Source organism: Misgurnus anguillicaudatus, chromosome 1 (assembly GCF_027580225.2).
Source record: "Misgurnus anguillicaudatus chromosome 1, ASM2758022v2, whole genome shotgun sequence".
Lineage (NCBI taxonomy): Eukaryota > Metazoa > Chordata > Actinopteri > Cypriniformes > Cobitidae > Misgurnus > Misgurnus anguillicaudatus.
In genome coordinates, this window is record NC_073337.2 from 26657466 (window position 1) to 26729554 (window position 72089).

The following is a 72089-nucleotide window of genomic DNA, read 5'->3' on the forward strand; positions in this document are numbered from 1 at the left end:
ACACTTTAAGTGGCAAAACATGTATTACGCACGATTGCATTGCGACAGCAGATGATTCTGGGTCGGATATGCGTTAGATCCGCACCAGAGCTGCTGACTTTAAATTTTACGTACTATTTTAATTTTTGATTAGAGAATAGTTGACATAACAAAACAAGTTGAAATTGTTTAACTTAAATTTTAAGTGAAAGTAGCATAAAAATATATGTTGATTTGATTAAAATGCTGATTTTTTTTACCGTTCACGAATCCGGTGCTAACTCGGCCCCGAGTCGTCTGCTGACTGGGAAGCCAGGAATAATGTCAGCATTACGGCAAAGCATACAGTTTCGTCGTATCTTTCATTCAAACGCGGCAACGTACCAGACAATTACAGTAAATTAGTGAAGTAGATCTCCTCTCTTCCCCTGGATGGCTGGATTGTTATCGGGTGAGGTTGGAGAACAGTCTCTACTCTTTATGGAAAGACTTAACAGCTCGAGTCTAATCAAAGACATTTTTCCCACTGTGTTTCGGGGCTAAAGAAATTCAATTAGTTTAATTGGTCTGCTTATTATAGGCTGTAATGCGATGTGAGCGCGGCTGTTGTCAAACTTCACAGGCTACTTTAAAAAGCCGGCGTAATTAGAGGGAGAACTTTAATCTTTTAGTCGTACAGTGAAGAGGATCTTCAAGCAATATTCTGGCAAACTACAAAGGCGTTAAATGGTTCGAGTGTGGGCCTTAGTGGGAGAGTGAAGAGCTTCGTGATGGTTTGTAGGCAGGTGCTATTTCTAGTTTTAGTGCCGTCAGAGTTATTTGTGATCTGGACAGATTATGACTGGCTAAACTGTTGGATGAATAAAGATTGCTGCAAAGAAGAAAAGTGTAAAACAACATGAGGGTGAATAAATAATGACATCATTTTAATATTTGTGTGAATTTTTCTCTTGAAATGCTTTAAATGTTGTCTTGCAAGACTAAGAAAGACTCTCACGCTTTTCCCCTTCCTTTTTAGACTAAAGGGGTGGATATTCTTGAGGTGCAATGACAACAAAATGGCTTCCAAAATGACAAACCGCACTTATGATCAATCACAGAGCCGGAAGTGCAGCATGGTCTGGTGGATAGGCTAATGGAGTAGAGACCTGAAGGTTCACCACCAGCTTCTCTGCATCTACAGTTGTGCCCTTGAGCGGGGCACTTAACCCAAATTGCTTCAGTAAACACTCTGTTGTAGGAATGGATGAGTCTGTATGCAAACCAGCCTATCTGCTTTGTAAAGAAAGAGAGAGAGAGGTCTGTGGTCTCAACAGAGGGATTTTAACCAGGTAAGGTCCTGCAAACCTTAACAAAAAGTATTCTACAGTAATGCATTTTTGTATATGATACATTACTGATCTGTCAAGCATTATACAGTATAATATGGTAACGAATTGCAACAAGGTTTTGTTTGTTAACATTTGTTAATGCGTTAGCCAGTGACTGCTTATCCGAGGGGCGCAAATTCAAAATAAGTGTTCGGAGTGTCATGTGTGTTGCTCGCGTTTTCAAAATATGTGTTTTGTGCGTCGAGTGATCCTATATGTGCATCACGTGTTTTGTCAAAATAAATGCCTGCTGCAGACGCGTCAAAACCATTTATGATAAAAGAGACTCTCACGTTCACAAAATACACGCTAGACACTCTCTTAACAGTAAACTCTGATTATGCATGAGATTATGCGAGTATCTGGCAAACGCGAGCGTCTCTTTTATCATAAACCCTTTAGATGCGTCTGCAGCAGGCACTTATTTTGCCAAGACACGTGATGCACACAGGTTCACTCGACGCGCAGAACACATACTTTGAAATTACAAACCACACACATGACGGGCCACATAAATGTTGTGACGAACTTCGCATCGAGCGCCTTCGAAAAATAAAGTCACCGGCCGCCACTGGCGTTAGCTAACATACACTGATAAACAATATATTTGAATTATGTCAAAGATTATGGGGGTCCCCTAGCTAAGTCCCCCCCGGGCATGCCCCCGCCATTATAGGGTCACCGTGATTTCACCAAGTAAGATCCTGGATCAACGTTTTAATCAAGCAAATTCCAAATTATCCCTTAACTCAAACCCTAACCATTTAAATTGGTGTGAAATAATAGTTTGAGAAGAATATTTTGAAAGACCCTTACCTTAAAGATTACTAAAGATAATAACTAAAGATGCTTACCGTGAACAAGGTAAAAATAATCCACACTCAAAACATCTGGTAGCGCAGCACGAGAATTTTAAATTCATGTATTATTTTAATTTGAATAAAAACCAGGGGACGCCCTAATTTATATTTTTTGTGCTCATTCAATGCTTATAGAAGGTCCGGGACCACCCCAGCCCCCCCTCAATTCGAACACTGCCCAGAACTGCTTGGGGACAAACATTCATTGACAATTGTATTTAGCAAAACAAATAATTTTTTACAAGTTTGATACAACTTGAGGGTGAGTAAATGAAAGGGTGAATTAACTATCTCTTTAATACAAATATAGTTTATCATTCTCATTCATGTTAGTTTATTGTGCATCAACTAATTGTTAAGAGATACAACTTTTTTTTGAGAACCTGGACCACGAAACCATTCACAAGGGGCAATTTTTAAAATTGAGATTGGCAGAGATACAACTATTTAAAATCGGAATATTGAGAAAATATCCTTTAAAGTTGTCCAAATTAAGTCACTAGCACTAAATCCACTCACAAAAATAAAAGTTTGAATATGTTTAGGTAGGAAATTTACAAAATATCTTCATGCAACATGATCTTTACGTAACATCCTTATGATTTTTTTGTCATAAAGGAAAAATTGGTAATTTTGACCCAGACAATGTTTTGTTGGCTATTGCTACAAATATACCCGTGCGACTCAAAGGGATAGTTCGCTCAAAACTAAAATTCTGTAATCCTTTTCTCATCCTCATGTTTTTCTAAATCTTTATTAATTATTTTTTTCTGATGAACACAAAAGAAGATATTTTGATAAATGATAAGCACAAAGCTGATGGTAACCATTGACTTCCATAGTAGGAATAAAAACAAATACGATGGAATTCAATGGGTACCATCAACTGTGTGCTAACCATCATTTTTAAAAACATATCTTCTTGTTTATTTATCATAATACTTCCATATTTGTTTTCTACTATGGAAGTCAATAGTTACAATCAGCTGTGTGCTTACCACCATTTATCAAAATATCTTCTTTTGTGTTAATTAAAATAAAAAAACCTCATACAGGTTTATAACAACACAAGGATGTGAAAATAATGACAGAATTTTTATTTTTGGGTGAACTGTCCCTTTAAGACAAATCTAAAGTTTAGTTTAATGAGCTCACGTAAAACTTTCAAGGGCTCACACGAAACCTTCATGTGCAGATTTTTTTTAAAGTTTAGTTTTGTGTGCTCACGTTAAACTTTTGCTTGCGCACGTCAAACTATAGCGCACGCGTGTGAAACTATTGCGCACGCACGTGAACCTATTGCGTGCGCACTCGATAGTTTGCTGTGCAAACAAAAGTTTAACGTGAGCACGCAAAACTAAACTTTAAAAAAAAATTGAAAAGCGAAACTTTCACGTGCGCATGCAAAAGTTCAACGTGAGCACGCGATAGTTTTACATGCACACGCGAAACTAAACTCGATAGTTTCATGTGCGCACTCGATAGTTTCACGTGCGCACTTGATAGTTTCACATGCGCACGCAAAACTAAACTTTATTAAATTTTTACTCCATGTCCCCTTATGGGCTCCGTCCAATTGTATTGGTAAATGTTAAATAACATTAAAAAGGTGAATAAATATTGTAGATGTATTGGTCGCTGTTAACTAATCTAGTTTACAAATACAACCTTATTGTAAAGTATTGTTTCACGTATTCATTCTGGATGAAGGTTAAAAACTCTTAGGGAGGAAAAACAGACGAGAAGCCACCACACAGTGCTAACACAATAAAACTGTATTACATTTGTGCTTAAAATGATTACAGTACAGTATGTACACATCCTAAAAATAAACATCTCATGCTGAATAACACATAAAAAGAAAATCCATATACAATAGCAAGCAAAAAGGAATCTTTTTTTTGTAAATATGTACAACCACCATATACAAATGAAGTTTGTCCTCACATTTTGCACCCTCCGTCTTCAAAGGTAGCTGCAGACGATAAAAGGATTATCCAGGAATAATGCTTCAACATCAATAGTGATGTGGCTTGAGCGTTGCCTCGACTCGACAGTAAACAAAACCTGGTGATGGTAAATCCTCAGACCAGGTATTCACATGATTGTTTTAAGATTACGCCTGCTGATCGACCAAAAATCTGACATTGTAAAACAGGGTGACACTCGAGATGCTCGGCGACTGAGCATTGATTTAGTTCAGGTAGAAACAAGTAAGAGACAGAGTCTTGATATTTTGCGCAACGACAAAAAGCTTAGTAAATAAATACAGTGAAAGTAACAAACCCCACTTTTCCCATCAAATCCCATTACATACAGTCATACCCAAATGTCATCTTTTACAAAAACAGGAGTTTTTTTTGTAAATGAAATCATGTTACTTGAGCCTGAAAACAAGGAAACCCATTCAACCTGAGATGTTTCGTTGACTTGGCTCCCTTCTTTCTTGCAAACATATTCACAACTTCTCTCCGATAAATATCTAGCTTATTTTTAATTATTTAAATCCTGTGAAGTAAGTGAAACATCGTCTTTGTTATGGTTGGGACAGGGGGCAGTATTGTTGGGTGCGTGTATGTTCACAACGTTGGGCCAACGGGTCTTCATGAGGCCATCACACACAGCATCGTTACGACCACTACAGAGGTCCGAGATCGTCGTCACGCCGATTTTCTCCCACTTACAAAAAAACGTCTAATCTGTACAGTACTCTGTCCCCCGTCTTCATATATACAGTGTGACGGGAACAGGGGCTGGAGAGGACGCTAGTGCTTTTTGTGTCTGATTGCATGTCCCCCTTCAGGTCCTCTCTCAGCTCATTCCCCTCATGTGCGCAGGACTGTTGGAAGGGAGTCAGCGGACCTGCGGCGCGTAGCCCTCCTTCATCAGACCCTCCTCATAGTCCGTCTGGCACAAGATCATGTTGTTCTTCAGGAAGAACTTATCTCCAACGCAGAACCTGGAACAAACAAAACAAAAAGACAAATGTTCAAGTACAAGCATTTTTATACCTCAGTGGTTGATTTTCCCTTTATTTTAACTCTTAACAGGTAAACAGATGCATACTAAAAATGTTAGATAAAAAGTGCATATTTTTTTGCCAAAAATGACAATCGTTTCGCTAGATAAGACCCTTATGCCTCGTTTGGGATTGTTTAGAGTCCTTTAAAACTACAATTTTAAACTGCATTAAAACTGTTAAGTGTTGGGGTCCATTAAAGTTCATTAAAATGAGAAAAATCCTGAAATGTTTTCCTCAAAAAACATAATTTCTTCTTGACTGAACAAAGAAAGACATCAACAGTGTGGATGACATGGTGGTGAGTAAATTATCTGGATTTATTTTTTAAGAAAATGGACTAATCCTTTAAGGGTTTTATCTAGCAAAACGATTGTCATTTTTGGCAAGAAAAAAAAAATTCACTTTTAAACCACAACTTCTCGTCTGTCTCCAGTCTCAAGCTATAAACCAGTAACATCTATTTTCTAAGGCATGTTTATTAAAGATGCTTAAACGCCTAGTCCTGGCTTTAGCAAAGCCTTGTCTGTGAAACCAGGCCTATACACTTTTTAACATCACATGTAAATGTTCTTGAAAATAAGGAAAATATAAAATGTTTGGGCAATTTTGCGTTTAAAAGACATCTAATAGGAGTCCAAACACAGCCCAGGTGTCTAGGCTCAAATTTGGGCTCTTGGTAAAAATGTAATAGAGGTCTACATGATGCTTACATGATGGTATATCATACACTGTAAAAATTACTTGTTGCACCTAAGTTTAATTAATTAATATATACGTCATTTCAACTTTTTTGACTAGTTAGAAGTTGCTATAACCTATAAAAATAAAGTCAACTTAATTTTTTAAAACCTATACCACCTCCTGACTAGTCAAGAAAGAAAGTTAAAAAAGGTTGTTAATTTAAGTTGTTTTAAATTATAAAAAATGTAAATGTAAAAAATGTAAAATTACTTGTAAAATTTAAGTGCAAGAAGTAATTTTTTACTGTGTACATGATATAGCTGGACTATATCAGGTCTATAGTTAACCTAGATGGTGAAATGATGGCTATTGCTTGTTGGAAATAATCTTAATAAGACATATTTATTATTATTATTAATCATAATTTATTACATAATAATTATTATTTAAATATTTCGAAATGTATAATACTTTTCAAAAAAAAAAATTTGTCCAACAACTTTTTGTCTTAGTTTACCGGTACTTTGTTACAGAATGTGTTTGAGATGAAATGCAAAAAAACCCAATAATAATAATAATATTAATAACTTTTTAAAGAACAATAGGGTTCTCGCACCTCGGGCCCTAATAAAAAACAACCAAAAAAGACAGATTTAAATATCACATTTAAAAAGGTTTTTATAACTAGAGATTTTTAATTGAGATGTAATGTTTTCTTTCATGTTCAGGTTAAATAAGTAATAAAAAAGTTTAATTGGGATACACAAAATCCTAGTTACACACTTAGCCCAAGCAATCCAAAGCAGTCTGACATTTTGGATCACAAAACCAGGTTTTTATAACTAAAGATTTTTAATTGAGATGTAAGGTTTTGTTTCATGTTCAAGTTAAATTGTGTAATAAGTAATAATTTAATAAAAGTTTAATTGGGAAACACAAAATCCTAGTTACACACTTAGCCCAAGCAATCCAAAGCAGTCTGACATTTTGGATTACAAAACCAGTCATAAGAGTCAATATTTTAAATTTGAGATTTATACATCATCTGACAGCTGTAAAATAAGCTTTCCATTGACGTATGATTTGTTAGGATGGGTCAATATTTGGCCAAGATACAACTATTTGAAAATCTGGAATATGAGGGTGCAAAAAATCTAAATATTGAGAAAATCGCCTTTAAAGTTGTCCAAATGAAGTCTTTATATTACTAATGATAAATACATTTTAATATATTTACGGAAATATCTTTATTAAACATGATTTTTACGTAATATCCTAATGAGTTTTGCCATAAAAAAATTATTATTTTGACCCATACAATGTATTTTTGTCTATTGCTACAAATATACTCGTGCGACTTCTGTCTTCTGTACCAGGGTCACATTTATTCTTAAAATGTTATACTGTTATTTACACCACAAAACTGTCAAACACAAAAGATAATTTTCAAATATTGTAATGCTTTCAACATTTCTACAAGTATAAAAAGTGTGTACTTCCTAAAATTCCACAGGTCCTAAGTGCCCACAATTAAAGAAATGCGGGGAGAGGTACTCAAAAGGGCTCATTACTAACAAATGTGGTATAGACTTCCCCAAAGACGGATAAAGACGGGCTACTGTAATTCACGACAAACAGTATCCCACCCCCTCAATATTACTGTGCGTCTAGAGGACTTATCCTGCGGGCACGCGGTTTGGATAGAGTATCTCTAGAGTCTATCGCAAAGGTACCCGGCATCTTCTCCACCTGCAGCGGATTCATAAATAAACCCCACAGATTCCTCTGCTTCAGCGCTGCCCAACGGGCCCCTGTCTCACTTGACCTTTTGGAAAGAAGATTATGTTGAGAAAGAAAAACGGGGGAGCGAGAAAGCTCTGTGTGTTTAGTCGTCCTGAGGGTTGCTTATCTTGCTCGCAGCGAGAGTTCGACAAGGTCGGCGCGCCAACGAGTGCTCGTGTTTACTGGCGTGGCTGACCAACGTTCCCTACCCAAACCTCCCTTCCCTTTTTCAAGTGTAGAGGATTACGGAGAGAAAATAGTCCATTGAGCTGCCTGCTGCCTAGATAGGCGGTATCCTAAGTGCACTTGAAGATTTGCAGTTGATTCAATACAATCTGGCGTGGGCTAATGACACAATACTAAGCGTAATTTTCTGTATAATTGACAAAGTTAAGGTATTTAAACGGAAATAGTTCTGGTTCTGCTGGAGGCTGTATTGGAAATGCAATATTTATCCTCTTACGTCATGAACTTTCACCAATTACTAACTCTTAAACGTGTTACTCCAGACCGTTTTAACGCGTAGGAGACGGAAAAGATCGGATAGCCATTATCCGTTCCGTCATTCTCGAATATAATGAGCGAGTGCGAAAATTGTAAATACTTTCCAAGAGAAAACTTTCTATTTGTTATACACAACATGCCAATGTCAAGCAAGAATGCGCAGCCATTAGTTTGGAGCGAGTATCAACAAGTAATATCCATTAATCGCGCTTGTTGACACGGTGATTAACACAAAGCAGAGGTGTGCTTAATGTAACGGTGTCATTCACTCCAATAAAAACGTCCTGTTTAAATGACACATTCTTGCCAGGAATCCATTAGTGTCTGTCTTCTTTGACATCCCGGTCTCTCCACCTCCTCTTCTGAGCACTCGTTCTTTCTTTTTTCCGTCTCTCTCGCTTTCTCGGCTAATAGGATCTTTCTGTTTATTTACAGCCTGTGTTTTCGGTCGCCTCTTACCCTCGTCTCCACGCCAAATTGTTTCTGCTTGGTGAAATGTCAACAACGTCTGTGACATCTGCGTGCCAATTATGACGAGGATATTGCAGTCAGCCCATCAGAGACGTCGGTAATAAATGCCCTCGCGTCGCCCTTCGCGCGCAGTCATTACAGATCGCCACATGTTCGGCGCACCTACATTACCCTTAGCTTGATGCGTTCCCCTTTGGCCTCTCTTTTAATCTTTCCTCCCCCAGATGTGTTCAACTTTCGATTGCTTTAATTGCTTTTTAGTATTTTCCATCGAGTGGAGGAAGAAAACATAAACTTGTCAGATGTGGTGTTTACTCAGGTGTGACCGTAAATTTCGACCCTTTGCTAGTATACAACTTGCCTCTTAGACTACACTGTAAAAATTCCTTGTTGCACTTAAAGGATTAGTCCATTTTCTTAAAAAAAATCCAGATAATTTTCTCACCACCATGTCATCCAAAACGTTCATGTCTTTCTTTGTTCAGTCGAGAAGAAATTGTGTTTTTTGAGGAAAACATTCCAGGATTTTTCTCATTTTAATGGACCCCAAAACTTACCACTTAACAGTTTTTTTCAACGGAGTTTCAAAGGACTCTAAACGATCTCACACTTTTAAACCACAACTTCTCGTCTATCTCCGGTCCTGTGATGCGCCAGCGCGACCTTACGTAATACATCATCACGTCAAGAGGTCACGGATGACGTATGCGAAACTACGCCCCAGTGTTTACAAGTGTGGAGAATCGTTCCGACGTTGTTGTATTTCTAATTAATGTCTTTGTGTCAGTTTATTGTTTAAAATTGTCCACAAATGTGCGTTTCATATATGAAACACGTGACCTTTCCACGGCATTATGCAATTACGTGAGGTCGCGCTGGCGCGTCACACGACCGGAGATAGACGAGAAGTTTTGGTTTAAAAGTGCATATTCTTTATTTTTCTTGCCAAAATTGTCAATTGTTTCGCTAGATAAGACCCTTTCGCCTAGTTTGAGATCGTTTAGAGTCCTTTGAAATGGCAATTTTAAACTGCATTAAAACTGTTAAGTGTTGGGGTCCATTAAAGTCCATTAAAATGAGAAAAATCATGGAATGTTTTTCTTAAAAAACATAATTTCTTCTCGACTAAACAAACAAAAACATCAACATTTTGGATGACATGGAAATGGACTAATCCTTTAATCTTTTTAAGTTTAATCAACTTTAATTTACAATTAATTGATTTGTGAAGAGTCGATTTAAATAAAAATGAAGTTGAAATAACTTTAAGCTAATTCAACTTTATTTTTATAAATTATGGCAACTCTTCACTAGTCAAGAAAGAATGTAAAAATGTAAGTGCAACAAGGAATTTTTTACAGTGGTCTGTAAAAAAATGCGGCATTTTTGTCAAATCAACATATATTTGTATGTTACTTTAACTTAAAACTATTTCTTGTTTTTATAAGTTATGTCAACTTTTTTTTAAAGTCAAATCTTAAAATACAGTCTGTAGTTTTATATACGAATTTAAAGGGCACCTATTTCATTGCTAAAAACAACGTTATTTTATGTATTTGGTATATGTTTATGGTTCAAAAAACATTATTTTCCAGATACTGTACATTTTTTGTAGCTCCAGATTTCACTCTCTTCCTAAAACGCACACATTTTGTACATAACTTATCGATTTGAAAAGCGCTTTGTCCCTGATTGGCCAGCTAATCTGTACGTTGTGATTGGCCTGAATTCCTCTGATGTCAGCCGGAAATGTGACGCTCCTTACCATGTTTGAAAGATTCGGAAGTTGGAGGAATTATGATAATGTCGGCCTTTACTACATCACCAATCCCAGGAAGTACGCTGAAAAGAGATTAACGTTGTACTTTGTGCATATCGTTAACATGTACTTGTACACACTTACACACCAAAGGAAATGTAAAATCGTGAATCGGACAATAGGTGCTCTTTAAATATTTTTTAAAGAGTGCAATTTTGCTGAAAGAATGAAATTAGAAAGCCTGTTTTATTTACAGAAACTGATGAATTATGCATTAACATGATTAAAGACCTCGGAGCAAATATAAATGTCCTTACTAATACACACTCGTTTGGGAGTGATGGATGACGCGCAATACCCAGCATGCACATATACAATGTCTTAAAACATAGATTTACATAATACGGTGGATGGCAACCATTGCTAAGTTAGGATCGGTCAGTCACGTTTTCGAGGTGGGACTTAGTGAAGGGTCAATGAACAATTTCATTACGTTCTCGGAGGCTCTGTTTTATTTCTTTCTGTCCTTCACCACCTTTAATACATCTCTCGTTCTCTCTCTTTTCCTCAGGTGTGACAGTAATGATGAATGCGTCTATCGAGACCCGTCTTGTTAAAGAAAAGATGGCTTCCAAGGCAGTGGACTTAATGATGTATGGCTTCGTCAGCTATTTGCCTCTGAGGTCTGTGTTAACTAGAGTAGTAACATTCCTCTTCTGTGAAATAACATGCAGGAAAGAGAAAGACTGAGAAGAAAGAGAGAGGATGAATGAAAATACTGAAAGAAACCTTGGATGATGTGAACAAGATGTTACAGTACAGAACAGAATTGATGTCAGCTCGAAAACACACTGCAGATATAGCATAAGAACGGAAGTCCTGCCTTTTACGTAAAAGAGCCAATCACCTTTTTTGATAGGTCTTTAAAATATATATTTTTTGCAGTAATCAAGCTACAAAAGCAAACATTATGATGACTCATTGCCATCTTTTTTAAACTAATTTTGATTTGCACTGTCAGAAAAAAATGGACCCAAGCTGTCACTGGGGCAGTACCCTTTAAAGAGGTCCTAATATGTACCATTTAGGTACAGATATTTATGTACTCTGGGACACTAAAAATGTATACCATGTATAACATGTATTTAGGTTCTGAAGAGCTAGGAAAGACATTGAGAGTTCAAACAACAAGAGGGTGAATAAATGACAACATTTTCAATTTGGGGTGAACTTGCCAAGTGAACTGGCTTCCTTTAAAAGGGACTTCCCAGAAATCGCACGCAACCGTGTGGGTTTTCTATCGTGTGTAGGCTGTAACTAAGCTGTGATGAAGTCTCTTAGGAAAAGAGTCTATTGTTTGTGGCCGAAACTGTGATTCCTAAGTACGCAGGACCCAATTTGGCCCATGCTTTTCAGACATACTGACAAGGACGGTGCCCCATTCCTGTGACCTCTCTGACCTGTCACCCGGGCTCTGGCCTTCTTCGAATCTCCCGGGGAGATTCTGAGCAGCATAGCCCAGGCTCATCACCAGGAATTGGGACTGAGGACTGAGCAGACGACAGGCTCATCGATTATCTGTCCCTACATGGCTGATCTGTGGCTAACAGCCGGCTAAGGTCTCAAAACCACACGGCACACACGTGCAATCCCACTGATTCCTGATAGGCAGGCTAAGAATATAACCTCCAGCCAGGTGAGCAGAATCAGATCCAGATCATTAGTAATCACTACTAGATTACGTCTGGGTGCAATGCATGATGGGATACTCTACAGATGACAGTATGACTGATGATAAGGTGTCATACGAGTCCAAACTCTAACATACTGTTCAGTGTTTGGTCAGCAATGGGAATATAACATGAAATTACATTTGCACTTGTGGACTACAATGTGCAGTGTGACGTTCAACAAGTAAAGAATGTACGGTGAGCTTGTTAGCAAAATTTTGAACTTGGTCAGCTGGATGTGATTAGTAAGATGTTTGATTTGAGGGAAGTTTAGAGATGAGAGGGCTTGGTGACATCATTGAAGATACGAAGGATGCACACAAACAAAACCCAGACAGCAGAATACTCTGGGCCGGATCCGGGCTGAAGTCAGCAGCTCCAGAGCGGATCTGCTGTCTAGAAGTCGTCAAGTCGAAATTTGAGAGGGTTTGGTGACATCAATGCCGATATGAAGGACGCACACAAACAAAACCCAGACAGCAGAATACTCTGGGCCGGATCCGGGCCGAAGTCAGCAGCTCCAGAGCGGATCTGGCCTGAAGTCATCTGCTGTCTAGAAGTCGTCAAGTCGAAATATGAGAGGGTTTGGTGACATCACTGCAGATATGAATGACACACACAAACCCATAAGGGGAGACGACTCTGGGCCAGATCCGTGCCGAAGTCAGTGGCTCCAGACCAGATTTGGCCCAAAGTCGTCTGCTGTCTAGAAGTCGTCAAGTCGAATATGAGAGGGCTTGGTGACATCATAGCATATACAACGGACGCACACAAACAAAACTTAGACAGCAGACGACTTTGGGCCGGATCCGTGCCGAAGTCAGTATCTCCAAGAGCAGATCTGTCCCGAAGTATATGCTGCTGTCTAGAAGTCGTCAAGTCGAATATGAGAGGGCTTGGTGACATCATAGCATATACAAAGGACGCACACAAACAAAACTTAGACAGCAGAAGACTTTGGGCCGGATCCGTGCCGAAGAGCAGATCTGTCCCGAAGTCGTCTGCTGTCTAGAAGTCGTCAAGTCAAATATGAGAGGGTTTGGTGACATCATTGAAGATACGAAGGATGCACACAAACAAAACCCAGACTGCAGATGACTCTAGCCCGGATCCGTGCTGAAGTCAGCAGCTCCAAGAGCAGATCTGTCCTGAAGTCGTCTGCTCTCTAAAAGTCATCAAGTTGAATATGAGAGGGTTTGGTGACATCATAGCATATACGAAGGACACACACAAACTAAACCCAAACAGCAGATGACTCTGGGCCAGATCCGTGTCAAAGTCAGCAGCTCCAGAGCGGATCCAGACCAAAGTTGTCTGCTGTCTAGAAGTCATCTAGTCGAATATGAGAGGGCTTGGTGACATCATAGCATATACAAAGGACGCACAAAAACAAAACCCAGTCGACAGACCACTTTAGGCCAAAGCTGTGCCGAAGTCAGCAGCTCCAGAGGAGATCTGGCCGTATCCGTGCTGAAGTAAGCGCCTCCGGAGCGGATTTGGCCCGAAGTCGTTTGCTGTCTAGAAATCGTCAAGTCGAATATGAGAGGGCTTGGTGACATCATAGCATATAAAAAGGACATACACAAACAAAACCCAGACAGCAGATGACTCTGGGCCGGATCCGTGCCGAAGTCAGCAGCTCCAGAGCGGATCCGACCCGAAGTCGTCTGCTGTCTAGAAGTCGTCAAGTCAAATATGGGAGGGCTTGGTGACATCATAGCATATACAAAGGACGCACACAAACAAAACCCAGACAACAGACCACTTTAGGCCGGATCTGTGCCAAAGTCAGCAGCTCCAGAGCAGATGTGGCCGGATCCGTGCCGAAGTCAGCAGCTCCAGAGCGGATCCGACCCGAAGTCGTCTGCTGTCTAGAAGTCATCAAGTCAAATATGAGAGGGCTTGGTGACATCATAGCATATACAAAGGACGTACACAAACAAAACCCAACCAACAGACCACTTTAGGCCGGATCTGTGCCAAAGTCAGCAGCTCTAGAGCAGATGTGGCCGGATCCGTGCCGAAGTCAGCAGCTCTAGAACAGATCTGGCCCAAAGTCGTCTGTGGTCAAGTCGAATATGAGAGGGCTTGGTGACATCATAGCATATAAAAAGGACATACACAAACAAAACCCAGACAGCAGATAACTCTGGGCCGGATCCATGCCGAAGTCAGCAGCTCCAGAGCGGATCCGACCCGAAGGCGTCTGCTGTCTAGAAGTCATCAAGTCAAATATGAGAGGGCTTGGTGACATTATAGCATATACAAAGGACGCACACAAACAAAACCCAGACAACAGACCACTTAAGGCCGGATCTGTGCCAAAGTCAGCAGCTCCAAAGTGGAACCAGCCTGAAGTCCTCTGCTGTCTAGGAGTCGTCAAGTTGAGATATGAGAGGGCTTGGTGACATCCTAGCATATACGAAGGACGCGACGCACACAAAAAAAACCCACACCGCAATTGACTCTGGGCCGGATCCGGTCAGCAGCTCCAGAGCAGATCCGGCCCAAAGTTTTGTTGAAATGAATCTAATAAAGGCCAGTATTTAAGATATTTTTAATAATGTTTTTGTGTGGACTGCTCTGACTAATGAAACCTCTTTGCTACATGTGTGAGGAAAGGAGGGGTGGCCCTGCCGTATTAAAACCTTGATTGTAATAATTTAAGCATCAAACACCAATGTCGGGCCATTTTTGACCCTCGTGGGGGAGAATAATTATACTGAGTGACCCGAGGGACCCCATAGCCTGTTCCAAGCATCAAAATGCCTATTCCACGTCACTGATGTCGAGCGGAGCGGTTTGTAAGATGGATTAGTTGGCTCTTTTAAAGGCCACGGCCTCTTTAATAATGTTTGAGGAAGGGAAATGAGAAGAGCGAGTGCAGGGGTGGGATGTATATAAAAGCAGACAGAAGAGGAACAAACGAGAAAAGCCATCTTCAAAACGTTCAAAGTAACAGAATGACCCTCATTTAAATAGCCTATGGAATGGCGAACGTGCACAGGTTGCATACATTTGGTGTTTGAGGAAATGCAAAATAAGTGATATTTTTGTTCGGTCGTCTGTAAACTGCTACTATATTTTGGTTAAATGTGTAAATCGCAAAATCTAATGATGAGATTCGGAGCATCAAAGTTAATTAATTTCAATCTTTGACATGAGAAAGATATCAAGGTTATATTTCACATAATGAAAAAGGGGTTTTCACAGGCAGGGTCACAAATCCTTATTTGTCGATGCTCTGAAGTGCACTAACATACAAATATCCTCAAAGTTAACAGACATGGGCTGAAAGGAAAAAAACTATAAATTTACTCCCGATTCAATCAGTGACACTTTTATTCAGTTGCTAAGTGCAAAGTACGTTCAATAAATAAATACATGTATGTATGAAACCTAATTTGGTCCGACTCGCTATTCAAAACAACGATTGACATTATTGTGTCTCTTTCAAATATCTATTTTATCAAAAGCATTCTGCTGTTTGTGTTGATGTTTATTAAAAAGCATCACCGGACGACTCTGGGCTCGTGTAATGCGCGGAGCTGTCACGATGACGGACGCGTCATGAAAAGCCCGGCCGTTCCTCTTTTCTTTCATTCGAGTCCATCAGAATTCGCTCGGCTTTCTCAGAAGACACTGACGGAGCAACAAAGTGCCTGAGACGTGTCGGACGGCGTGTGTCTGTGGAGATAATGTCTCTTCAGCTTGTTGACGAATGAATTTGCTGGTGGTCAAATGGAGGCGATTTGCATATCAGGCAGTTGATACGCTGCTCTCTTGGGTAACGCACACATAGTGAAGATCTGATGCTGAAAACGGTTTCTCATCCTGATAAATTCACTTGAGGTTGTAAAACACTTGGGTTTCATCTGCGATCTAATGTGAGAGCAAACCAGGTGCGGTGCAGGGTTTTAAGATTTACTAGTTAACGGTGGTAGCGATCGAGAACTAGTAGTCCTCTCATAATTTAATTATGACGTTACGAGCATCAACATTTATTTCAATCATTCATCATTGATATAAAAAATATCTTGATCTTTACTTTATATCCTAATGATTTTTGGCATAAAAGAGAAATCGATAATTTTGACCCATGTATTGTTGGCTATTGCTACAAATATACCCGTGCGACTTAAAGAGACACTCCACTTTTTGGGAAAATATTCTTATTTTCAGCTTCCCCAGAGTTAAACATTTGATTTTTATCGTTTTGGAATCCATTCAGCTGATCTCCGGGTCTGCTTGTACCATTTATAGCATAGCTTAGCATAATTCATTGAATCTGATTAGACCATTAGCATCGCGCGAAAAAATAACCAAAAGAGTTTCAATATTTTTCCTATTTAAAACTTGACTCTTCTGTAGTTACATTGTGTACAAAGACCGACGGCAAATTTAAAGTTGCGATTTTCTAGGCAGTTATGGCTATGAACTATACTTTCATTCTGGTGTAATAATCACGGACTTTGCTGCTGTAACATGGCTGCAGCAGGCGTAGTGATATTCCGCACTGCCCGAAAATAGTCCCCTTGGTTTCGTTTCACTATCAGGGGACTATTTTCAGGTGCTACGCAATATCGGCCTAGAAAATCGCAACGTTACATTTTCTGTCGGTCTTAGTACACAAAGTAACTACAGTAGAGTCAAGTTTTAAATAAGAAAAATATTGAATCTCTTTGGGGGTTTTTTTCCGCGATGCTAATTAGGGCTGCACGATAAATCGCATGCGATACCACACGCAGGCGATACGTCCGCGATAATTAATCTGATGGCTAACAGCTGATGGCGATTTAATACTAATCAAGGAACCGGAATTACTGATGAGATGCGTGTGACAAACACATGCAATTTATCGTGCAGCCCTAATCAGTCCTTCCAGAAAAACGCAGAGTTTTTTTGTAATTGTTGCGGGCAAAAATCCTCGATTTTGCGGCATGTTTTCTTAAAAAAAAGCGACGGAATATGCAGGATATTTATGCAATTTATGCAATGGAATTGCGGGAATTTGAGAAAATTGCGGAACTTGCAAAAACTGCGGAAACTAGCAAAAGCTGCAATGATGTTCACGTCACATAATCACGTCACTTCATAACGTTCCCATGGCAACAGAAGACACGGCTGCGCTTTTGGGAAGTAAATGCAAAATTTTTCAACTTTCTGCCAATATATATGTGACTTTTTGCTACGAAAATGTGGGGATTATGAAATCATGCAAGCCCCGCATATTTTGTGTGCGGAAATCTGTAATTAATGCGGCGAAAGTGCGTTGTATTTGGAAAAAATGCAGCCCCGCATAAATATGCGGACTTTGGCTGATTATGCAATATATCGTGCGATCGCACAATCGCGTTTTTCTGGAGGGACTGCCTAATGCTAATGGTCTAATCAGATTAAACAGATTATACTAAACTATGCTAAAAGTGGTAGCGCCAGACCCGGAGATCAGCTGAATGGATTAAAAAACTGTAAAAATGTAATATTTAACTCTAGGGGAGCTGGAAAATGAGCATATTTTCAAAAAAAGTGGAGTGTCCCTTTAAGACTTTAATAATGGCTGGGAAAGAGTTAATACATGTTTTACAAGTGATCCCTTGCACTGTAAAACATACTTTGCTGCCTTCAAATTTTTTGTTGTTCGGATTTACCAGTCATTTCAACTTACTATTATTTATCTTGACTAGAGATGAGTTGTTATAACTACAGGTGAGTTGTTATAACTTATCAAATTAAATCGACTCTTCTCAACTATAATTTATAAGTTCTGACAACTCATCTCTGTTGACATGACTTGTAAATCTGTTCCCTTTAATATTAAAGGAAAACACCACAGTTTTTCAATATTTTACTATGTTCTTACCTCATCTTAGACAAATTAATACCTACATCTTTTTTCAATGCATTCACTTTTAATCTTTGTACAGCGCCTTGTGAGTGTGTTAGCATTTAGCCTAGCCCCATTCATTCCGATGGCTCCAAACAGGGATGAATTAAGAAGCCACCAAACACTTCCAAGTTTTCCCTATTTAAAGATGAGTAGTTACACAAGTATGGTGGCACAAAATAAAACTTTTGTTTGGAGCCATAGGAATGAATGGGGCTAGGCTAAATGCTAACACTTTCAAGAATCACTGTACAAAGATTAAAAGTGCACGCATTGAAAAAGATAGGTATGTATTAATTCATCTAAGTTGAGGTAAGAACATAGTAAAATATTGAAAAACTGCAGCTGATGTGTCCTAATACATTATGTGAGCTTTGTTGCATCACATAAGTTTTCAAATCAATGTAAACCCCTCCACCAAAACATCTAAAAGTGTCAACTGACAGGAAATTCATACAGACAATTAGCATCAGCGCCATGCTATAAATCTTGTGCTGAATTGTGATGGGCGAATGAAACATGCAGCAAGGCTTCGTTGCGCGTGCGAAGCAAACTGACGCCGATTTTATTAAACAGTTGATCGGCTGGCCTAATGCAAAAAGAAAGATTTGCCTGGGTCTAAATGGGCTTTAATGCCGGCCAAGCGCTAGACCTGTCTGTGGCTGTGCTGATGAAGATTAGCTGACTTCTTAGATTAGGTGAACGTGGTTCGTGCAGTCAAGTGAAGTGGCAAGACAATAACCTGGTGTTAATTGAGCGTAACTGGATCCCGCAATCTGCCCCTCTCGTGTTGCACCTGTGCGTGCCGTGTATGAATCGGGTATCTGATGAACGGCCCGTGCATATGGTAAGTTTTTCTTTATTTAGCCTCGCTTTACCGTTTTCGCAGATTTTAAGACAAATGGCCTCTATTTCTTATTGTGAATGAGGACAAACAACACAATTTGTTCAATGTGATGAAGCAAACACATTATGCGATGAGAAAACTGCTGGGCATACAATATTTAAAGTAGTGCATTGCAATTTGTGCATAGCAAACTGCAGCAATGACAAATTTGTTTAGCGTTCCAAAGTCTGATTTGATATAAAAGTACATTTTTATTTGCAAAGCAATTATCGATACAGCTGTCGACTACAATTCACTTCATATCCGTTATTGCAAAACAAGAAAAATATGTAAAAACGCTTTTTTTGTTGTAAGCTATGGATGCCAAACAGCTTTTGCAAGAACGTGCTGAGCGTACAACTCAAAAGGTTGCTGGTTCGTATCCCAGTGTGCCGATACTGAAGATTTATCCCATATCACTTTTGTGTCCTTGAGCAATGTACTTTTTGCTCCAGAGGGACTGTACTGTAGGCCGATGTAATTTCAGATGCTTTGGATAAGGAAATGCCTGCCAAAAACAACTGGACGTGTAATCCCAAGGTCATTTTTCAAACTAAATGAGGGGCATTTTTATGAACTTGAGAGTTCCCGGGATTCCCTATCAGAATTGTGCCCTTGAGTGAGACGCAATGTGGGGCTTAAGAGGTTACGTCACTGCAATATATTTACTGTAAGATGCTTTGGATAGGAAGGGGTTCGATAACCAGTAATGGTCCATAATTCGACACATCTGCATGTAGATTTGCTTCAAATACTCCAAATTAGGAATTTAAGGGGTTTGGTGCAGTATGGCTTACCTCTGGTTACACAGCTGGCATGCAAAGCAATCCAGATGATAAACGTTCTCCTTGGCTCTCATGACCATCTCGAATGCTGGGATAAGTTTACTGCAGGCTGCGCAGTTTCCCGTCACACCGAACAACCTGGCAAAGAGTTTCAAAACAAGATTTAGGACCAAAATCTGAAAATATATTTGAATGGTGATATCAAAAAACAACCATGACCTATATCGGGGGGCTTCATAACACAATGGGTCCACCCGGGAGTATGGTTGGCATCTATCTATTTTTTTTCTTATAGCCCTATGATATTTCAGGAACATGGCTGGACAACGTAAGACAATAAATATTTTTGAAGGTGCAAAAAAGTTTCAGTCTGTGTTCTCACTGCCGGTTAGTCGGTCATATACATGTGATATTGTATTTTGAACACCTAAAGATGATATATCCTGCAAGATCACATACTGTATGTTATGAAGGTAACATCATCTACTGTAGCTGGGTACCCTTACAGAGGAACTACCACATGTAGACAACATGTTAACTCATTCCCCGCGAGTCTTTTTTTGAAAAGTTGCCCGCAAGCATTTTTTTGTGATTTTCACAAAAGTTTCACAAAATGTCTTCCAGGAAAATTTTAAATATATAAACATACAAAGATACAAAGAACAATTTCCGCACACTATCTGCTTGCTAAATTTTTTTTTAATGAAAGTTGCGTTGCAACATTTCGATCAACTGATCTTCATCAGGCAACTTTTTGTCGTCTTATCCTACGCATCTATCTATTGACTTCAGGTGTGCGACGCTAATTTATTTAAATATATAAACATACAAATATATCGAATGAAAGAACGGAGCCTCTGCTTTCAAACAAACAAACAAACAAACAAAACGGGTAAAAACATTTCATGCTATCAATAATTTTTCTCTGCTTATAAACTCTTAAATATGGGTATTTTTCTTAATTTGTTTAGCAAAAAGCTGAAATAATTTTTGTGAAGGAATTTTGTTCGAGGTCAGATTCAGAACAATTATCAAAACATACACAGTGTAAAATGAATAAATAATTTTTTGCTTTAGTTTTTATAAATTGGGTAAGCCATTTAGTGGATAATAGCGGTATTACAGATAACCATAAAAACTCGTTTTTTTTTATGCAAATGTTTTATCTTAGTTGACGAGATAACTCGTCAATGGCTGGGAAAGAGTTAATACATGTTTTACAAGTGATCCCTTGCACTGTAAAACATACTTTGCTGCCTTAAAATTTTTTGTTGAATCAACTCGGATTTACCAGTCATTTCAACTTACTATTATTTATCTTGACTAGAGATGAGTTGTTATAACTACAGGTGAGTTGTTATAACTTATCAAATTAAATTGACCTTTCTCAACTATATTTTATAAGTTCTGACAACTCATCTCTGTTGACATGACTTGTAAATCTGAGTTGATTTAACATAAAATTTTAAGGCAGCAAAGTTTTTTTTACAGTTCGAGGTTTCACACAAAATTTTTCCAATGCCACGTTTCATATGTGACCACATGTGAAATTCATGTGGCTTTTCTGGCTTTGCAGATTGATAATAAGCATATTTATATTTATTCACTTATTCTGTCCATGTTAATGCACTCAATGTCAAAGTTATTTTATAAAGTACGTTTTTTTAACAAGTTAACGCCCCTGAAGCAATGCAATCTACGCAAACTCCACCCACAGGAATTTTATCCATAAGTAGATGTATTTATAGAGTAATTATAACATGGCTTAGCCAAAATTATAAACAGGGTTTTGTAATGTGTTTCAGCAATACATGTCTAACATTTATAATGTGTTTAGAAACCAAAATAAAGTGACTTTGCACAGACATTAACTGATAAAATTGAATGGTACAAACTTAGAAATGTCTAAACTTATAACAGTCCTTTTAGATCAGCTGAAAGATGGAAGTTAAAAAATCCTCTTCATCATTTCATCTGTGCAGAGGCCTTCTGGCTACGCACTTTCTCCGAGACAAGATAACACACACGTGTCTATATTTAGTCGGCTCAAAGGAAAAGGCATAATTTCTTTAATTAATTCGGCAAACGATTTGTGAAACGTACTGTATTCAGTTTTCTACAGTATCATCGAGTTACCTAGAACGCTATAGGAAAAATCCTTCATTGTTTCAAGGTGTGTTGACAGTAGCCCTTAATTTTGTAGGTATTCATGAGGGCAAAATCTATCTGCTTCTCTCATTTTTTTATTTGCCTGTGGGAAACATAGTTTTTGAAGGTTAATAAACAACCCTGCATATCCCAGGCCCCGAGATCATTTATCAGATTGCGATCTCTTACAGAGTCGGAGAGTGGCATGCAGTTTTATCATTTTAACAACGACGGCTAAAAGTGCCTGAAGAAGTCCGCCTAATAGGTTATTTTGTTATATGATTTCGTTATCAGATATTTCTCTTTTCCCCTTACCCCCTTTACTGGGTCGCAGTGGAGTAACAGTCATGAATCCCTAATGAATGTGCTCGCTCTAATGTCCTGCAGAATAATAGGCTCGTCCCACAGGCGCCTCTTAGACTCTCTCTCGGCTAACAAGGATTTTTTTGCAGGCTGGTCTGTCCACATTTTTACTTGTTATTTGTAGTAACACATTTTATTATTAAAAAACAAAGCATTTATTAGATTTTTATTAAATTTGTAATAATAGCTCTACTGGGGCTAGACAGTATATTGAGTTTTGGTAAGATATTGGTATTTTATCGCAGCGGGATACGCGAGAAGACAATACCATCTACAGCAGGGAAAATAAGTATTTGACACATCAGCCTTTTTATCAGTAAGGGAATTTCTAACTGGGCTATTGACACACAAAATTTCCACCAGATGTAGCCATCAAGCCAAATATTTAATTTATACAAAGAAATCAGAACATTTAAGTATACAAGTTGAGTCATAATAAATAAAGTGAAATGACGCTTATTCACCATATCCCCCAGAATTAGATAAGTCCATACATACCCTTTTCATCTCTGTGTGTGCTGTAACTCTGTCTGACGCACCCACTGCTAGCCTAGCTTAGCACAAAGACTGGAAGTAAATGGCTCCAGCTAGCATAATACTCCCAATAAGTGACAAAATAACGGCTATATTCTCAGAATGCGAAGCACTGCTACTTGGGCGAAGTGATTAGCGCAACACTTGCGCAAACTCTCTGCTCCTCACCGCGAGCCTTCGCGGGTGCCCAAGTAGCAGAGATTCGCCTTTTGAGAATATAGTTCCCAGTATGTATACGGTTAAAAGATGTCTGTCTCATATGACCTTGTTATTTGTACACGCTGTGACTATACAAATCACAACATATAAATGGGAAAATGTCTGTGTTATTTTGTCACTTATTGGGAGCAGTATGCTAGCTGGAGCCATTTACCTTCAGTCTTTGTGCTGGGCTGGGCTGGCGGTGGGTGCATCACACAGAGTTACGGCATGCACGGAGATGAAAAAGGTATGTATGGAGTTATCTAACTCTGGAGGATACGGTGAATAAGCTAAAGTCCCTAAAAGTTGGCGTGTTCCTATAGGAACAAACATTAAAACAGCATGTTTTTATTTTACGTGTTTACACAACCTGATCTCATGAATTTCCGTGGTACAGTCACGGAATATTTTGCTCATTTATCGATGTCATTGTCACGTATCTCCACATTTTTCCGTGGCCGTAACACAAACTTTCTATTCCGTTTCATTATCACTGATTGGTTTCTCAACTGTTTTGTCATATTTTCTTACCATTAACGCTTCGATTAATTAAAATGACATCCCTACCCAAACCCAAATCTAACCCTAACGCCAGGCGACAATGGTTTAAAAATCTGAAAATATATAAAAATAAACCAGAACACATAGTATAAACCAATACTTAAGGTGACATCCTAACTCAAACACCAAATCTAACCCTAAACCGAAGCGACAATATGTTTGAAAATAGGAAAAAGCAGTTGAGTAACCAATACGTGAAAATGACGTGGTTTCCATGACCCCACACATTATCAGTTTATTAAGCATATTCACCGTGTATGTCGTGTGCATGTAAACACACTATGCTAGTCTAATGGCAACATATGTAACGTGTTAATTATGCATCTATAATCTCAAAATTGTGTTCATTTGAATGATTTCGCTTCGGCAAACAACAAAGGCACCTGCTGCTGCTGAAATAAGGGAGCTGGGCCATAAACATCCAGTGCTTCTCGCACAAAGCTCTTCCCTAGGTCTTTTTCCCAGCCCACCAGGAAACAGGGAGGGGCAGCAAGATGGATGAAGCTCTACCTGCCACTTGTCTTTCACCGGTCTGCCAGTTTGATGCTGCAGACGCTAATGGCTCTCAAGGGAGGCGGCAAATTAAGCGTGCTAGGCTTGTAATGAATTCGGAGGTACATGTTCTCTAAACGGAGCTTGGGAGAGAATAGTCTCACGTAGCCAGACCTAGACTAAATGGACCACATTCTGACTGAGAAACTCAGCCAGGACGAGGCCGTCTGACCATCACAATTCATATTATTTGCTTTTGTGCCAGTTTCTGCTAGTGGGCTATTAGACTGATAACTCAGGATATCTTTACTAACTGAGCAAACTTAAATGCTTTCAACAACTTTGTTTGTTTGCTGTACTAAGTCAGCCATCAGGTCATTGAGATTAAAGCTATAAGATATTGTGTACTACAGTATTATGTGACTAGCAAGGCAAAAACTCAATAGGAAGATGACTACAGACAAACCGGCATTCCCACGTAGGGCCTTTAGTGAACCACGTAGTACGCTTTTCTCCGTTCAGACGAGTTTATTGCTCCAGTCCGTGGTCAGTGGCCGTGCGATATTAGTAAAATATTACAGAGGAAATCGCACTCCCTTCGACATAAAGGCTGACAAAATAGCATGTATATTTTAACAGGCTGTGAAATTAAAATTCCTCGCAGCTCGAGTTCGCGAGTTAAAAGAGAATGCCAAATCACAGCACCTGATCGGACACAAAAGGTGCTGGAGGTGCACAACAGCTTTTCACAGTTGACTGGCACCTATTTGATGAGAGGAAAACAGACACCAATTAAATTATTCCACAAGGCTTTATCCTAGTGGTCGCTAGGCGAGGCCGAAGCGTGCGGCTTTGCTGTAATCATTAGACAGTTCCCTGATGGAAAATGCATTAGCCATGTCACCTCCATATTGTCATCGAGCTACGAAATCCTTGGAAATGACTCCCTATCAAACAAAACCCCTCTGGGATTCTAACATGCGAATAATTCCTATAAACCAACACTTTAAAAAAGCCCAGCATATTTGTCAAATCAACATATATTTTTTGTGTTACTTTAACTTATCAAAGGAAGTTAAACAATTTTAACTTGTTTTTATAACAGGGTTCCCACTCAAAGTCAAATGTCAAATTGCCTGACTTTTCCCTGACTAAAAATGTCCATGACCTTTGTCCAGGATGCCGTGCACTGAGAAAAATAATTCAATTTACTAGTTTTTTTTTTTAAGGTAAGTTGTTGCAATAAATTTATTTAAGCTACATTTAAACAAAAGTTTTTTATTTATTTTTGTTTAAATGTAGCTTAAATAAATTTATTGCAACCACTTACCTTAAACATATTGAGTAAATTGAATGAATCCCTTTTTTCACTGTGAGCCTGGATAATGTAGTGTACACCGTGAATTTATAAAAATTTAGCTAAAATGCGTAAAATGAATAAACAGTGCCAATAAACAGCTCTTTAAATTGTAATCAGTTTACATCAGTTAAAGCAACACACAAACATCCCTGATATTCCATGTCTGAAAAAGAATTCCATGATATTCCAGAAACTCCATTATCCGTGGAAACCCTGATTATAAGTTATGTCAACTTATTACAGGTCAAAACTTTAAATAGTAGGTTGAATTGACTTGCAAAACCAAGTTGTTTTAACTTCATGCTTCATATTTCTTTACAGTGAAAGAAACAAAGACGTTATGATCCAAACTTGAAACCCATAACTCAAAATTAAAAACAAACACCCATCGCACACATTCTTATTATTTGTGGTACGTCTAAGGAAGAAAATTTTTGAAGTTTTTGTCAATTGATATTGTTTTAAACCGTTTAACAAATTAAATTGAATCTAACAAAAGTTTAACCATGTCCATTTTGTACAAGTGGTGCTGTTTAAGTAGTGAATGTTGCATTCACACCAGCTGCGGTAGAGGCGTCAAGCGCGAGTGATTTCAATGTTAATCAATGTGAAGACGCGATTCCGCCTCATTTGCGCGTCTAGTTCGCGCAAATGGCACGAATTGAGCGTTGTCACGGGAAACGCGCGAGTTAAAAAATAGTAGTGAGAATTTACGTACAGTATCCAGTGAGATTCATTCAATCGGTCAATGCGGTAAAACTTTACAACAAGGTTGTATTTGTTAACATTAGTTAATGCATTAGCTTATTAATTTTAGTTCGAGTTAATTTCAAGTTACATTCAGCATTTACTAATACATTTTTAAATCAAAAGTGACTGCATTGGCATTAACTTACATTAAAGGGGACATATTATGAAAATCTGACTTTTTTCATGTTTAAATGCTGTAATTGGGTCCAAAGTGCTTGTATCAAACTAAAAAATTTAAAAAAGATCAACCCAGTAACTTAGTTTTGGTAAACCATTCTCTGCAAGCACGTGAAAAAATAGGTCATTGATATTTGGCTCCTCTTGTGATGTCAGAAGGGGATAATACCGCCCTTTAATCTGCACTTTCCAACCACGGCACTGCCATTTAGCACAGAGATCAGCTCATTTGTTTTTTAAAAGACACACCCCAGAACTGCACATTTTTGCACACACCTAAAAAGTGGCAATTTTAACATCTAATAATAAATAAAAATTATCTATATGGTATTTTGAGCTTAAACTTCACATACGTACTCTGGGGACACCAAAGATTTATTTGACATATTAAGAAAGTCTTCTTTAATGTCCCCTTTAACAAAGATTAATGAATGCTATAAAATTATTTTGCCCTTTGTTAGTTTATGTTAACAAATACAACCTTACTGTAAAGTGTTATCAAAAAAAAAGCACGTTCTCGGTTCTGAACCCCGTGTTGGACAGAGAAAATGTCAAAAATAATCTCACACATTACTGTAAGATTGCAAGAAATCTAGTATTGTTTGAATTCACAAATTTATTAGTTTGACAAAGTTTGCAGGGCCAAAGCATCGTTGTTTACTCGCAAGCTACTGTATAGAGTTTTAAACTTAAAAGTATACGATTTTAAACAAAAGAAAGCATCATGTTAATTTGAAACGTCAGGCCTTTATTCTTTCTCTTCAATTGTTTAGATACTCTCCAAACTCAAAGGGCAATGAATTAACCACTTTTTCCTTTTACACCGAAAAAATAATGATAACACCGTTACCTCCAGAGGCATTAAAAAATTCTGACACCATCTCTCTCCTCTTCTGTCTCCCTGCCACCCCCGCGACTTCAATCGCTCTGGCCGCAGCGTGCATTCATCAGCTGCCGAATTAGAATTTGTTTCCTCACAAACCATTGATCATCGGCCTATTACCAGGCAAATGACAGTTAATTACCCACTACATTAACCACCGGGACCCGGGGACCGGCTGCCTGTGCCATCAGTCACAGTGATGAATGTGGCAAGTTCAGTAATGCGCGGCCGTTCTCCCGGCCGCCTGCCATGCTGTGAGCAACCCCTGGATCTCACTTCTCGGCACCCAGGGAAAATCTATGGCAATCTGCATAATTACAGGCTCAGGGTTAATAACAGACAAATGATTTGTTGCGTCTTGAGCAGCAGGCTCTCTCTCTGCTAACATGCAGCGCTGTGTCTGCAGCTATAGCATCGTCGCAAACTTTTAATGTCAATGTTTAGCGTGGAAGAAGGGGGGGGGGGTGAGCTGAGGAGACAAATAAATATTGATACTTTTAATATGAATCTTGCATTGAGAGGGTAAAAGTATAAATATATTGATCGTACGTTTGAAACTTATTTGGAAGAAACATTTTAAAGAGTGAGTTTTATAATTTTGTAACTGAGATTAAAGGCGGGGTGCACGATTTTTGAGAAATGCTTTGGAAAAGTATTTGAAGTCAGGCCGAGTACCACAACACATTTGTAGCCAATCAGCAGTAAGGGGCGTGTCTACTAACCAACATCGTTGCCTGGGTTGTGTATGTGTGGGGCGGGTCTATCAAAAGAAGTTTCACATTTGATTGGGGTAGAGGTGCGTTTGTTTAGGTGATTTTAAATGTCAACATTGGCTTTCGGAGATCATGGACCCCACCTTTAATAGAATCAACGTTGCCTTACTCAAATTAAAGATATTAAAGTTATATTTTAACAGAATGTTCCTAACATTACATATGATGATTTTATGTGTAGACAGTTTCATCAGACGCACATGCTGTGATGCGATACACGTTGGGTCCGAACTTTACTTCCAGTTTCAGATTTTTTAATGGTCTGACTAGTTGAACTCATTCCTCGTCAAAAATAACAAATGTTTTGGTTTCCTAGGTAATCTACGTGTTGTTTATTTTGATTGTTATATAAATAAACTATGTTTAAAGTACTTTGTTGTAATTTATTCTTAGCAGAGTTTACCGGAAGTTACGTGTGGACCACGAAAGCCGCTTGTTTATGTTGTTACTTCTGAAACCGTCTATAAAACAGTCAATTGCAAAAATGACTCGTTTTTTTATTTATTTAAATACATAAATCTACTAACATTTATCACAATGGCCCAGTACTTATACTCTGCGCAAGACAATTAAGTTAAATATAATCTAGTGTATCTTCATACTGAAGGTCTGGGAACCATGGCCGCTTTGAATGACCAAGGACCGCCCAAGAGGCCATATGACTGACACATAAAGCAACCAATCACGTTTTGCTTTGTTTAAGGACGTGGAGATGTTGCCACAATAACAGGCCGGTGTTCAACCATCATTTAAAAACTTCTATAGTTTATAACAACAATATAAAACACGTTAAAATATCTCGCAAATTCAAATTTGATGAAGTATACCATCACCGATTTCTTCTACGATCAGACGCCTTTGTGTTGTTTCTACGTGGACCGTTAAAGATGGCGACACACATTTCTCCAGTAAATCCTGTGTAAGTCAACCAATCAGAGAATGTCTTCGAATCTGCTGAAATGTTTCCAGATAAGTTTTCTGTATGCATCAGAAGTTTGGTCAACGGTCCGATCTGAGACTGAGACTAAATTTAATCTAATCATATCTAAAAGTGATTTTTTGGTCAATAGTTAGGAGTATACTAGCCGACCAGTGGTTCTCAAACCGAGGGCTGCAAGATGGTGCCAGAGGTGGCACGAAGTGATGCATCGTAAACAAGGGGGGCCACACACCAAAAAAGTTTAAAAACCACTGTTATAGAAAACTCAAACTTTTTGTTTTGAAAAAAAAAAAAAATAAAGCAGAAGAATGACCTGATAATCTACATCTTAGATTATATTTAACATTTATAACAACTTTTTAATGTTAAATGGGCCAATGACATGACATTAATTATTTTGTGTCTGTATGGTTCAATTAAATGTAAAAGAGTTAACATTTCAAAATAAACTGCAGATTACTTGCATACATTCTCTTTTTTGAGGACCAAGTCTAAAATTTCTGGTTTTATTTCATTTTGAAAGAATATTTGGGGGATAATTGCAAAAATGTCAATGTGGTGTAACCGGTCTGTGTCAATTGGCGTAACTAATATTTTTTTAAATGGAAATATAAATATATTCATAAAAAATGTGGAATTATATATATATATATATATATATATATATATATATATATATATATATATATATATATATATATATATATATATATATATATATATATATAATATATAATTTTTTACATAATTTGTCAAAGATTACTTAGAAAAAAGTGCTGTTTTCAGCATGTAAGGACAAATATTACAAAAACGCATTAAAGTTTACATTTAGAACTAACTAATAAAATGATATTTAATTTTTTTTCATGATTACGCTTACATACCATCAAGGTGGATAAAATATTTAATATTTCTCATACTATTGCGCAATTGGCGGTTACACCATTTGAGATTTAAGGTCCATTCAGTCTTAACTTTCATAAAAATGGTGCGAATGTCATTTTTTATTGCATAGAATTAACATAAATACACTATGTGCATTGAAATAAACCTGATGCGTGCTTTTAAAACAAGTTTTTTAAAGATTTTTGAATTTCTCATCTTACTAAACCGTTTTGTCACTGACCCAAATACCCACTTAATACCCCAAAACTTCCCATTATATAGAGTTGCCAGTATCGCTATACATAACATTGACCCAAATAGCACATGGTATCAGATTTAAAAGAAAATAAGTCACCGATTCCTATATAAAACTAGAAAGGGGAGGGGCTATTAATAAACAGAGGGTTGATGGGGTTGGCAGATGCGATCAGTCGTGTCCTTTCTTCAATCTAGCGCCTCCACGTGTGATTTTCGAAGATTAACCAACTCTTGGGGCAAAATTATTTCAATTACGGCGGGCGTGACCTGGGAATTGTCTGTGGGATAAGATTTTCCTCCTTGAGTGCCCTGCCTTGCCTGGCTGCTGGCTCAATCAGTTCTAATCTGCACCTGGACTCTGATATCCTAATGATGAATTATGGGCCTCTCAGCTTTCCACTGCAGGCCAGATACAGCAACTCTCCGCTGACCTGTCAGCTTGCTTAGGCTGAAGCAGAGCCCCGCCATAATTAGCCAAAAAGACCACGTGTGCGTGTTTAAAACTTGTGAGTATCGTTGACATCTCTGCTGAGGTTTCGGTGAGGGGCGATTTTACAATGCATGCCAATGCCAAAGCCTTTGTGGGGAGTACAAGTGTCTGACATCTATCTGTCCCAGCAGGGTAATTACTGTAAACATCACTTTGAGACCACAGTACTGACTCGAAAAACTGCTATTATGAGAGGCGACTTTAAAAAACAATGGCGGTCAAATATTTTCACGCATCTGCATGTTCGATAAACAGCCGAGATGAAAGGTGCGGTAGCTCTTTCAACTGAAAACCACAGCGAAACAAAAATAATTATGCCCTCGCCACACACTGCCATCCAAAAGCTTTGGAGGGCTTTTTAGCAAGAAAACCTGGCAGTGGTGAGCGGGGAATCTGAGGGTATTTCGAAGAGGGGTGTAATGAAAGTTTTCAACCCCCGCAGGGCCCAGATGTGCACTCTGATAGGCTCTTCTCTGTGCCAACCCACCTGCAGTCGCAAGCTGGGCACCAGGGTGTGCCACGCTAGCCCTGCAATTATCTGCACCAAACATGCGTGGTCCCACGAGTCATTGCTCTTCACAGCTAATTAAGCTAATCTCAACTGGAGGGGACCATCCAAAAACATAATGTGTCCAGGCGAATGATCTCAGAACCGTTTAGCAGAAATGAGAATGCCTGCATTGTGAGCTTTAGGTTCTCGGATGGAAACAAAATGGCGGGGATGGTGACTGCAACTTGCTTATAGCGTTACTGAGAAAGCCATCAAGATGGCACATTATTCGAAAGGTCTGACTTCATATAAATGCTGTACGTGACCTCTGGTGAGCGATGGAAATGTTTCGTAGCATCACCTAGCACCGAATGTCTTTTTGTAAGGGGAGCAAAATAAGCTCCTATTCATCATCTACTTGAAAGATTCTGTCTTGTCGAAGAACAGGCGCCCTTTGCTTTTAAGGAGTCTAAAGAGCTGTCGAATGCAAGCTTTTGATGTCCGTCCTTTAATTTGCCAAATGACTTCTATTCCACCGACCACAGGAGAGCGAGAGAGCGAAAACAATGCCGTCCTACCCATGACCCTTCAGTCGCATCCCTGACCTCCCTTCAATGCCATTTAGCACTGAAGAAAAACAACAGATTAAGCGTTTGCACCTCATCCTTGAATCTGATCGATGTTTATTACAAGTGCCCATTTTGACCGCTCTACGATTTCAGATAACATGTGAAAAGCCCAATTTAATTACAGGAAGTCAAGAACACGCATATTTGCAAGAATGGAGCGTTATTGGCCACGTAATTGCCAGATATGTGAAGTGAATTGTATTGAAGAGAGGTTAATGGTGGCAAAGCTTTTTTCCAAGCACAACATGGCAATTACAGGACGCCTTCAGTGCTTTTAACATCTCCACGCCATTTCATTTAACACAATATAGAGGCGGAAGGGGAGGGGGGGTTTCTTTGTTCAAGCGCTTTATCTATTAATTTATTTTCTGAGTACGTTAGACTTAATTCAGGAACAGATGGTTTTGTTCATATTAACAAGGCTTCCTGTTGGAGACAGGTAAAATCTTGGGCCACATTAGTTTGATAGGGGTCTAAACTATAGCTACGTGGGAAAAAAAGTAGTTACTTGCAATACTTTTAAAGAAATATTAACATAAATATTTACATTTTGGACATTTTTGCTTATAAGAATATCAATGCATATTACATGCACATTGTTTTAACGCATTGTTGGGTCAAATACAACAATTTTCTGGGTTAAAGCGATACTCCAGCCAAATATCAAAATTACCTCATGGTTTTCTCACCCCTAAGAAATCCAAGATACATATGTCCATCATCTTTTAGACGAACACATTTAGAGTTATTTAAGTAGATGTCCTTGCTCTTCCAAGCTTTGGCATGGTAGAAAACGAGGATCAGGGAACAACTTTTGACTTTAAAGTAATCCACACACCTCCAAGATGGTTATAAAGGTCTTCAATGCGATTTTGTATTAAAAATATTCAAACTGTATAAACTTTATTAAGTTTAAAATATGGATATTTTGTTTAGACAATTGCATTTGGAGCTGTGTGGATTACTACCGAGCCCCTAAGGTGACATTGGAGTAAAAAAATCTAAAGTTTAGTTTCATGTGCTCACGTAAAACTTTTGCGTGCTCACGTGAAACTTTCATGTGCTCACGCGAAACCTTAATGTGCAGATTTTTTTTTTTTAAGTTTAGTTTCACGTGCGCACATGAAATTATCGCATGCGCACCTGAAACTTTCGTGTGTGCACTTGAAACTTTTGCGTGTGCACTTGAAACTTTCGCTTTCATGTGCGCATGCAACAGTTTCACGTGCGTGCTAAAGTTTCACGTGCGCACGCGAAACTAAACAAGATCATTTGAAACTATCGCGCGCGCATGTGAAATTATCTCGTTTAGTTTCGCGTGCTCACGTGAAACTATCGCGCGCGCACATGAAACTAAACAAGATTATTTCACGTGCGCACGCGATAGTTTCACGTGCGCACACGAAACTAAACTTTTTTTTCTCCGTGTCCCCTTAGGGGCTCCGTTGATTACCCCTTTGAAGGATGGATGATCCCTGTTTTTTCCATTACAAGCTTGGAAAAGCAATGACATTTACTAAAATAAAGTGTTTGTCTGAAAGATGATGGACATATGTATGGACCGCTTTAAAAAAACTTTGCTTTTAAAAGTGTAGTCAAGTTGTAAACTTATTACAAGACAAAACTCATTATTTACAGAGTGTTATTGCTGGGATTCTGTCGCAAAAGTGTAAAAGCAATAACAGCCCCACTAGATTTGTGGATCCCATCTGGGAAAGGGTCTTCAAAACCAACTTGATTAATTTCCTGTTCCCTTCTTTTCATGAAAAAGATAATTAAGAAATATTTAATGTAGGATTTTAATTAGACTGAGCCCTGAATGGCGCCCCATACTGAGCTTGAGGGGCGTTTTGTGGACCCAATGATTGAAATGTTTTAATCACTGATAGAATAGATTGGATGTGTTTTTTCCAGGAATTCCCACTGGCAGTTACAATGAAAAGCACCTTGAATATTATTCAGAGTAAAGTAATTAGTAGAATGACGATAAAACCAAATGAACTCGTGATCAATACATTAACCGACGTCCCTCTCTCTCCACCCACATCCCTCTTTAGAAAATCAAATTAATTATACGCACTCTTCTCGGTATCAGACCCTCTTCTGCTTTGTTCCGGGGACATCTGGGTTTCGGAGTAATGCGTTACGGACAGCATCACCTACAGCGCACTTCCCGCAGCGTGCTTCTCTTTTTTAATGCAGATTTGGGGAGTAGCGAATCGGCTGGAATCAGTGCGAATGATCTTGCTATCCGAGCCTGACAATGGAGAGCTCTCTAATGAACAGACCAAGAGCATACTGGTTTTTTAATGAGAGCTTACAAAGGCCATGGGTCTGATCAAAATCAAATATGTGGAACTGGTAGAGTCTAAGGATGGCAAATGCCGCAGTGACTTTGACTGGAGGAAAGATGGTTAACTATTTTACTGCAAGCAGAGCTCTACAATAAAAGGGGCCGGTTTGGGAGACTTTGGGGGATATTGACAGAACAGTAAATGGGGCTATATCTTGCATATGTCAATTATGTGCTTTTTATGTTTTAAAAACCGAATGTTATCTAAGACAGATTAGGCTTTGATTTAGCTGAAAGACTAACTTATATGGCTAATAACTAACTTATAACAACCTATATGGCCGCGTACACACTGCAAACTTTCAGGAGTGACAACCGCATTTAAATGCGGGAGTGAATCCCTTATGTCTGTATAGAACAACTCACTTCCGAAAATGCGATGATTGACACAGAGGTAACCATAACAACTTTCTGCCGTCTAACATGGTTATCATTCACAGCTTTGACCAAAATAATATTACAGCTTTATGTTTTGCAATAAACCTCCGTCTTGGGGGTGTACGCATTTGTGAGGCTGCTTCTCTCAGCCCTGTTTTGCCGGGTTGCCAGGTCCACATCTTTTTTGTGCTTACATACCGTTGTGGCACCGTTTATGACTTTGCTCATTTCCTAATATTTTATAATTTAAGGGTAAAGCATTTGGGTTTATTTCGGTTAATCATTGAATTTTACTTGTTTGCTGCTTTTCATGCAAGATCTGGCAACATTAGTAAGAAAACGCTCATGCCTGTGATATTCTGCACCATGCATAGCCTACAGAAGAAAATATCCTCTTGTAGGCATTTATTTTTTTTAGAAGAGAGACCTGTCATGTCCATTAAATACTTAATTAACAACTAGTTGTTCAGTTCAGTTCTGTACACACTACGCACAAGTTTCTGTAAATGCGGTTGTTGTCACTACCTGGTGGAATACGGTTGTACGTGGCCTATGGGACCATTATAAGAGTAATTTTTTTGAAATTGAGATTTATACATCATCTGAAAGCTGAATAAATAAGCTTTCCATTGATTTATGGTTTGTTAGCATAGGACAAAATTTGGCCAAGTAACTGTTTGAAAATCTGGAATCTGATGGGTGCAAAAAAATCAAAATATTAAGAAAATCGCCTTTAAAGTTGTTCAAATGAAGTCCTTAGCAACACGTATAACTAATGATAAATACATTTTTGATATATTTTCGGTAGGAAATGACAAATTATTATCTTTACTTAAAGAGCACCTATTTCATTCCTGAAAAGCAACGTTATTTTGTGTATTTGGAAAAATACAATGTGTTTGGGTTGTTTATGGTTAAAAAAAAAATTTTCCCGCATACCGTACATTTTTGTAGCTCCAGATTTCACTCTCTTTCTGAAACGCACGGATTTGAACAGCTCTGTGTCCCTGATTGGCCAGCTAATCTGTACTTTGTGATGAACCTGAATACCTCTGATGTTAGCAGGAAATGTGACGCTCACAATGCAATGCTAAGAGGCGTTAACTTACAGGCTGTGAGGAATTATAATAATGTCGGTCTTGTCTACGTCAACAAACCCAGGAAGTAAACTGTTGCCTACAGTTTGTGTGTTTTTTGTTGTCCAAGAAAAGAGATTTACGTTGGAGACGATAACTCGCGTCTTCGTTTGATTTGGGGTTTGTACCTTTTGCATATGGTTAACATGTACTAATACACACTTACACACCAAAGGAAATGTAAAAACATAAACAGGACAATAGGAACTCTTTAATATCCTGATAATTTTTGGCCTAAAAAATGTATAATTTTTTGCTATTGCTATAAATACACTTGTGCACTCATGACTTAATTTGGTCCTGCATTGGTTTCTCCTGCTTGGCGTTCAAGACACTGGACTGTGGTATACTGTAGCTAAGCATGCAAAACATTTAGCGTGTTGTGCTAGGTCGAGCCTGGCACGCTCTCGGGGAAGAGTTGCCATAAAAGCGGCTGTGTGCGATTGGTCCAGACACACAGGGCTAATGCAGAGAAGCTAGAATGAGAAATCAGCAGGGCTGATGTGCACAGACACTCACACCAAATGCAGACTTTCTTTGATTGCCTCTTTAGCATTTCAGAGAGATTAAATGTATGTGGGAAAGTGCCGTAGATTCAGCACAATCAACTTGACAGCAGCAGGGTTGGCAATGCTCGTGTGTCTTTTCTCCTTTGGTGTACGCAAACGTGCTGCTGGAGTAATCCCATACCTGTAATTCTGCATGTTCAGATATGTTTAATAAAGAGGCAGATTTTTGGCATTGTATGTGGTGGTGCGCTGTAATAGTTGCACAGCAAGTCTTAAATGCATATACGATGCATGCTACTTACAAATATCTGGTTTTACTTCTGATTCTTGCTAAAGAGAGAGAGAGAGAGAGAGAGAGAGAGAGAGAGAGAGAGAGAGAGAGAGAGAGAGAGAGAGAGAGAGGCAGAGATTTTTGGGTAATCGGAGTTTTCAAGTCAAGTGAGGTGGACAGCTTGTCTAGGCCACTAAATTTTGAGATACAGTTGCACATCAAGATCCCGCCACAATTTCATTAGTTTTTGTCAAATGATTTAATAAAGTTGTTAATTTTTGGGGTGAGATGGAGTTGTTTGTGGATGTGTCCGGTTCAAGGGCAAACCCGAGTGCCTCATTTACATTCCTTCCTTTCTTTTGGTTCTCTCATGAATAAATCAAGGCGTTAAAACGGCTGCATTTACATCTCATTTTACACAACCACAGTTGCAACTGGGTCTGACTGCTCTCACCCACGTCGTTGACACAGAGTCAAAATTACCATTTCATTCACCTTAAATAAGAGGAGCTACAGCAATTATAGTCTTGATAATGAAATAATTTGTTACCCAACCATTCAGAAGCGTCTCGCCTGTGACGCTCATGGGGCAATGCATTTGAATTTAGCAACACCGTAAAAATTGCAATGTGAGGCAAGGCAACTCTTTGGTCTGCTGCTCTCGATAGAAGCTTGTGTATTGATGTAACATCCACAGCAAAATAAGCCTGACCATGTGATCATATGAGATATTTTGGCAGATGCTGTGTGCCCGGCGTCGAGGAACTGAGGTGAGAAGCATCCAGCGACTTTTCACAGTTCCGCTAGGCAGCACACTAATTGAGAAGTCGCTCAGGGGTTGCATGCAGGGGGGCTCAGCGCACTGCACCCCCAATCCAGATCAAGCCCCTGAAAGTGGGGCTGACATGGACCAATCCCCATCTGGATGTTCCTCTACCCCCTCCCCATTTTCCTGTATCCACCCCTTTATCCTTCATCTCCATGAAAGTCTCATTACAAAGATGGGTGTGACTGAGGGTCTGAGGCCAGGCCCGTCCTCACGTACTATGGTCTAATTGCCACCGAGCGTAACCGACTCTGTTACGTTGATGAGCTGCCAGTCATACGCAGGTGAAGATGGCGAGATGGATTGATGCATGAAGAATTCCTGAGTGGGCTTCATTAGGAGTTCTGTACCTGGGTTAGCCATACATAATAACGCAGAGCCCTAAAGCTAGCTAGCATTTCAAGAGAAGGTTCAGGGTTTGAGGGTTTGTTCTGTTTGGTCGTTAAAGTTGCATGTGAGGGACGTGACAGAGAGACCAACCCAAGTGCACTAAATAATAAGATTGTTCAGAAAGGGCAGAATGGGGTGGTAATAACACATTAACCAATACAATCTGAAAAAAAATGTCACGCATTTTGGACCTCAGTCAAGGGGGCTTCCAATTTTACTGACTGCACCACTTGCCCTCGCATGCCAACAGAAAACAGAACAAAACATTCAATTTGGGACTTGGGGGGTTTTAGGTTTTGTGGGATTTGGTAATACACCACCTATTATGCTATTCCAAAGAAGTTTTTTTTGTAGTTGCATCTGATTCTACGATAACATCGCCGTCTTTGCAACCATGCACAATTCACCATGAATAGTTTAAAAGGTACCAGGCCATGTGAGGCAATGCTATAGATTGGGATTTTTCAGCCTCACTCATGCCTGGGAATCTGTTTCTGTTTGTTTGCTGGATTGGCTCCGTTGCGTTATCACAGGTAAAAGAGAAGTTGGTTTTGGAGGGATTGCACCGGCATGAGCCACAAGGTTTTCAAATGGCTGTGTTGTGAGCCAAGATGGCGGATGGATTCCAAGCTCAAAACCCGGAAACAAAAGCTGATCTCTGTGTCTGCCAAAGCTCTGGGGGAAGCAGAAGGGCTTGCAATATCTCAACATGTCAAGCGACAAGGTTGGTTATCACGCTCTTGCATGCCGGCATAGAGGAGATGCCAGCCAAAGACGCAATGGCACCCCCCGCCAACCACAGCTGTGCCAGCTGAGCCGAAGCGAGGCTTTTTTAAAAATCAAATTTAAATTAAAAAGAAAAACACGCCAATTAAATGCATAACTATCTCTCCAATTCCTTGGTTAATGCTCAGTGAGGTCTCCCTAAAATTATATACTCAATCTTCCATCTTTTTCCTTTATATTATGTGGCTAAAAGTCTTCAGACACACCTCCAGCTTAATCTGTAAATCCAAGCAGATCATGGACACACCAGAGGCAAAGAGGAACTAAAATGTGGTAATATATGCATGGAAATGATCTATGGAAATCCTCACAAAGAGGGGGCTTGAAGAGGTCAAACAACCTCCTAAATGTGCTCGGGTTTAATTAAAAAGACAAAGAGGAGCTGTAAGTTCCCTTTGCGCTCATCCCAGATTAAGTCTTCTTGCGCAGAGAGCCAGGGCTTGGGTTCTTTTGGGAAGCCCCCGGACCTCTTCCCAGAAGGCCTTGCGCCAGCTTCACCGCTCCTTTGATGTCAATATAGACCATTTATTAAGGGCATAAAAGGTTAATCTCCGAGGAGCAAGGATATCAAATGGTTTGCCGGAAAGGAAGAAATCCGCATAAATGTCTGCTGGAGAAAACTAAGTTAGGTTTTTTTAACAAGGAGGACGGCTCCATGTGGTCCAGTCAGCAGGTGCAGGATTTAATTTCGCCATTAAGTGGTGGCGGCAGTTTCTGACAATTAATATAACGACATGAGCAAGGGGAGTTTGGGATTGGGGGAATGAAGCACCCATATGCTTGTGATGCATGTGGAAGCATTTCGACATGAAATGTATCATGACGACTATTTTTAGGTCATCTCATCAAAATGAGGCCCATAAGGTGATTCAAGCCTAATTTAGCCACTTTTAGGGTCTCAACCTAAAATAAGATACTTAACGTAATGGGTACAAGAGGATTGATTAAGATTACCAAAGATGTTGTTGGATACAGCAGGTAATGTGATCTGCTAGGTTGATAAAAAAAAAGTAAGGCTTAGGGTAGTGTACACATATGCACAACAAGAAAATCCCATAATAGCAGAAATCAATACATCTGAAAGTGTAGGTATAGTGTGCTGCAGAAAAACCTCCAGTGTTACAACAATAACAGATAATATCACGCTCAGCGGGTAGTCGTGTTGTAAGACTGCATGTTCCTCCGCTAGCGTGATGTTGTTCCACAGCCCACAATTTTAGTTGTAGCGCTTCTGCACTGTATCACCTGCTACCATATGATGTGATGAATACAAAATAATAGCTTTCTGCAAAGACGTAATATTTCGAGGCAATTTCTTTAATGCATTATGATTGTCGGTCCTGCTTGCAATTGTCCGGCCAATTTCACTCTCGGGACAAAATAAACACATTCGTCTGGCAGGTGCAAGCTGAGATATACAGTAATACAACAACAATAAAAAACTCCACTGAAGCAAGACGCATTAAAATAAAATCACATTAGATGTACAAAGCAATAAAACGAGATGATTGGAACACGTGGTGAACATTTCACTTGACTATGCAAAGTTGTGTAAACCGAATCAAACTTTTGGTGATGGACTCACGGAGGTGCCTTTGGCACAGTTTAAGCCATCCAACATTTTGCCGGCTGTAAATCCACAAAACATACAACTTGAAATCATCTCTATCCCCACTTCTCGACTTATTACAAGGTTTCCAAACGCAGGCACAAGTACGTACCCGTGCCTGGGAAAGGTAGGTATTTATAGTCCTCTTCCAGATTAGATGGAAATCATAACACAGACTGATGCACTGAACTCTGACCTCTCCAAAACCAATTTCATTTGGAGAGATTGGAGTGATGTCGCTAGATGTCTACGTGGTACAGTGGAGAAAATTAAAGCAGGATTTGTAATGCATTCAAAGTGAGAGTACACGGGAAAAGAGGTGAGCACAAATAAATTGCTGTCACTTCCCTCCCACACACATCTCCGGTACCCTGTTTCAGTTATAACATTCGTTTTAATGGAAACTTGTTGGATTAGAGGTGGTGGCGGGAGATTGGAGGAACACTTATTTGGAATTACTCTGACTGCAGCGATGCAGCTATGTGGACGATGACAGCGTCCACTGCTTAAAAAAACTATATAAAGACAAAACTTTGTGCAGATCCAAAATGACAACTGGTTAATTTTACAGTTTTGTGCTAATGTGCTCTTTGTCCGTCAGCAACACATACAGTAGTGGCCAAACTTCCAACTTCATTCAAATATTTTATTAAAGATGCATTAAAAAATGTATGCATGTCCCATTTGTGTATTTGGAGTATAAACTTAAGCTCAGCTTTGAGAAAAATTGCACATGTGCAAAGACAAAGCGAGAAGAAATCTTCTTGGTGGTTGCCACAAGAAAAACAATTTGTTACATAATCAGTTCACCTAAAAATTTATTTTGTTATGTTACCCTAATGTTGTTTGAAGGTTGTGAAACACAAAAAGCAGCTCTTTTCCTGATACCTATGCCTAAGATTAATTTTTGCATTAAATATTCTTTTACATTTTTTAATAGGCAGGAGATTGGGGATTCATGGCTACAGGAGGAGACGTTCAGTGGAAACGTACTGCCTTTGGCCTGTCTTGCTCTAACAGATAGCATCGAGCTCTGGCAAAAGGTATGCTTAACACTGCCAGGTGGTGACATCTTAATTTTTCACGGCTGGAAACATGGCCGTGCCGTACTCCCCAACCGCTCCCATGCATTATTCCTGCCTTAAGCACTCTTCCTCTAGGGAAGCGGAAAGGGGGGAGGGGGTATTGTTTTACAAGGCGCCCAGCTGCGGCCTAGTTGCCTTGCCCCGAGTTCTTTTTAAGGAGTGGTCGGGGGTGACCCCCTCTGGCTGACAGTTATTAATAATAACACACAGCGGGAAATAGTTCACCTTGTGGTGGTGAAGCGGCCGCTGCTGTTTAGAAGCTCGCTGCGTGTCCTCCAGGGGCGGGAATCATACAGCACGGTGCAGGGAACAAATAACGGGACCAAGAGGCAAGCACAGAAAGACACGGCATGGGCACAACTAAAAAACTTTCTTTGGTGACATTATAGTAGTTTAGGTTAACGGTAGACAGTAATTATTAAACAACTTTATGCAAAAACACAGCACAGAATTTTATAGCCTATTTAAATCCAGGCAGCAAAAAAAAAAAATTACCAGAGAATTATCGCATTATCGCAAATGTGCATGGCGCAATACACATTGCAATAAATTCATGATTTTAATACTTCAAAAAGTTACGCATAGTTAGAGTTTAGCTCGATGCAGATAGCAGAGAGACTGGTGAGACAACGAAAATTATGTTTTCTTTTCCCAAAAAGACTGTAAGTTCAGAAAGCACCTCAAGGGAGTGTAAAAACTTTTTAGCGAATTAAGGGATTTATATTCGAAATGTGGCGTTTTCATAACTCATTTTTTATGTGATAATTCAAAATGTGCATAAAATCATGGTGATTCTTCAAACATGGCTTGTGAAACATGTATGTTAGTTATATAATTTTAAGTTTTTAGAAAGAATGTAAGTCAAAAATCACCTCAAGCGAGCGTAAAAAACTTTTTTGCTAATTAAGCAATTTTTATTAGAAATTTGGCGTGTCAAACACTTGTTTCTGATGCGATACTTCAAAATGTGCATAAAATCATGGTGATTCAAACATGGCTTGTGAAACATATATGTTAGTTATATAATTTTAAGTTTTTAGAAAGAATGTAAGTCAAAAATCACTTCAAGCGAGCGTAAAAAACTTTTTTGCGAATTAAGGAAATTTATTAGAAATTTGCCGTTTCCATCACTTGTTTTTGGTGCGATAATTAAAAAAGTGCATAAAATCATAGTGATTCAAACATGGCTTGTCAAACATATATGTTAGTTATATAATTTTAAGTTTTTAGAAAGAATGTAAGTAAAAAATCACCTCAAGCGAGCGTAAAAAACTTTTTTGCGAATTAAGGGATTATTATTCGAAATTTGGCGCGATAATTTAAAATGTGCATAAAATAATGGTGATTCAAACATGGCTTGTGAAACATGTTTGTTAATTCTATAAGTCGAAGTTTTTATAAAAAATGTAAGTCAAACATCACCTCAAGCGAGCGTAAAAACCTTTCTTGCGAATTAAGGAATTTTTATTCAAAATTTGGCGTTTCCATTACAAACTTTTGATGCGATAATTTAAAATGTGCATAAAATCATATTGATTCAAACGTGGCTTGTGAAGCATGTATGTTAGTTATATAATTTTAAGTTTTTACAAAGAATGTAAGTCAAAAATCACGTCAAGCGAGCGTAAAAAACTTTTTTGCAAATTAAGTTTTTTTTTCAAAATTTGGCATTTCCATCACTCCTTTTTGATGCGAAATTTTATAATGTGCATAAAATCATGGTGATTCAAACATGACTTGTGAAACATGTATGTTAGTTATATAATTTTAAGAGTTCAGATAAATATTTACTTTAATTTTACAAACTTCATTCGCATATCGCGTGATCTAACAAGTTACCGCATTTTTCGCCAATACTGCGCAGCCCTAATTTAAATGTCATGTATACAATCGCAAGCAACTGGCACTGTGTTTTTGTCATCTTAAAGGGATAGTTTGGCTATAAATAAATAAATAAATAAAATTTTAATCTCCAGAAGTTTCAAACTTGAAAAGATAATTTACAAATTGAACATTGCAATTATAAGATATTGCAAATGTGCCAAGCAGAGCGAGAGGTTAAAAAGATATCAATAAATACTTACATTTGGCATGTTTGTAACACAACTATCATCCGACTACATACTACTTTTACAACCCAGTCTCACCCCATGTCGTCAATATTTGACGACACTTGACCATTCGTCAATATGTGACGCGGAGGGTATATCTTTCGCGTCATTTTTTGACGAACTGGGGACTTCAATACTATTACGTCCGTTGCATTCTCTTCTCCTATTTTCTTACCATTTTCACGTCGGTTTAGGGTTAGATTTACATAATGACATCCCTACCCAAACCTAACTCTAACCCCAACGCCAGGTGACAACTGTTTCTAACCCCAACGCCAGGTGACAACTGTTTACGTACACTGTTTAATTTCGCGTACACTGTTTAATTTTGCGTAATCTAACCCTAAACCGACGCGAAAATGGTAAGAAAATAGGAGAAGAGAATGCAACGGACGTAATAGTATTGAAGTCCCCAGTTCGTCAAAAAATGACGCGAAAGGTATACCCTCCACGTCACATATTGACGAATGGTCAAGTGTCGTCAAATATTGACGGCATGGGGTGAGACTGTGTTAACTTTTAAGAGGTTTTAAGAATATAATAAACTTTAATGTACTATGCTATGATGATGGATCGCAATATAGCTCAGAAAATCCAAAAATGAATGTTAGCTTTGAAAAAAACAAACTTTATGTTGACGAAAACAACCTGGCTTGCGATGAAAAGTGGTCATCACCACACTACATACACTACATGCCATCAAAGACCTAAGCTTAAGACTAAAGAACAGAAGATGCTGAGAGGTCGTCTAATAAGACGGAGAGGGAAAGGAGCTAAAGTGTCCGAAGCTGCAGGTTCACCGGGAGAGACCTTTTGTGCACGCTGAGTGCACTGCTGTAACGAGTGCCGTTGAGATGAAGCTCGATCCGAAGCTAAGAGACGTTACATCCTCTGAATTCGCACCTCAAGTGCCCGTGGTCCTTTAGCAGTAAGGGCCACTCCTATTGGAGCACCTCTCCGAACGGATTTACCTCCTTTAAGTCATCAATATTTCCTCTTTAAAAACCATAGGGCTGCACAATCAGTTTGTCCCAAAGATGCTGGTGGGTACCAAACTCTTTAAAAGTACTGAACAAAGTCTGTAACGGTCACGTGGGTCTATCTTGTTGTTTTAAACAAATAGCTTTGTTTGGAGTTTACACTGTCTGGCAGCATTGTACAGCCATCAAGCACAATAAGATTTAAAAACGACACTAAAAATGTTTTACACCACAAGGATATAATAGTAAGTGACAATATTTGTCTTCGCTGTTTTATTACCTTTAAGAAAAGTCATTATTTAAAACAAAGCGGATGAAAAACAATTAAAGCACAGGTGCACCCAAAAGAAAACAACTTGATGTAGGGTACAGCGTGTTTTCAAAAGCCGACCTTGCAGCTGTTTCCCCCAGGACCCTGAAGTTCGTCAGTATAATATAGAGCTGCCAACAAACCTAACATGGGCTCATTAAGAATCCTAATGTTTAAAATTCAAACCATCTGCAGTATTGTGTGGAAATCAAACTGTAGTTGGACGTAACGTTAAACGTTTACTTGCGATTGTTCTTCTGTCAAGTCGTGATTCATGTCCATGTTGGAATTGTTTTTATACAGACAGAAATGTCAGCTGTCTTCACTGGCAGCCAAAGGTTGAACCAAATTCAAAGTTTTAAACAATATGTATACAAATCCTACACAAGCAATAAAGGTCCTAGAGTAGATTATGCCCAACATTGCAAACTCATCTCAAACCAGTTTGCAAAAGTTGTGCCTAATTTGTCCAGTAGGGGTTATGACCAAACATTTATTTCATTGAATGAGTCATTTTATTTCAAAGTGTATGTTTTTAAGTTTATATTGTTTTCGGAATATCGAAATTTGCTAAAATTGAACTTTTCCTCGCCAGTGTTTAAAAAAAAAGTTGCCAGTAGCAGCATTTTTTATGTCTTTTACAAAAGTGGTAACAATTTACAATAAGGTTCATTAGTTAACATGAGTTAATGTATTAACTAACATGAACAAACCATGAGCAATACATTTGTTACTAGTGTTGTCACGATACCAAAAATATTGTTTCGGTGCCGATACCAAGCCAAGAATCGCGGTTCCGATACTTTTCGATACTTTTCATGAAAAGGGAGAAACACTCTCAAATCTTTACTTCAGTGTCTGATTTATCTGTGGTTAACTTTATATTTGAGTCCATAATTTCTTACAATGCTTTTCACAAATGAAATACACCTCCTTTGCGTAGGTCTGTGATCTTTAAATGCTTTAATATGATAACCTAATATAAATAAATCACTGACAAACATACACATGCTCTGATTATAATCATATAGCCTATAGATCATTTTAGCTGATGTTTTGTATGCTTTATTTTAGCAGCTTGCAAATTATTAACGTTATTTATGAAAGTTGCGTTTTTAGAGATGTTGAATTAGCCCTTTACTTATTACTCCATTCTTTTTGAGGAGTTTAAAAAAATAATTGAGTGCATGTCGAGTATTCATTAAAATAGCGGAGAAACGGTTTAGTGAAACAAACTGAAAGAAAATGGCAACAGTATATCAGAAGCATATACGAGCTCCGCTGCCTGTCGCTCGCGCACCGTGCACATGGATCATTTCTTTATGACGCACGCGCGATCAGCGGAAGCTCGCGTTGCAGACCAAAGCGCGAGAACAAACAAAGCTTGAAAGCAAGAGAACGCATCTTGTTGCATTTCAGAAGTTTTCAGAAGCTGCAGCGGGCAGTATCACTTAGTGCTCGCACATGCAGCCATCTCGCTGTTGTGTTTGTCACATGACAGCTGCAGTTTTGGCTGCGTGTGTGAGGAGAAAAAACACAGACGTCCACAGGGAGGCAATGGAAACGTGCGTTGCACGCACCAACATGAAATGTGTCACTTACATATCTGGGATGCGTTCATTCTTAAAAGTATCGATACTAATACATTTAGGAACCGTGGCGTTATTTATTTCCGAGAATCGCGGTACTTTTGAAGTATCGATGCATCGTGCAACACTATTTGTTACAGTATTTATTAATCTTTGGTAATGTTAGTTAATAGAAATAAAGCTTTATTTGCTTGTTCATGTTAGTTCACAGTGCATTAACTAACATTAACAAAATTTTAATAAAAGTATTAGTAATTGTTGAAATTAACATTAACAAAGATGAATAAATGCTGTATAAGTGCAGTTCATTATCAGTTCATGTTAATTAATGTAGTTAACTAATGTTAACTAATGAACCATATTGTAAAGTGTTACCACAAAAGTTGAATGCCTTCCAGAAAATTTTCTTCTTTAACTCATTCCCCACCATTGACGAATTATCTCGTCAAACAAGAGAAAACATTTGCATTAAAAAAAGTGTTTCTGATTAATTTTAATGTTAATCTGTTATACCACGATTACCCAATAGAAGGCTTACACAATTTAAAAAAAAAACCTAAGCAAAAACATTATTAACTTATTTTAAACTCCATGTATGTTTTGATAATCGTTCTGAATCTGATCTCTAACAAAATACCTTCACAAAAATGAAATTTTTTCAGCTTCAAATGTGAAGTTTATAAGCAGAGAAAAAATATGGATAGGATGAAAAGTTTTTTCCCGTTTTGTTTGATCATTCATTTGATATATTTGTATATTTATATATATTTTTTTTTATTTTTTTTCCTGGAATGCATTTTGTGACACTTTTGTGAAAATCACAAAAAATTCTTGCGGGCAACTTTTCAAAGAAAGACTGGCGGGGAATGAGGTAAATATTTAAACATACAATATATCAAATGGAAGAACAGACCCTCTGCTTTCAAACAAAAAATTTTCATCCTATCTTCATTTGTTCTTTATTATATATATCCTGACATATGGGTAGGTTTCTTCAAAAATACCAAATTTTGAGCAAAAAGCTAAGATAATTACATTTTTTGAAGGACTTTTGTTAGAGATCAGATGCAGAGCGATCCTCAAAACATAAACTAAGTTCTTACTGTTTGTCCTAAGGTATTGTTTCTAGGTTTTATAAGTTGGGTAAGAGCGCCACTTGGTGAATAATAGCGGAAATACGGATTGCCAGAAAAACTCGTTATTGGCAGGAAAGCATTTTCTCTTAATTGATGAGTTAACTTGTCAATGTTGGGGAAAAAGTTTACTAAATGCTTGCCACAGTTTTAAAATATGGGCAAGTAAGTGTTAGTTAAAGTGAAAATGCCCAGAAGATAACAACAAATGAAGCCTTGATAGACAGAATCTTGTTTTTATTTTAATAGACTATTTAAGATATAGGGCTCTATCTTACACCCGGCGCAATGCACCGCAATGCGCGGCGCAAGTGTCTTTCGCTAGTTTCCACCCTAATTTTCACGTTTAGCGCTGCGTTGTTTAAATAGCAAATGCATTTGTGCCCCCTTTGCGCCCATTGGCGTTCTGGTCTGAAAAACGAGGTGTGTTCAGGCGCATTGTTGGCGCGTTGCTATTTTGAGGCAACTAAAATAGACTACGCCATTGACCAACAAAAACCTGGTCTAAAGTCTAAAGTCAATGGCGCAATGTGTTTTATGTTATTTAAAGAGAGCATTAGTAATATGCGCCTATAAACGGGAGGACAACGCGGGTTTGCATATCACAAAGTACATGAATGCGCAGCATCACAAAAATGCTTTTAAATATGAAAGATTAAAGGATTGAATGTAAAAGATTATTATTGAGTCTCTTGGACATAAATGAGGACTAATTATGAGACGTTAAAAGGCACAAAGAGCTGCTTCACCTGTAGCCTGGTAAGTAAATAAATGCTTTGCTTTAAACAAATGCATCTGTTTTTAAATGTATTTTTAATGCTACCTCACGGATTTATTGTCTATGATGACTCTGTACCTGCGGATATGTTGAGATGAGAAACATTTTTAAGTAATGCTTAAAAAAAACTCTTAGCTAAAAAACCGCTGTCCATAGTGCTGAAACGTGAAGAGAGTCGTTTGTAAATTCTTTATCTGCTGTTTGTTACAACTAAAGTATTTTTAGAGTACAAACCTTATCTTACATACTTGTAAATTATTTTTTGATGATATTGGATAGCCATACATTTAAAGCAATTAAAAGCCTGCTTTTTTTACTTCCATGACTAAAAGAAAACGGGTTTTAAAGGTTTTAATAAAAAAATTAACAATTTCAATACATGTGAAAAACAACACAATTTTTTTAACATTAATCTTAAACTGGGGATCTTCTTCCTCCGCTTAGTTTTTCAGTTTACAAAGTCCGTCATCTAAATAGGGATTAGACATGACGCCAGCGCAACTTGGTTTTAAAGGGGATGAGAGCTGAGACTCTCATTGGTTTATTGAACGTTACGCCCAAAATACTCCCATTACAATAGGACCAACCCTTTTCGACCATGCGCTCGGCGCACAAACAATTTTTCACGTCGTTAAATTAGCAAAAGTGGATTCGGACACGCCCATTTACACGTTGCGCTGTGCGCTTTAGACAATGCGCTTAGATCGTTAAAATAGGGCCCATAGTATGCATTGTATTTTGTATTTATGCAAACAGTACATTAAAAATAGGCAATATGTAAAATAAACAGGTATGAATACATGCACAAACCTACAGGCACCTGTATATGAGAAACGGATTTCTAGATTACATGATCAAATGTGTTTACTACCCAGCAAGCAATTTTATGTTTAAAAGATGTCTAATAGCCGTCCAAACACAGCCCAGATGTCTAGCTAAAACAAAACAAAATTTGAGCTGTCAGTGAAAATGTAATAGACATCTATAAAAGGGACTAAAGTAAATACAGTAAATAAAACCAAAAACCTTGTAATCACTGTTCACTTTGCTTGCATGATGTAATATAATACTTGTTGCAAGTTGGGATCAGTGTACAGTAAAGGGTCTAGTTAACCTAAAGACAGCGAAATGACGGCTATTGCTTGCTTGGTATCCACCTGACTCTGAATGCATCTTTGGTGCATTTAAACTTTGCTTTTAATGTGGTCAAGTATGGGATTTGAAAGTGCGAGATCACAATAGAGATGTGCCGTGCGATATTATGGCCGCTCATGCCCTTCAGACTGAACTGCAAACACCTGCGTTGGTCATTAGAACAAGAGATGGCCTCGATCTTTCAGCCCGCTTCAAAAACACTGCGAGGAACAAATATGACAAACTACAACGCGCTGCACTGCGCTTGTCCCAACGGGGAGACCAGGCTAACCTTTACCAGACAGCACGGTTAATTCACTGTCACAGTAAATGTGTTTATATGTGAGAACTATTGCCGAAGGTGTAAACTAAAGTTTTACATTTTCGACCTCTTTGTGATTACAACAAAGATGGTGTAAACAGAATCCCTGAGAAGACAAAAAAGAAACGAGTGTTGCGCACCTGCACAGCACCTGTAACACAGATTAAAATAAAAGAGCTGATTGGACACAGTTTGTGTAGAGGTCTCCATACTGCAGTTTTCCTAACCATTTGTCTCTGTCGTCTTAGGTGGTGACTCTTTGGACTACGCATCGGCGCAGACCCAAATGTGATGCTTTTGCATGTTTTCAAGGACGATGGGACTTTAACTTCACTTTTCATGGAGGGGACGTTCACTGGTTGCACACTTAGTAAGCCACTTCAAACTATTTTTTTATCATTATTGTACAATTCGCTTTCCATCTTTCAAAAATATCTTTTTAATTTTACATATCATAAATATTCTCATAAACGCATTCCGTACACAATTTAATGCAATTCCCGACTTTAAAGATTACCTGCGTTTTGTGGACCTACTGCAGACAGATAAACATATGGCGCACAACAATCTCAAGATAACGCATGCAAATATAAAAAATGAAATTTATTCATTTTTCACGGAAAAAAGTTTCTAAAGCGCTTGTGAAATATACAAAGTGAAAAATACAAGTTATTACAAACCAAAACCGTGCTTTACATGTTGGTTATCTTTCACCGATAGCCAGCTTTCCATAACGGTAATAAATCCAGTCATGTTGACTGTGCGCCGAGTTTGCTTGCATTTACAATCTTAGTAAAACCACTGTAGAGGAAAATTGAAGTTGGATTAAAAAAACGAATGAATAGATAGATAAATAAATAAGTGGTCACCCCGTGCTGTCTTTAAAATGGATGCCTGAGAATTTACAGTTTTCCATTAGCCGATGCCTAACAGATTTCCTCTCTCTGTGCTTGCATCCTAGGCTACTTTCGGCGAGCTGTGACAGGGTTCGTTTTTGCCGTTTCTCGGTCTCCTCTGTCGCCGGACCTTTTAACTTTATCGTCCCCCGCTATGAAATGTAACCGCGTCAGCATAAACACTGCCACGGGAGTTATTACCTTTATCATCAATGGAGATGTCCGCACAATATCAAAGGAATCATTTGTTGATATGACAGGCGGTACCATTTAGCCGTATTTTAAGCGTAATACGAGCATCGAGCCGGCCACGATAACGCTCTCCGTCAATAATTACCTCGAATATGAATCGAATGATGTTCTCTGACAACCAAAACACTAGAAAAAAAACATCATATTTGTTGTACTACGGGAGACAGGTCTGGGAAGGAATAAATCTCTCTTTTTTTCTTTTATTTAATTTGTTTTTGTGTGTGTTGTGACAGGGATTATTATTTCTCAGCTGGTGGGATCACATCGCTCATGGTTGTAGACCCCTGAAGATTTCTATTAACCCTGGTTATGTCAGCCTTAATAATATGCCACACTGCTAAACAGGACGGGATTGATTTTGTGTGGATGTGGGGGTGGGGGGAGTCTTGTATAATAAATCCAGACGTAATTTACTAGGAATAAGAAAGCCCAACACAGGACAAAGAGGAGAGGATTAAGTCTATCTCTCATCTCGGTGCACTAACTTAAGAAAATAAATAAGGAAACGATCGGATCAAGTGTTGGAAGTGGGAGTGCCGATTGATTGGTTTGTCAATGTGAAGACTGCTTTTCTTTTGTTACGTTCAGAGGAACTGGTGCTGTGCCATATTTGCCCCTAATGTGACCAAGTGTCTTGAACTTTAAAAAAAATGCACAAGACTAAACTTGATCTGGGGTCGGTGTTACACCTTGCACAAACTGTTGCTGATGCTGAGCAAAATGCTGTCTCCTAATGACATATCTGGTGCCATCTATCTCACCTCTGCTATTGTTTCAGGCACAAACTCCGTGTTGTCGTGAATGAAGATGCAGTTTTGCAAAACACAGTCAATGAGGCTTACTGCGAGATGGTAATCTCAGTCTGCCTCTGGCCCTCTGGCAATGCTTTAGAGTCGCGTTTCCCCAAAGTCTGCTTGTGTAGCGCGCCTAATGGAGACTCTCTCATGGCCCATGCCAAAATTAAATGAACTGTGCCATTTCAAAGCTACTGCAGCTTCTAGCGCGCTCACGATGGCGTGACTCCCCGGAGCGTCCCGTTCGGCGTTTATATCATTTCATATTTGTGCAAAAGCAGATACGTTTTCTAGCATGGGTGCGTATAACTACTACTACTGAGTGAAGTCAGATGCGCTCGCAGGGAATGAAAGTTCTGCTTTGTAGACTTTGGTCATGCATGAGAGTCGCACTCACGCATACTTTCATTTTTACTCGACATGTGAAGCTGTTTAACTAATAGGCTCAGAGATACAGCGATGACTGTGCATGCTTTACTCATAAGGTTACAGGAGATTACCGGCCTTTTGTTATTAAGTACAAGGGCAGCACAAGAAATTATTGTAATATCGCAAATGTGCATACTGCAACGGTTTGTAGGCGGTGCAAGGGAATACCGAGGCATGTGAGTACTGCGATATTCCGCAATACTGAATAGGGAGAAAAAAAAAATATATATATATATATATTTATAAAAATCACACAAGATTCATGGCAAATGTTTCGTTTGAAGTTTACATCCCAAACACTAGAAAGCATTATTCTAATCTCTTAACGTAAACAGTGACAGAAAGTACTTTCATTGGAGACGTGCCACATTTTTTTTTGTTAAGGTTTGCATATGGTGTTGTGCTCTCAATGACAGCTTTCCTAAAATTATATCCTATTATGTTTCTAAAACAAGAAATATCAAATATCCCAATATATCGCATCGCTTCCAGTATCACAACACATTGCATCGCAACTTATGTATCGTGATACGTATCACATTGCAAGATTCTTGCCGATAAACAGCCATAACGGTTCGCAATAACAAAATTATTTTAATACTTCAATATTTACGTTTAGTCAAAGTTTTGGGTCTATGCAGATAGCAGACTACCGAGCCCCTAAGGTGACATTGGAGTAAAAAAATATAAAGTTTAGTTTCATGTACTCACGTAAAACTTTCGCGTGCTCTCGTAAAACTTTTGCGTGCTCACGTAAAACTTTCGCGTGCGCACGTGAGACTTTCATGTGGGCACGTGAAACTATCGCGTAAACTAAACGCAATAGTTTCAGAATTTTTCTAAATCTAAAGTTTAGTTTCATGTGCTCACGTGAAACTTTCGCAAGCGCACGTGAAACTATCGCGTGCGCACATGAAACTATCGCGTAAACTAAACGTGATAGTTTCACGTGCGTGCGTGCGCGAAACTAAACTTTTTAAAAAAATTTGTCCATGTCCCCTTAGGGGCTCCGTAGCAGAGAGACTGGCGGGACAAAATGAGAGAGAATATTTCTTTTTTTCAAAAATGTTGGTTAAAAACGGATGTTATTAAAAAATGTGTTTGATTTTGCAAACCTAAAGCATTATTGTATCGCATACCGTCAAATGTGCTTTAGTAAATGACCACATATCGTTTTTACGTCAATATCGTGCAGTACATACAGTCATAAACAGTGCTGGCCGGTGTCTCCTCGGCATGTCAAAATTTGTGTTCGGTGCGTCATGGGAACCTATGTGCACCGCGTGTCAAAATATGTGCCTGCTGCATTATGCGTCGAAAGGGTTTATGATAAAAGACACGCTTACATCTCGCAATACACTTACTTAACACTAAACTATGTTTACATCTGAGATTAAACAAATATATAGCAAACATGAGCATCACTGTTATCATAAACCTTTTTTTGACGTATTTTGACATGACGATCCACACATCTGAAGATTTTTTGCATTAACGCCTCGGAAAAGAAGTCACGAGCCGCCACTGGTCATAAATTGTTTGTATTTTCCACATGAAACATACTGCACATACTGTACTATTGGCCTCAAAACGGCGATGCCTGTTTGCTCACAAAGTGACACAGATACAGAGTAACGTGAAATTGGGAGGTTGGGTTTCTAAGGCAACCCTTCCATCAGTGGACAAAGGTAAGCTGATTGAACCGAAACTAGGGTGGTCTCCTGCTAAACAATGCCCTTCTATCAAGGCTCAGTGTGCTGATTGGATCCAACAAGCGAATTCATTGAAACCTCGCAGAAATGGCAGCAGTTTATAGGCTCATAAAGATCTCCTTTGAGCTCCTTTTCTATTATGAAGAGCAAAGGATATCTAACAGCATGGGAGAACTCTGGGCGTTAAGGGCAGCCATTAAAGCCAGTGTTAAAAGCAATATGGCTTTATGTGCCACTTGCTGTGTTTGGACATGGTATTTGAAGCAAGGCCCTTAGAGGTCTCTTGTGAATGTAGTACAGATTCAGCTTTTTTTCAGGTTCAAATGTAAAAGTGCGCCGAGTAAAATGTACTTATGTTGTGACGCACAAAATGTAACAACGTACAGTGGTGTCCAAATGTCACTTTGCACAAATTATCACTAAATTCTCAACCGTTGACAGGTTTGTAACAACCCAAGGGCAGAACTTTCATTTTTTGGTAAACTATCCCTTTAAGAAACATTCCTAAATTTCGAATCGCAGATCAATGTGGACTCCGACTTTTGACTGTACGTGATTACAGGATAAATTATTGCATTACAGTGCAAATAGTAAGTAATGTTTATACCGTAGGTAGTCCCTCCGACAGAGGATGAGATTGGCTTTGGTGTAGAGAGTGGATCCCACCTCGCCGAGTCTACAGTCGCAGCATGCGCACTTGAGGCAGTCTTCGTGCCAGTATTTGTCCAGGGCCTTGAGCAGGTAGCGATCCTTGATTTTCCGGTTGCAGCCGGCACAGCCCTTCGGCTTGGTGTCCGGCTGGACAGAGAGCATTTGTATACCTGTGAAGAGTACAGGAAGGTGAGAACAGGTTTTGTGGCGAAACAATAGATCAAGTGTTACGCTCTTTAATTATATAATAGTGGCCAGTTGACGTAGAGCTCACTTGTGTAGAAACTGACAAATATTGATATCGATACAGTATATCAAACTAACATAGCTAACCCCTGCTTTTTTAATTCCCTCTCTTCCCCCTCTTTAGAAGAGGGGCGAGGGAAAGCTTGCCCCCGGAGCAGGCATTGTATAGCCCTATACAGGGAGTGAAAGGGCTTTGTTGAGTAAAAAAGGGGACAATGTGGGCTCATGCTGAAGGCCCGTAATTAGTATTCTCCTTCCATACAGAGCAGCGCAAGCTCTACCCCTCTCCCCCACACCGGCTCTCGAGCCTCTCCTTTGTCCCGTCCCCAAAAGTTTTTGTCCTACATTAAAAGTACGCCCGATTCCGCCCCATTGTCCTGCCACTGCGACAGTCCCCATTTCTCACCTTGTGCAGGCGAAGCTGTCAGAGCCATAGCTTCCACCTAATGTATACGCTGCTCTTGGAGGGGTGAGAGAGCGAGCGAGCGCTGAAAAATTGCGAGCTTTGAGTGAGAGGGTCGCTGAGAATTTTCTCAGCTGTGGTAAATTGAGTGTCTCTGTCTGAATTGAAGACCTCCCTCAGGAAAGTTATAATGCGCTCGCCGCCGCCATGCACGTGCTGTCCAGGCTGAAATACATTTATAATATAAGATTAGAAAGTCAATCTGTGAACTTTGGTTTTATAACACTGGCTAAAACTATTGCAATCGAAGATGCATAAGGCGTCCGCTCTTCCTATGTGATAATGCAAGTATTTCCTTCTTCCCTTTCCAACATGCGGCCTTGACGATAATTACTTTCAGAAATGATTCGCCAAAAGCGTGGCAGTTGGCTCTCACAGAAAATAAACAAGACAGAGCACCAATTAGCAAGACTGAGGACAGGTGTGAAATTGTTTCAATTCAACTGAGCATTACAATGCAGGGAAAGGAACAGCAGGTAGCCTATCCCTCTAGGGTCATAATTATAGCCTAGAGCAAATATCTGATGCAGTACCGTAGGCTTAGACTGTGGAATAACTTCTTTCTGCTTCAGGACCACGCTCATTAGGACGTAGGAACATGCAATGAAAAAGAGGTGAGGGATAATAACGATTACAATAAATATTCTTCCTTAGCCCACCGCGGATTTCTCCGACCCCTCTGTCGAGCGAATTCAGAAGAGAGGTTTGATTGGGGGCGAAACCACGAGGAGGCACATCAGACAGGTACTGTTTGCGGTAATGAGCCCTACTTCGTCCCATTGCGATGAAGCTGTTGAGCTTTTAATTGGCCGGTTTGGATTGTAAGAGGAGAGCACGGCTGATTGCCTCGGCTATGAGTCGTTGTTCTGTCCCACTCATCCGCACCTTCCCTATCTCGCATGGTTAATGCAGTAACGTCACCGCCTCTCATTACCAAATCCAGAGAAGTTAGAGTTTCGACTCCCCTCGGCCCGCAATCGGGTCCCACGTGAACCGAGAGCAATGGAACAAACTCGCTACAAGTCTGTATTCCCATATGCTCTTTGGACACATTGTAGTAGAGTTTGTGCAAGAATTTAGCCTTTTTTGATGAACAAAAGATTCATTTTCCACATGGAAAGAAAACTACAACCGAGGCCTGGGATTCTTTTTACTCTTGTCACTCAAATCTTTCATTATGTCCCGTTCACCTGCATGTATGTATTTGGCAGATACTCAAGCTGTACATTTTATCAGTATGTATGTTCCACTAGGACTTTTTAAGCTACTTTAACAATACACGTTCACATAGTAATGGGATGCACTGTTTGTCGGGAAATTTCTGGTGAGCAAACACGGGGCGCGAAGTACCAATTTGATTTCTCCTTTCACGCGCATCACAGCTGCGCGAGCCGGAGATGCTGACATTTCACCCTCTTATCAGTTTAATTACTGTTGCCATGGCAGCGTAGCGCGCGCCAAAGGCCAATAAGATTCGCTACAGAGCGGCTAATTTTCGAGGCGGCTTGCAAAATGACGAAATAGAGCCGTTAACGCATTTGACCATTAACGCGTTAGGAGCGACACCAAAATAACGCTATTTACAATTATCCACTCAGATCGCGTAATTTAACAAACAGGAGAACTGAGAAAACGTACGTTAAACCCTCGCTTCAGATGAACGCAGCTGACACATTTCAATTTTAAACTGCCACTGTGCGCATTTGAAACACTTCAGATAGTACTCAGGCACAAACTCACACACGAATCGCACAGATATTGAGACGCAAAATCGTGGCTCTTACCGAAACTTTTCTCCCTTTTCTGCATTGGTTGACCCGCTCCGGCTCCCAGCAGCAGCACCATGCAACAAGACCGAAGCGCGAGCCGAAGATGCGCGTGAAGTGAGCAGCTTGTACGCGCGCGACGGTGGCTCGCTTTTGTTACGAGTAACAATCCAGCTCGCTTCAGAACGGAGTGAAACCGAGGAAAACACCGAATAACAAAGCACAAGAGGGAGGAAGAGAGAGACGCGGTGCGCGCAACGCGCTGTTGAAGACTCCGTTTGTCACAACAGTGCTCGACTATGAAATTGCATCGAGCAGCAGCCGTCGAGAGGCGAGTGGCGGCGAACAAATGACAGCGGATGACAAAGGCATATGCTTTACCCCCGCGTGCGCGCTGTAATCTTATAATCCTATCGTGCCTTGCGCTGTTCCGCCTATTCGAGGCGTTTCGGTGCTCTTACATTAAACGGCACGAAGTTTTATATGCATGGGACATAAACTGCATATAGTACTGAAATGCAGGTGTTTTTTTTACAAGCATTTTGCTATAATCGTAACATTTTGTGGGTTTTAAAATCAAAGCACAAATGCAATCCAAATTTGGCAGTCCCTTAAGCTGTGTCAAAAAGTGCATTAAACTAAAAATGAGCTCTGAATTTAGCATTGCATGATCACTTTATCTTATATAATGCAGCAATCCAAATCAGCCTTTGTATACACATACGTGTTATCAATTTACGATTTTTTGCATTAACCACTGCTAAAGCAGAAACATTGTTTTGTAGTAAGCAATTAGTGATTAGTCAAGAGCATTGTTTTTAGAAATAGACCAAATGATCAGCATGCCCACTATTTTTTGGGAATAAACAAAACAACGAAAGCGCAACTCACCTTCCCGACCAAGTTATGCAGAAGGTTAACTTAGGATAGCGCACTGTCGTGCAGACTCCAACTCAATATTTCCACGGAGCAAAAGTTCACGAATCTGACACTGCACCGCGGATAAGAGTGATCTTCAGGTTGAAAATAATGAGGTCCACATGGATCATCTACGAGTAGTTGTTCGCACCAAAAGCTACAGGTGTTCTCGCGCGAGCCGTCATATATTGGGTATTGTGAGAGGGCTCAGTACAACCTGCCCATCAGTGAGTGAGGAACGAGGAATAGTGAAGCCTAGCTTTATTATCTTCAAACCCAATCCCTCACCAGTGAGACATTACACGAGGAGGAAAAGGTCATTCAGTTATTACCGTCAGCCGAAGTAACAGAGCGCGAGCACCCGGGCGCGCGCACCTCAAGACAAACTTAATGCTCACCTCACTGAGCTCTACTACACGTTTTTGACTCTCTCTCTCTCTCTTTCTCTCTCTCTTTGTTTAAGCACTAGGCAACATTTTCGTGGTGATATAGAATAACACATTCAACACATGCGCAAACGATTGATTCAGAGAATGTAATTAATTAATTATTTAACCACGGTTCATGTACAGCATACACATGCATGTGTTCATAATCCAGGCATTTTATTAGAATACATTTTGAAATATACGAAGTGTTTAATAAGTAAAGTTGCAGATCAGTTTTTAATTTTTGAAGTCGCCAGGTAAAAAATCAACATAGCGCATCAATCAAATGCCATAATAAAAGGTAAATAAGTTGTTTAGAGGGCAGCTCAATAATTTAAGATGAACAAAGATCATTACTGTGGGATCACACCAATAATTTACAGTAATAGAGATTTCATTAACAAATAGACAATAATAAAAATAAATAACAACACAGTTAAAGGAATAAAAGAATGCAGGTCGCAAAACCATTGGTCTCATCTTGCATATCAGTCTTATATCTGCCATTGCAACATTCACCTTGTCTGAAATGTTTTAATGTTTAAGTTATTTACACATAGGCCTAAATCAAGTCAAAGTAGGCTACCCCAGGCCACACAATAAAGCATTTTCTCTTTATTAATCATTAAAGTGCATGCTTCATGTGCACCTGCAACGTCAAATGCATGCAATTCTGGACAAACAGTGCACTGAACTTATTTGTACACTGTGCTTATTTTTATTATTTCAGATATAGTGCACATCTTTTACCCTGTGTTCTTCTGCAGCTCTTGCCCATTGGTTACACCTGTTCGCTCTAATTAGCGCTGTTTGATGCTTATGTTGCTGAGGATGAATCATATGCCTTAGGTGCCATCCACCCTCCCTTTCCCAAACACACAGAAACACAGACACACTTTATTTTCTGTCATGGCCCAAAGTAGTCATTTGGTGTTCGGAATTGACTCAGTTGAGAATATAGGGAGACTGGGTAACTTAGTGGTAAGATTGCGTCCTCACGCCAATCACTCTCTGCCTAAAATACAGCGGGTAATGAGATGGGTCATAAAACGCTCCTCGCCTCCATTATGAGTGATGAGATGCATTAAAGCTGACAGGGTATTACCTGCCAGTAATTAGGTTTTGTCATGGATTGAATTATTTCAAAGTGGGCTATCTTGGTAATCATGCAATTTGCGGTGGAGACGCTTTAAGCTGCGTAAAAGGGAGAGAGAGAGTAGGGGACGCTATAACCCCTTCTTCTTCTCTACGCTCCTGCCACCACCTCATCTCCAGCATTATCACGTCAATTATTCACCGAAGATATCTGAATTATTGGGGGTGATGAGCTGGAGAGTTACGTGATGCGCTATGCGCAAAATGGTCCAGCTGGAAGCGCGTTGAATGCCGCTGCGCACGGACATCGTTGGAATGACATCGCTGCTTATTATTATTTTGCCTCTCTCTCTCTCTTTCCTCTCTCTCTCACGCGCACACACACACATACAGAGGTGCATTACAACGTCAGCAACCAGAGAGATATCCGGCAGACGACCACCCCACTTCATCCGACGGACGCATTGCGCGCGAGTAAACGCCGTTTCATTGCGGTCGAAATGAAAGCGGAGTTTAATTACCGGGCTTCACTGGGAAAATCTTTTCGGAGAGGATTGGACTAAAAAGATATTTCCTTGGCACTCTTATCCTCTGGTTTAAGCCTCCTTTTAGCATCTCCAGCGACCATTCATTTCACGGAAGCTTCAACTTAATCCCAGTTTTAAACCTCCGCTTCTAATGTACAGGGAGAGTAATGCTCACCCAGGATACAATAGACACACAAGCCAGTCTAAGCCTGTTTCCTTTAAATATTTAAAAACAAGTAGTTGACAATTATCCAGAGATCTTAACCTTAATTTGAAGAAAAACACCATTCCCTGTTTGCTCTTGAAAAGCTTCATTTTTTTCTTGAAAATCTGATTGAAAGATACTGTACCGAGGAAAAGTTGCCACGTAAGACGAGTCGCTGAAACACAGCCGTTCCCTTTCCTTTTCAAGTTCCAGGCGTCTGGGTACAAACGCACAGCCCGTCTCAGCGCAACTCCTTCCCCGCTCGCGCTTTAAAAGATTCCCCTCCTTCTCCCCACAACGGCTGTTTCTTCTCTCACAGTCTCGTTCCCTCCCTGGCAGCAAAGCAAAACAGACCTGAGCCGGCCCGCACGTCTCCTCGCCTATTTAAGCACCTTCACCAGGTCCCTAGTTAGCAGCGCACTCCAACTCATCCAAGAAGCTGACAAGCACCGTTAGGGAAGGCAGCGCATGTTGCTCTAATGGACCTCATTAAGTTCTACTTACAGATGTTCTCTTAACATAATTGATCTGCAGCGAGTTGAGAGGACGGCAACCTATTCCCTAGCCCCCAATTATGGCCCGGTAATTAGATCCCCAACCTCCAGTTCTCCACATTCACCCTTCTAACATTCCGAAATATCAAAGTATCTCTTTCTCTCAAAGCAAACCCTCCTGCCTCCCCCACCACCTAACCTCCGTGTCTCCACCTCCTTTGCTCCCTCCCATCCCTAAGACTCCATTCCTCTGACAGTATTGACAGTCAGATCTGCTAACCTTTGTAGTGAAGCCAGACTTAGTTGTGCACTCACTCCAATTGACAGAGCTCAGTCTAGCTTTTTTGCTCCCTCCATCTCTTTCTCGTTCTCCTTTTCTCTCCCTGCTAAAATACCCAGGGAAAGAGTGAAGGATGGAGGATAGATAAAAAACTACTTTGCACTTTTTGATAAAAGGTTGTAATGATAATATCTGTCAGGGGAGGATCTTTATTCACAGCGCCTTTTTTATCTTTAATAATTCCTCTGATGGTGACTTTGAGAAGGGAGGGGGTTGAACGGTGAGCAGTGATGGCACACCGTTTATAATGCCAATCAGGGCCACTCCCCCCTCTTGCTTAATTATCCACCGTGTTAAAACACAGAACACTTTAGGGAAATGAGAATGTCACGCTTTCGTACTTAAAAGACGAGACGTTTCGTCACACATGGAGAAGAAGAGGAAGCTGGGGTGGCTGTCAATCATCTCGGGGGCAAATATTTCTACACCATGAACAGTTTGTGATGAAAAAAACATAAATGTGTAGGAAGTAGATCATGACCTAAGAGTGTGAATACTGTGAATTTCAGTTCAAATGTATAGTTGTTTGCACAGTTTTTCACTTGCTTCAATAGTTGTTGATGTCTTTAAAGTCTGATTTTTAAATGCCTTAAAGGTCTCGGTTTGATGCATAAGTCAATGTTGTAGGAGCAATTATAGGGTATTTCGGCCATGGAGGGGACTCAGGATGTGATGCTGTACGTATGTTCACGTATGGTGGTTGTTTTATTTGGTAAATCAGGAATATCAGGAATGAGGCATATTTTTGTTGCTGAGCCGTGGATAAGCGGAGCCAATAACAGATTTGGGTGTTGTGATGAAAGACAGAGACTTAAAGCCCACTTAAATGGGATCTATAATTGCCTGTGATTCACTGTGAATTTATAGTTTGGCAGCCATAATACTTTGTAAAAATAAATCAGATTTTACAGAATACTCACTCTAGGAATGTGGCTTTTCATGAAACGAATGCAGAGTTAGATCTGAGATATTTAATGTGATCCATCTCTTTGCCATTGTGGTGATGTCAGCGAATGTCTAGTTTCCTGTCAACGACGTGATAACCAAGCGATATCAGATTCTTTATTGTACTGTACACTGTTCAGAAGAAATGGTCCCCACCCAGGCAGTACCCTTTAAAAAGGTCCTAATATGTACCATTTGTAGACACTAAACCTTCTGGGTTATTTGCAATGTGTACACTCCAAAAAAGTTATTTTCAACCCAGCATTGGGTCAAAAAGGGGCTAGCTTTAGGGTTAATTTATCCCAGAATATGTTTACCATGACCCATCAATGGGTTAAAACAACTTAGCATTTTTTGTTAAAACAACCCAGCATAGGTTAAATAACAACCCAAGGGGTTGGTATCATCCATTTTTGATCCAATGCTGGGTTGAAAATAACTTCCCACGGGTCCTTGAAATCATTGAAAGTTTATGATTCTGAGGGGAAAAATCAAGCCCCTGGGAAGTTTTTGAAAATATACATACATAGATACAGGTCATTCAAAGTGCTTGAATCTATTTTATGCAAGAAGGTTTCTGGAAAAAAATCCATATTATTCCCTGTGTAGTGTAGGATAATATCATAAACATTCTAGACTTTTTAAGCACACGTGCTTAACTGTTCGCTTTAAATGCTTAAATCTTCTTTATTCGAACGTTGATTCATACCAAAATGCTTTTTTGCATAGTTGTGTTTGACAAACGAAAACATTTCGGGTTACGTAACTGTTGTTCCCTTAGAAGGGAACGAGACGCTGCGTCTCCCTTGCCATATTTCCTGCGTCCTTGTAACGCCGTCTTTGGCAATATTTCAGATAGCGATATATTTCCTGGCTCCTTTGTCACCCTGTCTTTGTCGTTAAGCCTCACCATTGGTTGAATTTGATATACACATTCAGACACACTTACCACTGGAGGTGTCCCCAAAGTGTCGCCGCAGTGACACAGCGTGAGTTTCCTCAAAAGTGAACTGTAACAATGTATCTTTAAAGGTAACACAATGTAACCTTGCTCTCACTTAAAATGTGTCCCCACATTTAGTCCTTGAATTTGACCTTGAATTTGAAGTTAACTGTGGGAACCCTGAACTTGGCATTTTTTTTAAGTGTACACATTTGGTACCAATCTGTTATGTTAAAGTACTAATGGGCACTCTTTGTTACCCATGTGTAGCTCTGGGGTACAAATATGAACTCTTTAGGTACAAAGGTGTATTTTTAAAAGGGTACCGCCCCAGCGACAGCTAGGGACTATTTTTTGACCATTTTCCTAATAGTGTACAGTATATGTACAATTGCTGTGTCTGTTCATCAGGAAAAATGTGTTAATCATATAAATATTGCCTAAAATGTAGTTTCTGGGTCTGCTTTTCAGTTTGAAGGGGCAAAACTTTTGTCGATCTACTACAGTTCTTTAAGTACTTATCTTTACAATTGTTGAAAATCGTACAAAATCCAACACGACAGCTCAAATTATAAATCATTAATTTAAAGGATTACTCCACTTTCATATAAATAATCCTGATGATTTACTCACCCCCATGTCAACCAAGTTGCTTTTGTCTTTCTTTGTTCAGTCGAGAAGAAATGTACGTTTTTTTGAGAAAAACATCCCAGGATTTTTCTCAATTTAATAGACTTATTGGACCTCAAAAGTTTCATTGCAGTTTAAAATTGCAGTTCCAACGCATATTCAAAGGGCTCTAAACGATCCCAAACGAGGCATAAGAGTCTTATGTAGTGATACGAAGAAAAAATGTACTTTTAAACCACAACTCTCAATTTTGCACTAGTCATGTTAGGCTTACTTACGTATTGCGTAATGACGTCGAAAGGTCACGCATGACGTATGTGAAACTAATGCCCCAGTATTTACATGTGTGTAGAAAGAGGACCGTTCAGACGTTGTTGTATATAAAATGATACCAATTAATGTCTTTTGTATTGTTTAAAATTGTCAGCAAGCGTGTGTTTTACATATGTAACGAGTGACCTTTCGACGTAATTACGCAATACGGAAGCTGGCGCTGTTGGGTCACACGGCTAGTGCAAGATGTGAAGTTGTGGTTTAAAAGGCATATTTTTAATTTTTCTTGCCGAAAATCACGATCGCTTCGCTAGATAAGACCCTTATACCTCGTTTGGGATCGTTTAGAGCTCTTTGAAGCTCCACTGAAATTGCAATTTTAAACTGCATTGAATCTGTAAACTGTTGGGGTGCAAAAAAGTCTTTTAAATTGAGAAAAAATCCTGGAATGTTTTCCTAAAAAAACTTAATTTCTTCTCGACTGAACAAAGAACAGCACAAACAACTAGGATGACATGGGGATGAATAAAATTATTTAATGAAAGTGGAATATTCCTTTAAAAGCTTATCATTGTGAATCGGGGTAAAGTATAAGACGACAGTTTTGAAGTTCTTTATGAACTTGCCCAGTAACTGTTAACCAAATAAAAGTTACAGATTGCAGCTTTAAACTTAACTGTTACATACAGAGAAAATTTGTATTTTTACAAAATAATTTCAGATTGCTATGCATAATTGTCGAACCTGCAATTGTCGACCTCCATCTTGGGGTGTTCAGTATGTATCGTTCGCAAACATCGTATAGTTTGCATTCGTTTCCAGGTGCCATGCCATATGGTATTTTATATCCGTTTTTAATTGTTGTCCCGCTGAGATTCTGCAGGATCGGACCACCTTTATGTTCTTATCCTAGCACACCCCATCATCTGTTTCTTACACATTTTCGAATCCCAAACTAGGTTGTTCGTAATTACATACGGGCCTTACAATCTATTAAGCTCATGCAGACTCTGGTACAGATTGACACTAAATCTAATTCCCAGAGTTCTCTGCTCCTGACGGGCACGGAGGGACACGTGCGAGTTTGCGCTAACAACCACGAGAGCTTCTTCTTAAAGAGACACCCAGTAATTGGTTCAGGTAGGTGACCCTCAACTAAGGTCAAGGGATGCCCGGCTTCTAATGACAACTTTTGTAGTCTCTCTGCCAGACTCACTCTTTCTGCCCTGTAGACCAATTTTAGTTTTTGGCAGAGAGAAACTAAGTGAGACTCTAATAGAGACTCTTTCCGGCAAAGTCTAAAGAATCACCTTTAGTAATGGGCTTGAGGGGAAACCTTTAAAGACACCCAGACTACAAGATGCCAGCCCCTCGTATTGTCACAGAGAGAATAGATGAAAATGACTTAATTTAAACAGCAATTAATTTTATAGGTCCGGACCGAGAGCTGACACGATTGACACGATTGAAGAACACTGTAAAAAGTTTGGTATTACTGGCGCTGGTTGCCTGCCAGTAACTTATTGTAGATTTAAATGTTATTTACTGTAAACAGTTTGTTCAAAGTTAAATGAACATTAAACATTAACAAGTCTTTATCTTTACAGAATAAAACTAAAATAACAGATTCATGCAAAGCATTCTGGGTACCAAAATCTGAAGGAAAGAACAAAAAAGATTGATGAGGATTTCTGGCTAAGACAAAGACTTGTTAATGTTTAATGTTCATTTAACTTTGAACAAACTGCTACCAGTAAATAACAAAAATTTAAATCTACACTAAGTTACTGGCAAACAGCTACAACTACAGCAAATATTTTAGGGCGTTTCTGAAGGCTGGTTGTAAATAAATATTTTGGTACGTTTTAATCCAAGACTACCTGCATTGTGCTACGTACACATCAAATGCGAAGCATCGCGTTCCTCGCTCTAGATTACTTGCAGGATTTATCTTCGTGTCATTCGAATGTTTTGCTGGAATTAAAAATTTTCAACTTGACACGAATAACGCATGTTTTTGCGGCAATTGCGTCACCCAATTCACGTCATTCACATTGCCCCGTGCAAGTTTGCATCTATTCACGTCTTTGCATTAACTTCGTATGTAATCTTCTCGCGCAAATTGTTTAATTCGCATTTGGTGTGTACGCCCCATTACAGCATGTTTATACAAAATGTTTGCTTTCTTAAAGATTGCAAACAAAATACAAAAAAGAAATGAAGAATAAATTTTGCTCAGTATCTCCTGTAATTGTAAACGACAATTTGAATTCATCTTGCAAAACCAGTGCACGTAGGGGGAGCTCTATTTATTTTTACAAAAACAGCATTTCTCGTAAAGCTAAACAACAATTATGCTTTTCGATTTGAGGGAAGTTTTTGAGGTCACTCTTACACTTTCCTATTAAATCTTCCATCACAATGTATAGTTTTAAGACAAAGACTTGTTAATGTTTAATGTTCATTTCACTCACAAACAGCTGCTGCAGCAAATTGTTTAGGGCGTTTCTGAATTGGTTAAAGGCGGGTTGTAAATACGAAGTTTGGTACGTTTTAATCTAAGACTACCTCTATTGTGCTGCGTACACAGCAAATGCGAAGCATCGCGTTCCTCGCTCTAGATTACTTGCAGGATTTTACTTTGTGTCATGCGAATGTTTTGCTGGAGTTAAATATTTTCATCTTGACGCAATAACGCGTTTTTGCGGCAATTGCGTCACCCAATTCGCGAAATTTACATTGCCCCGTGCGAGTTTGCATCTATTCACGTCTTTGCATTGACTTTATGTAATCTACTCGCGTAAATTGTTGAATTTGCATTTGGTGTGTACGCCCCATTACAGTATGTTTATACAAAATGTTTGCTTTCTTAAACATTGCAAACAAAATACAAAAAAGAAAACTAAGAATAATGTTTGCTCAGTATCTCCTGTAATTGTAAACGACAATTTGAATTCATCTTGCAAAACCAGTGCACGTAGGGGGAGCTCTATTTATTTGTACAAAAACAGCATTTCTCGTAAAGCTAAGCAACAATTATGCTTTTCGATTTGAGGGAAGTTTTTGAGGTCACTCTTACACTTTCCTATTAAATCTTCCATCACAATGTATAGTTTTAAGACAAAGACTTGTTAATGTTTAATGTTCATTTCACTCGCAAACAGCTGCATAACTACAGCAAATTGTTTAGGGCATTTCTGAATTGGTTAAAGGCGGGTTGTTAATACGTAGTTTGGTACGTTTTAATCTAAGACTACCTCTATTGTGCTGCGTACACACCAAATGCGAAGCATCGCGTTCCTCGCTCTAGATTACTTACAGGATTTGTGTCATGCGAATGTTTTGCTGGAGTTAAATATTCTCGAATAACGTGTGTTTTTGCAGCAATTGCGTCACCCAATTCGCGAAATTCACATTGCCCCGTGCGAGTTTGCATCTATTCACGTCTTTGCATTAACTTCGTATGTAATCTTCTCGCGCAAATTGTTGAATTCGCATTTGGTGTGTACGCCCCATTACAGCATGTTTATACAAAATGTTTGCTTTCTTAAAGATTGCAAACAAAATACAAAAAAGAAAACTAAGAATAATGTTTGCTCAGTGTCTCCTGTAATTGTAAACAACAATTTGAATTCATCTTGCAAAACCAGTGCACGTAGGGGGAGCTCTATTTATTTTTACAAAAACAGCATTTCTCGTAAAGCTAAGCAACAATTATGCTTTTCGATTTGAGGGAAGTTTTTGAGGTCACTCTTACACTTTCCTATTAAATCTTCCATCACAATGTATAGTTTTAAGACAAAGACTTGTTAATGTTTAATGTTCATTTCACTCGCAAACAGCTGCATAACTACAGCAAATTGTTTAGGGCATTTCTGAATTGGTTAAAGGCGGGTTGTTAATACGTAGTTTGGTACGTTTTAATCTAAGACTACCTCTATTGTGCTGCGTACACACCAAATCGCATTCCTCGCTCTAGATTACTTGCAGGATTTAACTTTGTGTCATGCGAATGTTTTGCTGGAGTTAAATATTTTCAACTTGATGCGAATAACGCGTGTATTTTGCGTCACCCAATTCACGTCATTCACATTGCCCCGTGCAAGTTTGCATCTATTCACGTCTTTGCATTAACTTCGTATGTAATCTACACGCGCAAATTGTTTAATTCGCATTTGGTGTGTACGCCCCATTACAGCATGTTTATACAAAATGTTTTCTTTTTTAAAGATTGCAAACAAAATACAAAAAAGAAATGAAGAATAAATTTTGCTCAGTATCTCCTGTAATTGTAAACGACAATCTCGTAAAGCTAAACAACAATTATGCTTTTCGATTTGAGGGAAGTTTTCGAGGTCACTCTTACACTTTCCTATTAAATCTTCCATCACAATGTATAGTTTTAAGACAAAGACTTGTTAATGTTTAATGTTCATTTCACTCGTAAACAGCTGCATAACTACAGCAAATTGTTTAGAGCGTTTCTGAACTGGTTAAAGGCGGGTTGTTAATACGTAGTTTGGTACGTTTTAATCTAAGACTACCTCTATTGTGCTGCGTACACACCAAATCGCATTCCTTGCTCTAGATTACTTACAGGATTTGTGTCATGCGAATGTTTTGCTGGAGTTAAATATTCTCGAATAACGTGTGTTTTTGCAGCAATTGCGTCACCCAATTCGCGAAATTCACATTGCCCCGTGCGAGTTTGCATCTATTCACGTCTTTGCATTAACTTCGTATGTAATCTTCTCGCACAAATTGTTTAATTCGCATTTGGTGTGTACGCCCCATTACAGCATGTTTATACAAAATGTTTGCTTTTTCAAAGATTGCAAACAAAATACAAAAAAGAAATGAAGAATAAAGTTTGCTCAGTATCTCCTGTAATTGTAAACAACAATTTGAATTCATCTTGCAAAACCAGTGCACGCAGGGGGAGCTCTATTTATTTGTACAAAAACAGCATTTCTCGTAAAGCTAAGCAACAATTATGCTTTTCGATTTGAGGGAAGTTTTTGAGGTCACTCTTACAGTTTCCTATTAAATCTTCCATCACAATGTATAGTTTTAAGACAAAGACTTGTTAATGTTTAATGTTCATTTCACTCGCAAACAGCTGCATAACTACAGCAAATTGTTTAGGGCATTTCTGAATTGGTTAAAGGCGGGTTGTTAATACGTAGTTTGGTACGTTTTAATCTAAGACTACCTCTATTGTGCTGCCTACACACCAAATGCGAAGCATCGCGTTCCTCGTTCTAGATTACTTGCAGGATTTAACTTTGTGTCATGCGAATGTTTTGCTGGAGTTAAATATTTTCAACTTGATGCGAATAACGCGTGTATTTTGCGTCACCCAATTCACGTCATTCACATTGCCCTGTGCGAGTTTGCATCTATTCACGTCTTTGCATTAACTTCGTATGTAATCTACTTGCGCAAATTGTTTAATTCGCATTTGGTGTGTATGCCCCATTACAGCATGTTTATACAAAATGTTTGCTTTTTCAAAGATTGCAAACAAAATACAAAAAAGAAATGAAGAATAAAGTTTGCTCAGTATCTCCTGTAATTGTAAACGACAATTTGAATTCATCTTGCAAAACCAGTGCACGTAGGGGGAGCTCTATTTATTTTTACAAAAACAGCATTTCTCGTAAAGCTAAGCAACAATTACGCTTTTCGATTTGAGGGAAGTTTTCGAGGTCACTCTTACACTTTCCTATTAAATCTTCCGTCACAATGAAGCCTCTACAGTCAATAAACCAGTCAGCGCCTCGCGAGCACAATACGTAACGGACATCTTCAAAACCGCAAGATGAACCTTTGAATAATATTTCTACAAGCCTTTAATGATAACCTTGGGCAATACTGGTACCAGCTACACAATATCTATTGATTCCATCCAGCATGATTTCCTTGAGTAGCTTGGCTGAAATGACTTGTGTGTTTGGAACTAAGCATTTCAAACAGACTGCCGTATACCTCTGCGGCAATCAATCAGCCTTAATCCAAAACCAATTTACTCCGCCTGAAGAGGAAAATATCTTTTAATCTCTTGCCGACAATCCCTGATTGCAGTGCTGAGCATCAGTTGACAGTAAAATGGAGGCTTGCTTGCGATGAAACCTCTAGTTTATGTGCTACACAAAACAGCTTTTAACAGGAATTGCGGTTGCTTGCTGTAGATACGGTGTAGGCGAACAGATGCGTCATTAGTTTGCATTAGTGAAGCTGTTCATACCCATTGTCTTGTTACTTGTGTCTGTTGAGATCCTGTGATATTATTGTTGTATATGTACAAACATTTAGGGCAAAATGTACAAATATTATCAGTGCCAAATGAACAGAATCACCTCTTTTATCGTAACTTTTAGATGGACAATTACGATTTTCGTAGAACCATCAATCCGCTTTGTCTGATGCTTTGCATTCCTGTTTTATTCCACAGCCCTAAATATAAAATTGCAATCTTTTAAATATTCATATGAACTAACTAGCACCATGCCATCTGTCGTGCAAAAAGCCTGTATACGATATCAGAGTCCACAGAGACACTAAACATATTTAAAGACAGAAGACACAACCTATTGCCAACCGCAGCTTGACAATTAAAAAATAAGGACGTATGCACTTCACCTCGCCGTTCATTGTGACCGTGAAGCGTAAAGTGATAGTAAATTACCATGAGCAGCATACTGTATCTCAATAACTGAATTAAATATTGCAACAAAGCTCGCAATGCTAAGCTAACGCTAAGTGTTGACTCTTTGGCATTATCATATTCACTTTGTGCTAATTGCAAATAAAAAGAGTCAAAATATTAGTCCTGCTGAAAGCAGAGGCCCAAGAACAAAACCTTGCTGTAAAGTTACACCACTGATGATGCTGTTTTAAGGGGGAGGGAGGGTTGATCTCACAGTCTGTCAGCCAGTTAGATGAGGCTCTGATTTTCATCAGCGTGTATATCTGCGAGCGCTAATTGGCAAGATGAAGCGATGATTGATGTCACTGATGTTCTCATGCACTCTCGCCGCAATTTCCCACCCACACGCGTCAGTCAGTGTAATGACACGGTGTTGCTACCGTAAAAGTTGCCCTTTTGCATTGATCTGAGATCAGCGCTGTGTCGTTCTTAAAATAATTAAGCCTGTGATTTGAGGAGGGGGAGCTAAACCTTGATCAGTACACAAGAGGCACGTCCTCCATCTGCTTTGACATTTGTGCCATCTCTTTCTTTATTCGAAACATCGAAGGACATCACCTAGCTGTTTAGTGCCATTAGCCTCTAGCTCATTCTCTTCCCTAGTGCTAATTGACTCAAAAACACACGTGTTGGGTCCTCGAAATGAACTTAATGTACTGTACTCGCGGCTTACAATGGCCTCATTACAAAATTGAAATGAAATAGTGTGCGGTAACATCACAAGATCATGTTGGCATTGGGAACAGAAGCACTGAGCTTTTCAAAACATACTTAGCATGAAATGAATTTTCACCGCGTCAAAAGGTTAGGTCGAAGCACCATCTCTGTTATTCGCACCAGAAGCGAATTCACCTTCAGCGAGTCCTGCGAATTTGGCAGATTCCAAAACGTATAGGCTACACGCATAGACTCGCTAAATGAGACATAGTCAAAGCAATACACTTATTTCCACGCTATTGAGTGCTCTCAAGGTAAGGCTATGCGAGTAATATTGAATAGAGAAATCAGCTGAAGTGGCTTTTAGGTGTCATTATTTGACTATCATTTTGGAGCAGTGAAACTCTCTGATGCAGCCTTGACTAACTTTCGTTTCTCAGTATCTTAATTGAAGGGATTCAAAGAAATCAAAGACGATTGCCGCTTCTGTTATGGTCGGTTTCCTTCGTGCAAAGAGGGTCGGGGGTGAAAACGACAGTTAGTTAAATTAATAGTTCCTCTATGACTTTCTTCTTCAAAACACAAAAGAAGATACCAAACAACAAGAATGTTGGCAACCAAACAGCAAGAATGTTGGCAAGCAAACAACAATGGCACCCACTTGCCAGACCAAAGCCTGGTTTGTTTGACTAGTGTCATCGCTCTGTACCGTGCCCGGGCACAGTTTGGTTAATCGCACCCTGGCCGGCTTGCAGAGGTGGGCTCGGGTCACTTGGGCTTAGGCGAGAAACATGGTTCAAAAGGAGAGATGTCAATTGCACGACCACTCACCTTCAACTTACCTTCATAAAAAACCCTTTGATGTGCGCAGCAGGGTTACATAAATGTCCGAGCTGCACACATGACAGATCAACTAAGCAATATGATAGGCTTGTAAGAGGGCTGTGCATGTCATCGTGCACCAAACGATTCAGACATTACAATGGCTTCCAGTATTAAGAGAGCACTTACTTTATGTTTTCTTCAAAAGCATGCCCGGGCTCAGATCACTTAAAGTACAGTGTGAGTCTGTGCTTTTAGGGTAGTATGGATAGGGGGAAATTGTGTTGGGGTATGGTTTGTTTGGGTTAGGAATTGATATGAGCGCACCCCGAGTTCTCTCAGAATAGCTTAGAAAAGTACAGGTTTTAAATGACGTAAGAGTGAAACATTTCTTTCGTGAGCAATTCGCCATATTTTACAATGGCTAGAGCGACTGTAACCATTTCCATTCTACTTAGCCGTGGCTGGTGACCAGTGTTTGGGAAAGTTATTTTTAAAAGTAATGCATTACAGCATTAAGTAACTCCCCAAACAAGTAACTAAT

General features: G+C 39.2%; 1 protein-coding gene across 4 annotated transcripts; it reads right to left on the minus strand.

Annotated features, from left to right (window-relative positions):
* Window positions 1-3969: 3969 nt before the first annotated feature.
* lmo3 (LIM domain only 3) lies at window positions 3970-60359 on the minus strand. 4 transcript variants are annotated; one of them, XM_055191159.2, is made up of 4 exons: window positions 59878-60359; window positions 54041-54254; window positions 19729-19854; window positions 3970-5168 (listed from the first exon to the last, which is right to left on the minus strand). In XM_055191159.2, exons 2-4 carry the CDS (start codon window positions 54244-54246, stop codon window positions 5063-5065), a joined length of 438 nt encoding a protein of 145 aa, XP_055047134.1. In that variant the 5' UTR covers window positions 54247-54254; window positions 59878-60359; the 3' UTR covers window positions 3970-5062. The 4 variants fall into 4 exon arrangements, with proteins under 4 accessions (XP_055047134.1, XP_055047136.1, XP_055047135.1 ...); XM_055191161.2 differs by having other exon boundaries at window positions 60237-60346; XM_055191160.2 differs by lacking the exon at window positions 59878-60359 and adding an exon at window positions 57451-57922.
* Window positions 60360-72089: the final 11730 nt, after the last annotated feature.

Coding starts and splice junctions, on each gene's coding strand:
- lmo3 (XM_055191158.2), bottom strand. CDS start 56,638: ATGGTGCTGCTGCTGGGAGCCGGAGCGGGTCAACCAATGCAGAAAAGG. Junction 54,255..56,577: donor GAAAAGGGAGAAAAGTTTCG/GTAAGAGCCACG, acceptor TACTCTTCACAG/GTATACAAATGCTCTCTGTC. Junction 19,855..54,040: donor TGTCGGAGGGACTACCTACG/GTATAAACATTA, acceptor ACTCTTTGCCAG/GTTGTTCGGTGTGACGGGAA.